Genomic DNA, 72,089 nt, shown 5'->3' on the forward strand with positions numbered 1-72,089 from the left:
ACATGAGAGAAACTATGCCACAGTGGAGAAGGAGGCGTTGGCCATAAAGTGGGCGTTAGAGGCTCTCAGGTACTACTTGGTCGGAAGAAAGTTCAAATTGATCACTGACCAAGCCCCTCTGAAGTGGATGTCTGAAAATAAGGACAGTAATGCGAGAATTACAAAATGGTTCTTGGCGTTACAAACTTTAAAATTTTCAATGGAACACAGGCCAGGATGCCAGCTGGCCAATGCTGACGCGTTGTCACGTGCTCATTGTTTGGGGGCTTCAGTTGTTCCGCCCCACAGGTCGAAACAAAGGGGGAGGATATGTGATAGGATCACTGGTTAAGTGGTCTGTGGCAGGTACATTTGTCCCAGATTCCTGTCTTTTGTGTTTTAAACCCCCAGGAGAAAGTCTGCAGTGTAGCAGGCTTGAGTTTTGGATTTTTGAAAAGCCGGTTTGGGACCTGGGGGTTGTGGGTGAGAGGAGAGGGAGGGCTCCACCCACGGCCACTCCAGGTTTTGGTTCTCACAGCCTGGTAACAGGCTTGATTGGGTTCCCACCTGAGAGTGGCCAATATAAGCCTATTGTGTTGAGGGCTGATTGTCTCACCTGGGAGAGCAGACAGGGAGTTTGCTCAGAGACACTTGAAAACCTAACTGTAAGTGTTGTGCTGTGCTTTTGTTGCTGGTGAGGGCATTAGGCCCTGCCAGGTTCTGGTAGTGAGAGAACTACCTGTGAAGTTAGTGCCCCAACAGGGCTAGGATTTACGTTTATGTTTTCTTTGTGTTATTTCTGACATTGCACAATAAAGACTGGCGCCGACCAGCTTGTACTTGCATCCAGTCTGGCGTACTGTTTCCCAGCTGCTGTGTGTGAAAGGAAGGAGTCCTCTACCCAGGAGAGGGACCCCCTAACCTAACTGTGTCACAATATATACATATATATATATATATATATATATATTTTTTTTTTTACAAATTTAAAAAAGTACATGTCTACCCAAACATTTATTCCTATCGTTCAACTTTATTAAGATCTGACTTTTTGCAAATTTATCCATTTAATAAAAACAACACACATTATTTTTTTTAATATTTTTTTTTATTTAAAACTTTTGAAGAACAAAATTATTACAGGGTATTCTGTATCCTCTTAATGGCCTCATAGTTTTGGAGGACACATTCCCCGATTATGCCCACCTCCCTCCTTAGTAGCTCCCGCAGTGGCTCCTCTTGTTCAACTGAAATGTAAAGGAATTTAAAAAGAATTAATAAGTATTTGTTATTAACGCCAAACAGTTTGTCCTAAAAACCACCCACCATAGCCCAGAATAATTGGTGTGTATCCCTTTGCCAGATAGTACTGCACATTGGCAACTGAGGTTAATGCTGCATACACATTGCATTCTTATCTGGTTCCCACATTACATATACATTGCATAATGACATCTGTAACATATGTACCTTCAGGTCCTTGGGCCAGCACTTCTTGGGCTGAAGCAGCCCAATTGCAACTTCCCACAGAGTGGGTGGGGGAGCCATCTTGTGGGGTGGGCGAATAAGAGTGGGTGGGGGAGCCATCTTCTGGGACGGTTGGGGAGGAGTGGGTGGGGGGTCATCTTCTGGGATGGGTGGGGAGGAGTAGGTTGGGGAGCCATTTTCTGGGGTTGGTGGGGAGGAGTGGGTGGGGGAGCCATCTTATGGGGTTGGTGGGGCTTCAGCTTGCCTCGTCCTTTCTCTTCTTTGATGTAATCCTATGAATTTAGAATTTTTTGTGAAAAAATGTCAATGTACAAAAAACATCATATCCAGATCTCCCTGGTTTAGTAGAGCAAAGGCATGAGCAAGTTTTTAAAAAAATAATAATAATAAAATATGGAATACATAAAGGCACCTATGTCACCCATGTGACAATAATCCAGAGGCACCGCATAAAATGTAGCCTGACACTCAAATTGTCAGCCATCTTCTGCATTTAAACACATATGTCAGAAACCATGTGGTTTTTCAATTAAGCACACTCACACACACACCTAATGACTATAACAGTTGTGCTTATTTTGAAACACAGTATTGAAATTATGGGTTACAACTTGTTGGCAGCCATTTTGTGTCTTAAAAAAAGTCTGCAGACCTTAAAATGAGGTAAACAAGCAGGCCTTCAAAAGCAGAAAATATAGCTTAAACACACACACACACAGACACACACACACAGAAAGGCATACACAACACATAGCATACACGACACAATGCATATACGCATTACTTACTTTGGTGGTTGCCCACATGCAGTTGCTCCAGGAGGACTGGTGTCTGCCTCCAGAGATCGGACCACCGCCGTTCTAATTGGACCACTCTCTGGCGGAATCCAAGGCGGCACAGCCTCCCTCGAACCATCTTGATGCGGTTTGGCTCATGCGGGCCTATGGGTCCCAGCCGTCAGTCCATGACGTCAGTCAGGATGTGGAGCTCCCACCTGCAAAAGCTGGAGGATCTCATGATGGCAATGACAAATATTATAGTGTGCAAACTTAATATATGCTATGGTTCAGTCTGATTGGTTGGACAAAAAATGGTGGATAAACACAAGACATTTGTTGATTTAATACATCTATAACAACACAACACCTATCAGACATCATTTGACTCACCTCATTCCACAGCTAGAATATGCCTGTGGGGCCATTAGGGCACTCCCAACACTAAGAATATGCCTGTGGGGCCATTAGGGCACTCCCAACACTATGCAGCTCCTTGTGAAAGTGTTTGGAATTGTGAGGGTGCTTTTAAAGGGTGTGTTAGTCACTTGTGCATTGTATAGTGCACTGCATGGGAGTGGTGCACAGTAGCAGACACGTACACAGATTGCTATAAATAGCAACGCCAGATTTTTTTAAATTTGCAGTCATTGATTCTGAGGAAGCCAATGAGGACTGCATTCATGATATACATGAATTTCTGGACGAATTTGGTTTTGGAGTTGCTTTAGAATTGCAGTAGTGGATATGCTTCCAGATGTGGCAGAGAAAAGTGTGCCTTATCCCACACCAGATGATCCACCCCCAGCACCTACAAACACATCACCACCAAATGTGGCTGGCCCATCACATGGAATGATACAAGGGCAAGTCAAACCTTGTCAGGTTTCAGATACACTAATCCAGTTGGCACTAACCAGATTCACTTTTGGACATAAGATTCCTTTGCATGATCGGAAAAAAATCTGGGTGAAATATACAAAGATCATCAATTGGAAGCACTCCACTCATTCTGAGACCTCTTTTCTTCCATATAAGTAAGTTTATTGCTGAAATTTTATATTTTGGGTTGCTGTACAAAATGTCATAAACTTTTCTCTAGTTAACCAAACAAATAAGTAGTAAAACTAAAAAAGTTTGTAAAATAGTCTCACTCCTACAAACATTTTTTTGCAGAAATATAATTGATGCACACATTTTCAAAAGGTGGAGTGACCTTTGCAGTCGACTCAAGACGAAGCTGAAATTGCGGATCCAACACTTTAATGGGCCAGGGGGTCCCCTCCCTGACATCTTGGCTTTGACAAAAAGGCAACATCGACTTTTGGGGGCCTTAGATAGGAGGATAGTGGTGGAGGCAAAAGTAAACCATCAGGAGCCTCCACAAGATGACCCACATGCTGAGTATGGTAATTATTTGCATACACCTGGCTCGGGATCTGTTTTTAAATAATTATTTTCTATTAATTGTTTTTTTATCACCCATTTTTTAGGAAGTAACATGGCTGAAATCCTTCAGATGGATGGGGTGATGGCACAACCTTCATCAATTGTGCCTCCCCCATTCTCTACTGCCACCCTTACCGAAGTCATGGATGGGCTTAGGGTGACAGTGTTAAGGCAAGCATCAGCCATGGAGGCTGTCCAGGCCAGCATGTTGGAGCAAACCTCCTATCTAAGGTCCATAAGCGAAGATGTCAGGGAGATTAAAGAACATCTGACTGGCCCAATAGAAGGTGGGGTGGACCAGTGACCTGCTGTGGCTGAACCAAGCACCCAGCAGGGTCCACAACAGTCCCCCTTTATCCGTAATTTCAGCTTACCGGAGTCGGCTGCAAAGATGAAAAAATCCGATTGATGATCTTTATTTTATTTCACCCAGAACTTTCCGAAATGATTTCCAAAAATGTAATCTGGTTAGTGCCCCTGTAAGACCCACAAGGACTATTTTGATTTTGTATTGTTCCATTAATTAATGGAAATGTAGTAAAATAAACCTTATGCATCTACAGGCATGTGTGCAAAGATGGAAGGGTGTCAGGTGCGATTCCTAAATTGGGATCCTGATTGTTTATGAGGGAGAGTGACTGCATGGAACAATAACTTTCCACTGATCTATGTGGACACAACCATTAGGAGGAACTAAATAACATAGAAACTGGGGCACATAAATGCTCTTAGTTGCTCTGTCCAATGATGAAATACTTTAGATTATGAAACATATTAACCACTTATCTGCCATGGTTGCATCATTTGTGACCATGCCAATGCTGTGCATTACCTGACATATACCCCTTTTACACCAGAGCAAAAACCCAGGTTTTTGCTGGGTCTACCTGGGTTGCATCTCAGTGTAAAAAGGTCCCTGAAAAATAACCCGAGTCAGGTGACCAGGTAATCCAAACCCAGGTAGCTACTAGGGTCAAACCCAGGATGTACCTGGATAATGGTGCAGTGTACACGGGACAACCCGGGTTATCCAACCTTGGTCATGCCTAAAATTAGCTGATTGGTGGTTGTGGAGCAGTCACCTCCCACTTTTTATAACCTCACAAGTTTAGCTGGTCCGACCCAGGTTCAGTGTGGATGGGGCTGACATGAAAATAACCTAGATCGATGGTGCTGTGTAAACGGTGTCTGACCTGGGTCTGACCTGGGTTGGAACCATGTCTCAAAACCCAGGTCGGACCCAGGTTTTTGGTGTTGGAGTTAATAGTCACAAGCAATGTGACCAGTCAGAAATGCACAGTTGGCGGCTGCTGGAAGATAATCTTCCAGCAGCTACCAAAGGGATTGGGACCTCCTGGATACTCTGCATCTCTGCACCCTCCCTCAGTGTCTGCCCTGCTCCTGGTTACTGCTGATCGGGCAGTACGGCAGGACCCACCACCCAGCGACTGCAGAGGGGAGCCGCCGGGGGAATGCAAAGAAACACCCCTCAGCCCCCCCAGTGAAATCCGGGTAGCTGCACAGTGGAGCAGCCACTGTGAAAATCAAAGTCACAATGATTGTCATGTTCCAATAATCAATAGTCCAATATAGTGATGATAAATATAATATAAATAGGTGTTAATGTTTTTTTTAAATAAAATGTGCTGGATATGTCTTATATAGTTGTTCTTGACCTAAATCAATCATTAAAATAAAACTACAATTTCTGATCTTTCTATGGAACAAAATAAGCTGTCATCTATCTCTCCCAATCTCTCTTTCCAATCTCTCTCTCCCAATCTCTCTCTCTCCCAGTCTCTCTCTCTCTCTCTCTCTCTTTGTAAACATAATATCTTCAATATTAGGAGACACCATTCTCACACCAGTGTTAGTACTGCTCAGTCTCCCAATAGTTCTTTACATTTTTAACAGTTCTCCTTTGCATCTAAAGTACATGATGCCATTATGGGGAGCTCTTTCAAGCAGTTTAAAGAGTGAACAAGTGGAGATGTTGAACCAATGAGGTTTAATGTAGTATTTATCAAGTACATTCTATAAAATAATAATCAGAAGTTTATTGGCTGTTATAGGCAACTATTACACCTGTCCACTTTTTACACTGCTTAATGCATCTCCCCTACAGTATATCTCAGTGTTAAGTTGATGTGGTCTATTCATCATACCTTAAAACTCTCAGGAGGCAATTAGATTTAGAACTGGTATGGAGTTCTACCTAATTACCAGAGGTATTCATCATTCCTTCTCCCATAACTATCTATTTCGAAAAGCTGTCATTTTTGCAATGACAGCTTTTCGGGAAATAGATAGTTATCTCTATCTACACTAACTTACCGCAGCTGTAATCCATGCTGCGCATGCGCTGATACTTTCATAAAGCCAGCGCATGCGCAGCACTGCCTACAGGGGCAGTAAGTTTGTGTGTCCCCCAACCCCCTCCCCCCTGCTCACCTTCTCCCCATCCCTGCACTTATCTGCCTGCTGCAGTGCCTCCAGCTCTGGTGGCTGTGCTGTCACGTGTTCTCCCAGCAGCGCACAGTACAGTTTAGGGAAAAAAAAACATTTTTTTTCATCTAAACTTTACATGTCAGCACAGCCCCAGGAGCCAGAGGATGGACCAGACTGCCAGAGGAAGACGCCGGGGGACCTCACCAGCTGGAAGCAGGTAAGTGTCACCTACTATTCACCACCTCACAGCGAATAGTAACTGCATCAAATTCCGAAAATACATAATTTTCGGAATTTGATGAATAACATAATTTCCATATCCCCATATTAATGTACTAATGTATGGGGAGTGAGGAAATGAACGCAGGGGAACTTAGCAAGGAGATATCAGTGATATATCCTGTGCTAAGTGTGTTCATGAATACTAAAATAATGTTAATTAAGGTAAATGACCTTAAAAATTTTATTTTAGTGTTGATGAATAGGCCCCTATGTGATGAAGTTATCCCCAGGAGCTACTTGAGATAATGTAGATTAGTATATTCTCATTCTGGGAATTTTATTTCCTTTCTCTCTCCCCATCTTTACCTTTAATTTAATTTCAGATTAGTTTAGTTATAATTTAGTGCTTTATAGGGCCTTTGAGTGTATTCTATGTCATATTCAGTTCATTTGAGCGCTTGTATTATATTTAGTAATGCTACAGTCACTTATCAATTAAATTAATTTATTGAATTGAGATTTAAAAGAAAAGCATTTTGTCTGTTTTTTATTGATTCCAAAATAATTGGCCTTATTCAGAGTCAGATGCATATGGACCAGGAATCAGCAGAAGAATTTGCATTACCTATAGATCGCATACATAAGTCTCAAGCTGTGGCTCCCTCTCCTTGGCTGTAGCTCCCTCTCTCTCCATGTTGTAATTATGTCTGATTCCAGCTGGATTCTGACTGGTTTCACTGTATCTTCTGACATGGCTATAAACTGCAGTACACAATGACCCACAGAGCAAATAAAATGTTCACAAGTGGATTGTAGCCTGTAAAATGCAGAGTATATAACATATATAACTGTATATGAAGCATTATGTATTTATTAAAAATGAATGTGCAGCATTGCAATGTAAAATCAATGTTAGCAACTAAAATGATGTGGTTGGATAGGATGCAACTACAGCCAGCTGGGCTTTTTTCTTCTGTCCTGCTCCATCCACCATTGTTTAACCACTTAACTGGCTATTTTTTTCTTTCAAGAAAATACTCAGAAATTGTTGGGTTATTAATAAATGAATTAGGATATGAACTATTTAAAACTTATTCAACACAATTGTATAAAACTAAATAAATAAACACAGCATTAACATTGATTTTTATAATATATTGGCCATCAATATATCGGATACTCGATGATTGGAACATGGCGACCACCACAACTTTGATTTCCCCCGTGGCTGCTCCACTGAGCTGTACAGTGGGGTGCTGAGGGGAGATCATTTATATTTCCACGAAGGCAGATACTGTCTGAAGCTGCCAGGTGGGGGAAATTGTGGTGCTGCCTGATCAGCAATGATCGGCAACAGGCATACACTGGGGGAGAGAGCAGGGATGAGGAGTAATTGGGAGGTCCCTCTGCCATTGGCAGATGCTGGAGAATTATCTTCCTGCAGCCACCCACTATGCATTTTTGACTGGTCACATTATTTGTGACCATGTCAAGTAACAGATAACCTGGCATGGTCGTAAACAATCCAACCATGCTAAGCAAGTGGTTACAGAGGTAGTATGTTCTGCACATGCCTAGAAGATATTTACTCATCTTGCTCCCCCAGTCCTCTAACAGTGATGTATCAGTCTTTGTCTGCCAAATTCTCTGCCAATATTATACCCCAGAATGCGTTGCAAACAGCATTCGGGAGACCAGGAAAATCTTCAAATAATCACAGAAGGGAACTCTAGTTCACAACAAACTAACAAAAAAACAACACACAACAAAATATCAATAACTCTTACATAAGTCTTGTTCACAATTTATATATTATTAATAACATATCCTGTAAATTACATAACATAATGGATCTTTTAATGTATTTTTCCAATTTAGTAAAATACTTACATTTTTAAAAGTAAATAGATGTTTTGAAAAGTAGTTAAAAGACTATCATACCAGCATTCACTTACACTGCCTATGTTCTATCAAATTAATAATTCTCATACTGTAGAATTTGACAATGTGTTTCAAACTAATGTATCTTTTTAATACATTAAGTTAATATTACTGGATTGATAAAATATATTTAGACGAACATTTGTAGACACTATTGGGCAATAAACAAACAGATTTTGCGCAATCCAGTTTCTTTTCATTTCCCATCCCTAAAGACTCATTTATTACAGTACAGCTCTTAGAAGGGCACAACAATTTATCATGGGATGTTTTTTTTCAGATATTTTTTATATTGTAAATGTATATATTGTATTACAAAGAAAGAGCCATAGGCACCCATTTTATGTAATGCAGAACCCATCTGTATAGAAAAAAAAACAACCAGGTTCGATTTACTGAAGAGTTTTGCTGTGTCACAAGTGCTTGCATTGCCTGTCGGGATCCATGTGTATTATTAATGGTGTTGGGAGGAGGTGGCATATATATTTATACTAGGGATGTGGAGAGACTCCTATATTTTGGGTTTGGTCCTAAATTATATTTGTGTTTATGGTTCTGATAAAACCAACCTCAAAAGTTTTTGTTTTGGATTTCTTTAAAAATTTATAAAAACAGCTAAAATCATTTTATTTGGACCTGTTTTTGTTCCTACAGAATTAATAACAACAATAACATTAATTTCCAGTCATATACTGTACAGTCAATTTTGACCATCTCACAGCTCACAATGATGTTTTGTCAAGTATTGGCCAAAGGCTTCAGCAAGTTGGCTGGCTAAACTAAGCAACAGAGCAGTGGCAGAACCAAATGGCAGTTTAAAAGAATATACTGTAGCACATCTATGAAACATAATGCAACTGCAGTGGCAGACAGGATGGCAGTTTAACTACAAAGTACAAACCTATAGAATATTTTGATTATTTAATAACTAATAGCCTAGAAGTAAGAGCCTAGTAGAAAATGTAATATATTATCCATCAAACGTCCAAACAGCAAATCACAGGCCTCAGGCCATTAGAATTGATTGTTATCAGAGTAAAGTCTAGTAGAAAACAAGATCAACATCAAACTCTTAATTTCAGAGGGACGGCCCTGATTCAGAGTGAGCGCTCTGTCAGGGCATCCGGCTCTGAATCAGGGCCACAGTGTGGTTCGGATACAGTGTGGTTCGGATACAGTTAGGGTTGGATACAGTGCAGGTCGCATACAGTGTAGATTCTGTGTGGGCAGGATACAGTGCAGGTCACATATAGCACAGGTCACATACAGTACTGGTTGCATACAGTGCAGGATACAGTGTGGGTTGGATACAGTGCAGGTCGCATACAGTCTTGGTCGCATACAGTGCTGGATAGAGTTAGGGTTGGGTACAGTGCAGGTCGCATACAGTGAAGGATTCTGTGTGGGCTGGATACAGTGTGGGTCACATATAGTGTGGGTTGGATAAAGTGCAGGTCAGATACATGAAAGGTCGAATACAGCGCAGGTTGGATACAGTGTGGGTCAGATACAGTGTGGGTCGGATACAGTGCAGGTTGCATACAGTGTGCGTTGTATACAGTGCAGGTCAAATACAGTGTGGGTTGGATACAATGCAGTTTGGACACACCAATGGTGCACTTACTGTGACAGAAGGTACTGGCATTGTCCTCAGTGCATGGGTGCCGGCTGTGGCAGCAGTGCGGGGGTGGCAGCAGTGTCCTTTTTGCGAGAGTGCTGGTGGTGTGGCAGTTTGTGGATGCTGACAGTGTTGGCAGTACTGGGGTGGTGGTGGTGTCCTCACTACGGTAGTGCTGGTGGTATTGGAAGTGCAGGTATACCAGTGCAGGAGTGCCAGAAGTGTTCTGAGTGTGAAAGTGTTGGCAGTGTCAACAGTACATGGGTGCCAGTGATTTTGGCAGCACAGGGGTGCCAGATCAGAGGCAAACAGCGAGATACGAGCTACGGCTGAGATCACCTCAGATCCCAAAAGTTGCTTTCCACATGGATATATGCTATAGTCATTGCCACCATCTCAGGATAATGATTACAGGGGCAATAGAAGAAAACATTCTTTATTTAATAACATTTTTAAAAATTACATTTACTTTAACATATTTTTTTTTAAGTTTCAATAATTTTTTTCTCTATTTTTTATAAGAATCTGCTCTGTAAGCTGAGATGTGATGTCCAGTACAGTGTACGTGTGCTACCCGGGTCATGAGCAGGAGGACAATGACTGGTCAGCAAACTATCAGGTCTGTGCTTACAATTTATGGGCAATTATGGCCAGGGATCTAAACAATGTCTGGTGATTTATATATTGTCTTGATAGAATAATTTCTAATATTGTGAAATGCGGCAATACAAAATCTTTTATTATTACCACTTTTTGTTAAATAGACCCCCCCTCATTTCAGCAATTTATTTTTTCAATCCAAAAACTCAAAATTGAAATATGGTTATGTACCAAAATAAAATATTTACATTTTGGGATATTCCAACATTTCAAAATATTTAGTACCTTATGTATTCTACTCTGCCACCCTCTCACTGTAGACAAAAGAAAAAAAAATCACAATTTTGATGTACTGTAGTGCAAAATTTGATAAACAAGAGCCACGGACATGGACTGTAATACTATATTTCTGATATATAGGCAAACATAACCAAATAACAGTGGGGAGAGATGGACTTTCTTTCTACTCCTCCAGATAAAACTGGCAGTATATCCCTTGCTCCATGGTGTATCTCACCTTGTTTGGGGTAGACTGGGCTTCAGAGTAAATCTACTTGTGTTCAAGTCCTCCTATCCCTCTATGCAGCCCGTTATTCATTAACAAGTCAAGGTGCATTGATCCTACAAGGCCCACCTTGGCTTTCTAAATTCAATTCCAATTCAATGAATGATGATATACATAGGCAGCCATTATACATTGAAAAATGAATACCTGGTTCCAATTTAACTTCCAGTGCAACCTTCTATTTGCCTGCTGCTTCCACACAATGGAGATACCCTACCCCACATAAACAATTATATGCAGCAAAAAAAGAAAACAGAGGAAGCGCTGTCAAACAGTAACATTTAATTTATTTTTCCTTTTAATATTAATTGATATATCAGTTCTAAAATATTAGCTGACAAAATACTCCAATATTTTTTAAAATTAAAATATACATACAGTATATAAAACAATGTTAGGATATGTGATAATTCATATAGAGCAGTACACTTAGGGGGTCATTCAGACCCGCTCGCGAGCTGCAGTACGCTCGCAAGCGGGTCGATGTTCCCCACTGCGCATGCGCACGATGGAGGGAGCTCCGTCGTGCGCATGCGCAAGACCCAGGGAGCGACGGGCTTTCCATCGCTCCGGGTCTCGCACCAAACAGCACGCCCCCTTTGATGGGCGTGCCGGGGGCATGGCGGCCAGACGGAGGCGTTCTCATGGGAACGCCTACCGTCTGAAGCCGGCCCCTCTGACATCACTAGTGATGTCAGTGGGAGTGATTTTGGCTCTGATAGAGCCAAAATCACTCCAGGGCTTGTGGCAGGGAGACCCTACCGCAGGGTCTCCGTCGCAAGTCCGATGGTCACGATGGTCAAGACCATCGCGACCATCTTTTTGGCCGCTCGCATATGCTGTGGGTGGTCACCCACAGCTATGCGAGCGGCCAGGAAACCGCTCCATTTTCATGGAGGAGGGCCCTGATTCAGAGCGAGCGCTCTGGTCAGAGCGTCCGGCTCTGAATCAGGCCCTTAGTACTCTTTCTAAGTAGAATTAATGTCCACCCAACTTAACCAAATGCACAAAAAAAGCTGTAACTTAAACCTTAAGGCTCTATGTGATTATCCAAATGTTTCCAAACAGGAATAAAACATTCATATGACACTTCTATATGCTTTTAAAAAAAATTTTTTGCATATATAATTTTCTAGATTTAGAACAATATTTATGAGCACAATTTTTCACCTTTTGTCATTCTGCTATTAAATATATGATGACTGTATTCCAGGTCTCCTCCCTTCATAGATTTTTAGATATGTACAGCAGAGACAATGATGTTAGCAGTGCAATAATTATTATCAGACATACATTATTAGCAGCAGTGATCTTGAACTGGTTTTGAGCCTCTTACTCCCGGTCACTAATGTGGGTATACACCCCGTGATTGGATACTGTGATCTATCTGACTGAATACTATATATGTATGCAAACATTTTAGTGGACAAAACACGCGATATCCATAAGGAAACTATAAATAGTGCTGTCTTAGACGCTCCTGGTAACTATGGTGAGAGACTGGAAGTGATGCTAGAATACTTGGACTTCACAGACACAGTCAGTGTTTGGATTTCCAGGGGGATGATCACCCAAGTGATAGACTAGATACATAACGCTATGCTAATTGTATTCAACAAGTATAGCTGACACCTCTATTACCAGATTGATAAGTGGAGGAGAGGAAACGTGTTTTAGTAGTTTGTTACAGTTGGCCTAGCACAGCAAAAGTTCATTAAACTTGTAGTTGATTGATGTATAGGGACCAGCTGTGCTAATGCTGTACCAATAGGTCCTCAGTACGTGGGGCAGTAGTGCGGGGGGGTGCTGGCAGTGTGTCCTCAGTGCTGGGTGCCGGTGGTGTCAGCAAATCAGGGGTGCCAGCAGTGTCCTCAGTGCATGTGTGCTGACAGTTTTGGCAGTGCAGGGGTGCTGGTGGTGTCATCAGTGTGGGAGTGACAGCAGTGTCTGCAGTGTGGGGTCGCTCATGGTGTCTTTAGTCTGTGAGGCAGCAGAGCAGGGGTACCAGCAGTGTCCTCAGTGCAGGATACCAGTGATGTCGGCAGAGTGGGGGTGCCAGTGGTGTCCTCAGCGTGGGGGTCCTGGTGGTATTGGCGGTGTATGGCTGTTAGTGGTGTCCTCCATTCAGGGTGCCAGCAGTGTTGGCAGTGTGGGATGCTGCCAGTGGGGGTCAGCAGCAGGGAATACCAGCTGTGTCGGCAGCAGGGGGTGCCGGCAGTGTCAGGCAGTGGGGGATGGGTGGGCAGCATCTTATTTTTCTTCCTGTGCCCATATTCAATGTGCTTAATGCTGATTGGCTGAGAACTGTGACAGACAGCTCTCTCAGAAAATCAGCATTAAGCCCACTCAATACAAAACCTCGCAATCTGACAGCGGGATCGCGAGGTTTTGCCTCAGGAGAGGGATCTGGGGGAGGCAGGGAGATCCGATCTTGCCTCGGGTCGCCCCGGATCCCCAAAACTTGGTTGGTTTCGGTTCTCTGAGAACCGAACCCACTCATCTCTAGTTGAAACACGTTGGCGATTTGGATGTAGGGCTGTATGTTGGGATCACTTACCATGGTGGATGGCCGGCTGCAGACCCTGGACTTATGCTGGTGAATGTAACCCATACATGCTTATAAAGAACTGATCATTGTTAGCTCTTTTGTTAGATCTGGTAATTGTTGCAATTTCAGCTACGTGGGGATTCCTATGTCAAGGAATAAATCTACTTGTTTGAATATGCATGTTTTATATATTAAAACTGTGTTACACTCTATATATACTGTATATTTCTTTATTTTTTATGGCTACATGATGGTATGCTATAAAGGAGAACTGACCCAGGAATTATTAGCACATCATTGGATGACTGCTGATCTACTCTAATTCATAACCAAGAACAAACAAATGTATCAAATTGTGGTTAGATATGTCTTTTTTTTGATTTATGTGGAAGCGCTGGTGAGCTGTGCTCATTGTGTTACTCATTGTTTCAGTGGAGGAAAGGAGAAACCTTTTGTGACACTTACTGTTCTAGCTGCTGCATTCACTTTTGCTCACCTTAGTCCTACACAATTGTGTTTATTAGGCATTCCATATTACATTCGTGTATGACTTTATTTGAAATAGGGCATTCAGGGTGAGAACTGGGTGGTGACAATGTGATCGCACGTAACTGCCTTGATTATTGGGAGGTTATTGTGTACGGAGTAAGTAAGCTTGCTCCTGATAGCTCTCTTGTACCTAGCACAGAGCTGATGTAATTGCAAATACTAATGATGATGATTGTGCCGGTTTGCGTAATTTCAATGAGCGACACAGGTTTCCGCTTGCAGACCCATGAACCCCTGCATTAGTACAATGGATTTTCACATTAGCATGAGGTAGTACAGTAAATCTGGGTTGGGTATGGGATCACGGCAGTAAGGATGCTGCCATTAAGAATACTGACAGCGTCATCCTGACAGTCAGAATCCTGAAACCATTAGGTAAGTACCCTAACACTAACCCCTAACCCTAACTCTCCCTTACTGGTGTCTGAATCTAACCCCCCTCTGTGCCTAAATCTAACCTTCCCCTCCCCGAACCCTAAACCTAACCCTCTACCTAACCCAGAGGCGGGCTGGGCCAGGGGCCAGGCTGCCATTTGCAACCCGGGCCGCAGTGCCATTTGGGCCATGGGCAGTCTATGTATCTGTGACACCGCTGCACCGCACGTGTAGCACTGACCGGACGGTGTTCGGTCAGTGCTACACAATAACTAACAAACACACAGCCTCCGGCGCTGGCAGCTGTGTGTTTGTCTTGTGAGTGGCAGTCAATGAGAGTCTGTCAGACTCTCACAGACTGCTGCTGCGCCCACTGCAGGACCCGCTCTATCTTCCGGGTCCTGCACTGGGTAATGGGAGAGACGTCATGATGTCTCTCCCATAATGCAGAGCGGGCCAGACTGGGAAGACAGATGGAGGGGCAGATGGAGGTGGCGGGAGCGGGATTCAGGTAAGTGTTTTTTTTTTTATTATTACATTTTTCTACTGGGGGCGTGCTACTGGGGGCACTACAAGGGGTGAGACCACTACTTTGGGCCCTACAAGGGGGAGATCACTACTGGGGGCACTGCAAGATGGGGGACTACTACTGGGGGCACTACAAGGGGGAGATCACTACTGGGGGCACCACTAGAGGGAGATCACTACTGGGGCACTACAAGGGGGGGCTAATACTGTGGGCACTGCAAGGGGGAGATCACTACTGGGGACACTACAAGGGGGAGATCACTACTGGGGGCACTACAAGGGGGGACTACTACTGGGGGCACTGCAAGGGGGGATCACTACTGGCTCACTGTAAGGGGGAGACCACTACTGGAGACTGCTACTGGGGGCACTTCAAGGGGGGGACTACAACTAGGGGGACTACTACTGGGGGCTCTACAAGGGGGGGACTACTAATACTAGGGGCACTACAAGGGGAGGGGACTACTACTAGGGGCACAACAAGGGGAGGGGACTACTACTAGGGGCACTACAAGATGAGGGGACTACTACTAGGGGCACTGCATAGGGGGGAGGGGACTACTACTGGGGGCACTGCATTGGGGGACCACTGCTGGGGGCTCTATATAAAGGTCAATACTGGGGGTACTGTATAGGGGGGAGACTACAACTGGGGCCACTATTTAAGGGGCACTGCATAAGGGTTACCACTATTGGGGGCACTGCATGGGGGGTGGACTGCTACTGGGGGCACTATATAAGGGGCTTACTACTGGGGGCACAAGGGGCACTGCACAGAGGGGACCACTACTGGGGTAACTGTATAGGGGCACTGTATAGGGGGATCACTACTGGGGGCACTACTGGAAGCCTGCATAAGGGGATCCTCTACTGGGGCACAGGGGGGCACTGCATATGGGCACCACTACAGGGGGCTGCCCCATATCTTTATTTTTACTTTACATTAATCCCATATGGACCTGTTTCCTCCCTGGAAGACTTGAGGGGATAGGGGGGCGCCGATGCACGCACATGCTCTGGGCACCCTGGCTACACGCTACTCCTCTGCCAGGACCACCTGCATGCATTTGCCCCCCAGGCTAAAAGTTGCCAACCAGTCCCTGCCCTAACCCCTGATACTTACATTCCGGTTGTCTGCGGTTGATACGTCTGCGGTTGAAGCTGTCAGGATTCCGACACCGGTATTTTGACCATCAACATTCCGCACACCAGGATGCTGACTACAGCCCAGTAAATCAGGCTTTCACGGCTGCCCGCACCTACAGACATTTTCCATGAGGCTCCAAATGAGCCCTAATACCTGCTGCATGAAAGCTATGCTGATCTGTGATATTTTCACTTGTTTATGAATTCCAACATTTTGCATATACAGTAGTGAATCAGAACGCAGGCATACCTAAAGGTGAAAACGGGCGTTTTAAAGGTGTGCATAATTAACAAAGCAGCGTCATCGACCACGTCAGTTGGGTGTCTTTAAACCAGAACTGCTCGCATGATTGCAGTAGGAAAAACCAACCACAAGAATAGCGAGCAGTTCATACGCCGTTCGATGTACACGATTAATCAAATAAATAGCGGACATGACGTATGATGCGAGCGGCCAGGGGGCGTTTTTTCAAAATTACGACCGCATGTTTTGTTCGCTCGTTCAGACATAGAGGCGTCAACAGACCGCAAAGAGTGAACGGTCAATTTAAATATCCAGCCCCTTTTTCTGAACGAGCGAGCGCAAATAGCGTCCGGCTCTGAATCAGACCCTCTGTCCCTGCAAGAGACTTTTAGTAAATCCCTGTGACATTGCCTGAATTCGCAATGCAGATTGTAGTAAATAGAGCCCAAAGAGAGAATAAAAATGAAAAGCTTCTGCCCTGGATATCTGAATCAAATAATTGTTATGATTCTCTGGTTTACAGGATTTAAGTTAGACTATATATAAGCTTATAACTGTTGCACTTCTCTTGTTAGCATGATTATAAATATTATGTTTCATTAATTAATATGATGTAATGTATACTATATATAAATGTATAATTATCAGACTTTACTTGTCAGCATGAATATAATTGTCAGGATTCATATAAAGTACAGCACACTGTATACAGACGTATAATTGTCATGTTTAATTTGTTAACATTCTGTACTTGAAAAGTTTATTAAAATATTTTAAATTACTATAACTTTGATGTAAACAAGTTTATGTAGCTCATATCAGAAACATAACTAGACATATTATCACCCAGGGCAATAGAGAACACAGACATCCCCTCCCACCACCACCTCTTGCCATCTTGTAGTCACCCCTAGTGGTGAGACATGTACTACCCGTTTTCCAGCACCTTCCCCTTTTACAACCCACAAACGCCTCATCCTGTCACTCAAATTAGCAGGCATTCGCTATTTTGCGAGCACACTATTTTCGGCCGCACTGACTGGTTCGCACATGCGTATTAAAATCCGTACGCATGCGCAGATGTGCAAATATCGCTCGGAACGAACGAGCAGCTGCTTACGAGCGGCTCTGAATGAAGCCCAGAGCTTGCGATAAAGCTCTGTCCCTGCGAATCCCCTCCGCAGCCTTATCACAGTATTTTCTCAAAAAATACCATGACAAGTGCCTGCGCATGCGCAGACCGGCCGCCACTGCTAACCCCTCGGCACTAAGCCCCGCTTCCCGTGATCACGACCCCCCCCTTCCTTAATTACACTTACCTGCATGATCCGGGCTCCAGTGATGTCCTCCATCACTCCGATCAGCTGACATCCCATACTGCACTGGGACCCGATCACCTGATGATCAGGCCGCAGTGCAGTATGTAAGACCAGCTGACCGGAGGGAGGACATCACCAGAGCCCCGAACTCCGGTCCCTGGACTCAGATAAGTTGTTTTTTTTTTACTATTTTTTTTTTTTTTTTAGCAGAGATCAGCGTGTTGTCTGTTTATACCACACAGCTGATCACTGGGGCCGGCTCCAGCCTCTGCTCTGCCTGTTAGAGCGGAGCAGGAGTCCGGAAACCGAGGGAAACCCTGGATAACGCCACCTCCAGGTGGCATTTTTATCACAGGGCCTCCCCAGGTATTTTTTTTCACAATTTATTTTTAGAAACTTTGGCCAGATCACATTTCCCATTACAATAATGGGAAATGCGATCTGATTACTAAAAATAAGTGATACTTAGGGGATGGAGTAGAATTTTATGAATTCTACTCCAATTGCCCTGTAGTAACTTTAGATAAAACTAAAATAATGTGAAAAGGTTGTGAAAACACCCTTTTTCACTTTATTTTAGTAAAAATAATGAAAAAATAAATAGAGCCCTTAATAGTTTAAAGAAGTTTCCACCTTCAGGTACTGTAACTACAGTTATACATTTCCACATGCATTATAGCCTAAATTATTTGCTTAGTTTCATAGTTTTCCTTTATACACCTACTATACAATATGACAGGATATCTTTGCGGATTTATTTCCACATTGATTTGTACCTGTGAATGTGGAATATAGAAGTGAGATCTATGTCTGTTAAACATTCCTATTAAATACAACTGCATTCAAATTATCTCTTTCTTTTGAAGACTGATTAGAAATCTCATTTAGAGCACGTTCCAGCCTGGATGGTAGGGAATGCATTAAACTCTCTTTAAAGTCTTGGCCAATGAAGACATAGAGGATGGGATTAATGCAACTGTTAAAGTAAGCCAGGCAGACACAAATTACATTTACTGTATTATCTATATAATATTATCTGTCAGACAGTGATATTAATGGCCAAGTGTAATACGGAAACCAGCAGATAAAGAAACACGTCACAACTGCAGTGATAATCCTGTACGGTCGCTGAGACATATTTGATCTTCTAACTTTTACAAGTTTAATAAATATTAGACAATAACACACTAGAATGATAGTGAAAGGGATCACAAACATAGTAACACACCTGGTGATTTGCAAATTCTTGATGTGAGAGGGATACTCATAAAATGTTTCTTTTAGCTGACACTCTGAAACATCCCAATCTATGCTGTTAGAAATCACATGAGGAACACTTAAGATCAGACTCAAACCCCAAATTATCACTGAAATGCTGTGGGCACATTTTGGGGTTCTATGAATCTTAGACCAAAATGGCCACATTATAGATATACAACGATCAATACTCATGGCGGCTAAACAATTGACACTAGCACACATGGTTATATACAGGATACCAGTACTGACTTGGCATAATTCATAGCTATAAGGTCCAAAATACATAGCCTTTTCTGCAATTTTCAAAGGGAGAATTACACAGCAGATGAAATCAGCTATGGCCAGATTGAGGAACCACACAGCACTGACTGTCTTCATCTTGAACCCAGCAATCCAGATAACTAAGCCGTTCCCTGGAATTCCCAAAATAAAAGTGATGCTGTAGAAAATGATTGACAGTATTTGTCTGATTGTGAGCAATTTTGTATAATCCAGCCAGTTACAGCATGTCCTATTGCCTGAGAGATTATAGTCCTCGGTGGATGTTATCCTGAAAGCAGATTGGGACAGATAGTGATATAATTAGTTAGTACATTCTCAGTTTAATTTAAAGTGAAAAAGTATCAGGTAAGAAAAATAATTCAGAAATCCCTAATTCCAATCAATTGCATGTTCCATATTATTTACCTAACACTTTACATATTAGTGCTCCCAAATTTTAACATTAACATTCTTCATATTACATGTTGCATAAATTTTTAAGTAATTTGCCATAGAAACAAGATTTTCTTTTAAATAGAAAAGGACGTTGTAGAATCATAATAAAGAGCAAATGAATCCCATAATGACTAATGATAGGATTGGTGACATTGAATCAACTGTTACTACAATGTAGATCTAACTGTGCTGCTGATAAATAGATGTTATATTCATGGCTGTAACTAGGAATGGGTGCCGCCGCTCAGTGTGCAGGGCTTTGTGGGTGGCACCATCGCTACCTCACGGCTTTTGCCTCTGGCTAGGAGGTTGTCTGACATGGCACAGTACAGTCATGGTCATTGATGCATTGCTGTCCACAGCTGCCCTTCTTTGGATGCTTCCAAACAGGCACCCTGCAAAATGTGCAGCCGCTCAGAGTATCATCAGGACTCTTAGGGCAGTGCTGCACTTTCTAGTGCTGGTGGCCCCGCCCCATCTGCATGATGTCATCACATTATTACAAGGCGGGCAGCAGAGGGTGCTCCGGGGCCCTGCTACATCACTGGTTATATTACTACCCAGTTGTCTTCTGCAAATCTGTTGGTATCTCCTAACATTAATTGAAAATCCAGAATGTTTAAAGGGAAACCAGTAATAGGGTCTGTATTTATAGTGTCAAGACTGTCCTTCTGGCACTTGTGTAAATGCTAGAATGGCCGATGGCCTGAGGGGCACATCCGGCCACCTGATGGCCTGGCCACAGCTTCACCTCCAGGTTCTCTGCTCAGCCAGCATACTAAGGCTGGTGGTGCCATTAGGCCATTCCCCCATTATTTGCAGCATTTCCCCATTATGTTTGGCCACTTCCTGTGATATTTGACCCTTTTCCATGTGTGCACAAAGAATGCTGGCACCAATTCTTGGCCCCACTCTGAGCCTGATTCAAAGTTGAACGCAAATGCAAATCGCACGTAGCTTAAGCAATTGTTTGCCATTGCACATGCATCGCAGTGCGTGTGCGTGAAGACAGCAGTGTGATCACCCTGCATTCACGCAGACCACGGAGACCCATTGCAGATTGATGGACAGGAAGTGACTGTTTGGGGGTGTTGACAAGGGTGAATAGCTTAACGCAGGCATGCCTGGCCATTTTAATGCCATTACGTGGGCATGCATATATTAGCCACTATAATTGCATAAGCAGCTCCCTGGCCTCCGGCAGGTCTGATCTTCCGCAAGGGTAAAATGACTACTGATGTACTTTGATGGTCCCGATGTTTGTGTAGGTATGTGTAGTCGCACGCAGGTGAGAAGGCAGCAGTGGGCGTCTTTATGCTCAGGTGATCTTTGCCAACATTTGCATATTTTTGCAACCGCATTGCATACGGAATTGCAGCTGCAATCACATTAGCATCCATCTTTGAATCAGGCACTCTGTCCCTGGGTGAAACATTCAATTTAATGATTATGCAGACAATTCTGAAGATAAAAAAAAAATATCAATGAAAAGTAAGAAAAACTTCTGGGTGCATCAGATATAGATGTATTTTTTTTAAAGAAATCTCCATTACTATACATCAGCACAACGTATGTATAAGATCTACATCAACACACAGCTATCATGCCACAATCTGCATCTTACCCTAACCACATAAAGTGTATATATTTTAGGGGTGAGCGGGTTTGGATTTCAGAAATCCGAGCCTCCCCGATCCGAGGCCAATCCGAGTCAGACTCGACTTTTCCCGCCTAACTCGGATCTGAAATCGAGGCAAAACATCATCATCCCGCCTTCCGGGTCTCGCGGGTTTTGGATTCTATATAAGGTACCCTCATCGGCGCCATTTTCTCACTCGGCTGTGGACAGTGAAGAGGGAGGGTGGGAGTTAGGGCAGGCTGGGCAGTGTAGTGTAGTGTAGTGTAGTGCAGTGTAGTGTTGTGCTGTGCTGCTGTTGTCCATAGGGGCTGTGTCCTCTCCTCCAAAGTCCATAGGGGCTGGCTGTGTTGTGCTGTGCTGCTGTTGTCCATAGGGGCTGTGTCCACTCCTCCAAAGTCCATAGTGGCTGGCTGTGTTGTGATGTGCTGCTGTTGTCCATAGGGGCTGTGCCCACTCCTCCAAAGTCCATAGGGGCTGGCTGGACTGTGTTGTGCAGTCAGTTGTCCATAGGGGCTGTGTCCACTCCAAAGTCCTGTGCAGTGTCCCAGTCCTAAAGGGGTGCTGTAGTGTTGTCCAGGGGGTGTTCTGTCCATCAGGGGTGCTCCCCCAAGTGCAAAAAATATAAATATTTTTTCTGTGTTTGTGAATTGTGAGCGCAGTAGCCGCACGTACATCAACAAAGTAGCTTCAAGCATGCGCCTGTGTCATAAGTAAAGGGCCGGCTGGCTTGACTGTTAAAGGGTAACCCCCAAAGTGCACTCCAAACAAAATAAAAATATATATTCTGTGTTTGTGAATTGTGTGCACTGTGGCAGCACGTGCATCAACAAAGGAGCAGCTCCAAGCGTGCGGCTGTGTCCCATAAGTAAAGGGATGGCTGGTTTGCCAATTAAAGGGTGCTGTAACCCCCAAAGGGCACTACAAACAAAATTTAAAAATATTTTCCGTGTTTGTGAATTGTGTGCACTGTGGCTGCACGTGCATCAACAGAGGAGCTGAGCCAAGCGTGCGCCTGTGTCCCATAAGTAAAAGGCTGGCTGGTTTGTCCGTTAAAGGGTGCTGTAACCCCCAAAATGCGCTCCACAAAAAATAAAAAATTCGCCTTTTTTTCTGTCTTTGTGAATTGTGTGGGCTGTAGCTGCACCTGCATCTTCAAAGCAGCAGCAACAAGCGTGTGTCTGTCTGTTAAAGGGTGGTGTAACCCCCAAAGTTCACTCCAACAAAAATAAAACATTTTCTTCTGTGTTTGTGTATTGACTACACTGTATGTGCATCCTCAAAGCAGCAGCACCAAGCGTGCGTCTGTCTGTTAAAGGGTGGTGTAACCCTCAAAGTGCGCTCCACAAAAAATAAAAAATTCTTCTTTTTTTTTCTGTCTTTGTGGTGCACTGTAGCTGCACGTGCATCAACAAAGGAGCAGCGCCAAGTGTGCGCCTGTGTCCCATAAGTAAAGAGCCGGCTGGCTCATTTCTTAAAGGGTGGTGTAACCCACAAAGTGCACTAGTCTCCAACAAAAAAAAAAAAAAATTTGTGTTTGTGTGCGCCTTAGCCGCACGTATATATCAATATAAAATAAAAGGAGGACCAAACTTTCTCCGATAAAAATAAAATATGGAAAGATGAAGAACCACTTCCTTCTACTGCTGAAGTTGCTGCCACTAGTCATGACATAGACGATAACATGCCATCAACATCGTCTGCCAAGGCCGTTGCCCAATGTCATAGTAGAGGGCACATACAATCCCAAATGACAAAGTTCAGGAAAATTACCTTAAAAAAACATTTAAATCATCTGAGGAGAAACGTAAACTTGCCAATATGCCATTTATGACACAGAGTGGCAAGGAACGGCTAAGGTCTTTCCCTATGTTCATGACTAGTGGTTCAGCTTCACATGATGATGGAAGCCCTCCTCCCGCTAAAAAAATGAAACGAGTTAAGCTGGCAAAAGCCCAGCGAAGAACTGTGCGTTCTAAGAAGATATCACAAATCCCCAAGGAGAGTCCAAGAATGCTGGCAGTTGCGATGCCTGACCTTTCCAGCACTGGATGGGAAGAGGTGGCTCTTTCCACCATTTGCACGCCCCCTGCAAGTGCTGAAAGGAGCACCCACAGTCCACTTGCTGATATGGAAATTGAGGATGTCATTGTTGAAGTACAACAGGATGAGGATACTGGTGTAGCTGGCACTGAGGAGGAAGTTGTCGAGAAGGATACTGATGGTGATGTGGTTTGTTTAAATCAGGGGAGACAGTTGTTGTCCATGGGATGAAAAAGCCCATCACGGTCATGCCTGGGCAGAAGACCAAGCACTCCACCTCTTTGGTCTAGCAATATTTCTATCCAAATCTGGACAACCACTGTCTTGCCATATGTACCATATGTAAAGGTGAAATAAGTATTGGTAGGGACGTTAATCACCTAGGAACATCCTTCCTTATACGGCACCTGCAGTGCGTTCATAAAAAGTTACTGTCAAGTTCAGAAACTTTGGCTAAGACCATAAGCATTCGAGGGACACCTAAATCCCATTGTCCTGTTGTATCCAAGTGCCTGAAAACCACACCGTCAACTCCCTCCTCATCAATTTCCTCCTTAGTCAGGATCGGAAGTAGTCCTGCAGGCCATGTCACTGGCATGACTGCCTCTCCTATCCGGGATTCATCCAGAGGATCCAGCATTGCTATGCCTACTGCTGCTGCTGTTGCTGCTGCTGGGAGTCATTCATCATCCCAGAGAGGAAGTAGGAACACTACTACTTTTACTAAACAATTGACCCTCCAACAGTCCATAGCGAGGAGGATGAAGTACGACAGCAGTCATCCTGAAGCAAAACTTATAACTGAGGCCTTGACTGATATGTTGGTTTTAGACGTGCATCCAGTATCCGCCATTAGTGCAGTGGGATTTAAACAATTGATGGAGGTAGAGTGTCCCCGGTTCCAAATCCGTCTAGATTCCACTTCACTAGGCAGGCGATACCGAGACTGTACAGAAACATCAGAAAAAGTGTCCTCAGTGTCCTGAAACATGCGGTTGTACCCAATGTCCACTTAACCACGGACATGTGGACAAGTGGAACAGAGCAGACTAAGGACTATATGACTGTGACAGCCCACTGGGTAGATGTATCACCTTATGCAGCAACAACAGCAGCATCACCAGTAGCAGCATCTCAGAAACACCAGCTCGTTCCAAGGCAGGCTACGCTGTGTATCACCGGTTTCAGTAAGAGGCACGCCACCAACAACCTCTTAGAGAAACAGAGGGAAATCATTGCCCAGTGGCTTACCCCACTTAGACTCTCCTGGGGATTTGTGATATCTGACAATGCCACCAATATTGTGCGGGGATTACATCTGGGCAAATTCCAGCACGTCCCATGTTTTGCTCACACAATAAATTTGGTGGTGCAGAATTTTCTGAAAAGTGACAGGGACGTGCAGGAGACGCTTTGGGTGGCCCAAAAAATTTCTGGCCACTTTCGCCATTCAGCGACTGCGTGCCGAAGACTGCAGCACCAGCAAACACTATTGAACCTGTCCCACCATCACCTGAAGCAAGAGGTTGTGACGCGTTGGAACTCAACCCTCTATATGCTTCAGAGGATGGAGGAGCAGCAAAAGGCCATTCAAGCCTATACATCCACCTATGACATAGGCAAAGGAGGGGGTATGCACCTGACTCAAGCGCAGTGGAGAATGATTTCCGTGTTGTGCAAGGTTCTCCAGCCCTTCGAACTTGCCACACGTGAACTCACTTCAGACACTGCCAGCTTGAGTCAGGTCATTCCCCTCATCAGGCTTTTGCAGAAGCAACTGGAGATGGTGAAGGAGGAGCTAAGATGGAGCGATTCCGCTCGGCATGTGGGACTTGTGGATGAAGCCCTTCATTTGCTTTGCCAGGATTCCAGGGTGGTCAATCTGTTGAAATCAGACCACTACATTATGGCCACCGTGCTCAATCCTAGGTTTAAAGCCTATGTGGTGTCTCTCTTTCTGGCTGACACAGGCCTGCAGATGTGCAAAGACCTGCTGGTGAACACACTGTCAGCTGAAGCGGAACGTGACATGTCAACAGCTCCTTCTTCATTTTCTCCTGCAACTGGTGCTGCCAGAAAAAAACTTAGGTATCCTAAGCAACCCGCTGGCGGTGATGCAGGGCAGGCAGGACCAAGTATGAACATCTGGTCCGGACTGAAGGACCTGGCAACAATTTCTGACATGTCTACTGTCACTGCATAGGATACTGTCACCATTGACAGAATGGTGGAGGATTACATCGGTGACAGCATCCAAGTAGGCATGTCAGACAGTCCGTACCTGTACTGGCAGGAAAAAGAGGTAATTTGGAGGCCCCTGTACAAACTGGCTCTATTTTACCTGAGTTGCCCCCCCTTCAGTGTGTACTCTGAAAGAGTGTTTAGTTCAGCCGGGAACCTTGTCAGCGAAATGTGTAGGAGGTTGCTTCCACAAAATGTGGAGAAGATGATGTTCATAAAAATGAATGATCAACTCTTCCAGGGAGATCAGCCTCCAGAACGTACAGAGGGCCTGTGGTGGTGGATTCCAGTGAGGATGAATTAATACTCTGTGAGGATGAGGATGTACACTGAAGAGGGTGAGGAATCAGTGGATGAAGAGGATGAGGACGACATCTTGCCTCCGTAGAGCCAGTTTGTGCAGGGACAGATTAATTGCCAGCTTGTTTTGTGGGGGCCCAAACTAACCAATCAGTTCAGCCACAGTCATGTGGCAGACCCTGGCGCTGAAATGATTGGTTTGCTAAAGTGCGCATGTCCTTTTTATACAACATAAGGGTGGGTGGGAGGGCCCAAGGACAATTCCATCTTTGGAAAAATGTTTTGTTCTTAGACTATTATTAACCTCAATAACATTATTTTCCAGTAATTTATAGTCAATTTAGATGACCTCACAGCTCACAATATTGTTTTCACAATTATTGGCCAAAGGCTGCAGTGAGCTGGCTTGTTACTAAACAGCAGAGCAACAGCACAGACACCACAGTTTAAATTGTGATTCAACCCCCAGTGGGCTGTCACAGTCATGTAATCTGATTATTGTAATAATGATTATTTTACAGTCAATTGTATTGTTAAACTACTACTAGTTGTCTTCTTGGTCCACTACTGGGATGAAGATACACCCTCAGCAGCAGCAGCAGACCTAGCATTCAAGGATACTTCTGAGGAGTCCCAGAAAGGGGTGATGTCACCTTCAGCAGGAATAACAAATTGTATGCCAGACTACCTCTGATCATTACTGAGGATATTGAGGATAAAGGTTTTGGCAGCAGAGATTACAAGTGCTAGGATCTAGTAGAGAGAAGGAAACTAGCAGATGCTGGACTGTTTGTTATTATTTTTTTAGCACCAGTTTCTCATGCTATCAAATACTTGTCATGAGCTCACTGCAGATGATGTAATAGCGTGGAGGTTCCTAGATGCTTAATGTCCCTACCTCTACTAACTGTGGTTCCACAAAGGCTATAGATGGTTTGACAAATGTTGTCAGGATTTGGGGGAAAAAAAATCACACATAAGAGGTGAATTTGGTGGTCTTATGCCCAGGCATGACAAAGACCTTCTTCTTATCATGGCCAAGAGCTGCTTCCACTGGTGCCAGAATTACACAAACAACATCCTCATCCTCAACATCCTTATTAGTGCCAGCATCAGCTACACAAATATCCCCCTTATTATCTTGCAATTCCACATTGGCATGTTCAATTTCTATGTCATCAGCAATTCTTATGCCCACAAATACAGAGGGAGCAGAAATTATGGAAGGCAGCCTCTCTGACAGGTGATGCACACATAACACTCATGGAGACACTTAGACTCTCCTCGGGGATTTGTGAGATTTGTGTTTCTGAACACACAGTTTGATCAACTGCCTTAGTGGTGTTCATTTATTTACACATCTTCTAAATTCAGAGTAAAAAGGTCTTTCATTGTCATGAGTGGCAGAAGATGCCTCACAGACAGTTGCAGAACCACGACTTAGAAATGAAGGCCAAGGCCTGACCCCTTTCTTGCCACTTTGTGTGGTGAATGGTATGTTGCCAATTTTTTGTTTCTCTGCACTAACCTCTAGAGCTGTTTTCACTTTTACCCCTGTAAAATCTAATTTTTTTTTAATTTCAGATACTCTGCTCTTGAGCATCAACTTTAAATGAGAGTGAAGAACTAGTATTGTCAGCATGACTGGTTGCAGCAGCTGCAGTGCTAGCATTTGCTTGCTGCTTCTGCTCTTCTCTCTGTTGGTTGTTGTGATAAATATTGATGAAAACACTCAAGATGTACAAAAACTGCATACTAGTATTATGTATTTACTAACCACCACTCACTGTGGAGTCACAGTACATGTGTTATGGACACACAGTGCAGTATGGCCAGCAGAGTCACAGTACTTGTACACAGTGGGATATGGCCCAAGGAGTCACAATGCTTGTCTAAATAGTGGAGTATGGCCCAAGGAGTCATGTTGCTTGTATATACAGTGGGCTATGACCCAAGGAGTCACAGTGCTTGTATACACAGTGTGGTACAGCCCAAGAGTCACAGTGCTTGCATACACATTGGGGTATGGCCAAAATTGTCACAGTGCTTATATACACAGTGGGGTACGGCCAACAGAGTCACAGTACTTGTATACACAGGAGGTATGACCAAATGAGTTACTGCATGTATACACTGTGGACTATGGCCCAAGGAGTCACAGTGCTTGTATGCACAGTGGGGTATGGCCCAAGTAGTCATAGTGCTTGTATATACAGTGGGGTACAGACAACAGAGTCACAGTGCTTGTATACACAGTGGGGTATGGTCTACAGAAATATAGTAATTCTATACACAGTAGGCTATGGCCAAAAGAGTCACAGTACTAGTATACACAGTGGAGTATGGCTCAAGATGACACAGTACTTGTATACACAGTGGCATATGGCCAACAGAGTCACAGTACTTGTATGCACAGTGGGGTATGACCAACAAAGCTATGATACTTGTATACACAGTGGGATATGGGCCAAAGAGTCACAGTACTTGTTTACAATAGTGGGGTATGGTCCAAGGAGTCACAATGATTGTATACACAGTGGGATATGGCCAACACAGTCACAGTGCTTGTATACACAGTGGGGTATGGCCAACAGAGTCACAGTACTTGTATACACAGTGGGGTACAGCCAAGAGAGTTACAGTACTTGTATACACAGTGGGCTATGGCTCAAGGAGACACAGTGCATGTATATACAGTGGGGTATGGCCAACAGAGTCACAGTATTTGCATACACAGAGGGCTACACACAGAGTGACAATACTTGCATACACATTGGGGTATGGCCCAAGGAGTCACAGTGCTTGTATACACAGTGGGGTTTGGCCAAGAGAGTCACAGTACTTGTATACAATGTAGGGTACATCCAACAAAGTGACAGTAATTGTACACACAGTGGGCTACAGCCAACAGAGTCACAGTACTTGTATACACAGTGGGGTATGGACAAAAGAGTCACTGTGCTTATATACACAGTGGAATATGGCCCACCGATTCACAGTGCTTGAATACACAGTGGTGAGTCACCTAAGGAGTCACAGTGCTTGTACACACAGTGGTGTATGGCCCAAGTAGTCACAGTAATTGTATACACAGTGGACATCTGCCAACAGAGTCACAGTAATTGTATGCTCACGTGGGTTATGGCCCAATGAGTCATGTTGCATATATACACAGTGGCATACAGCACCAAAAAACTTTTTTTTCTTGAAAGTTGTTTTACTTTTTTAAATTTTGTTTACTTTTTAAAACTTTTTCTAAAAATATTTTTTTTTTTTAGATTGGTGCAGATGGGCATGAGTACAGCACAGCATACATCAGCGTGCAGTTTGCCCCCTACATACAGACACTTTACCAGCACAGCCACTTGTAAGTCTGGACACAGGCACTTTAATAAGCAGAGTATAGTGCAGTATATATCAGTGTGCAGTGTGCCCCCTATATACAGTCACTTTAACAGCACAGCCACTTGTGAGTCTGGACACAGCACAACCAGCAAATACAGTAGAGTATAGTGCAGCATACAGCAGCGTGCCCCATACACAGTCACTTAACAGCACAGCCAGCCATCTGTTGAGAGTCTGGACACAGCAGCTGCACAATCAATACAGCAGAGCAGTGCGCAGCATTCAGCAGCGTGCAAGTGAAATGGCGCCAAGTCCTGGTCGCGGTACCTTATATAGAAACCAACTCTCATGAGAATCCGACGTCGGGAGGATGATGTTTGGCCTCAAAGTGGGATCCGAGTCAGGCAGGAACACCCGAACCACAGCTCTGGTGGACTCTGATCCTCGGAGTTCGGAGTGGTCGGAATTCCATAGATTGCGAACCGCTCATCTCTACTTTTTCCATCTATGTTTCTGTATGCTACTCCTGACTAAATAATTATATTACATATATATATATATGTAAATTGCTAATGTTAATGGATACTACTATTATCTATTTAAATCATTATAAAACAGTACTGTGAAAAACTCTTGATTTGCACTTTAATGCAGCTGCTGCACTTTCATGCTTCTAATCTCACTGCCCCCCTGTGTACAGTTGAGCCCCTTCAAACACTATTGTCTTGTCTATTAGATCCATATAGTGCGGAGGGGGCTATGAAGGTGCAGCTAATATGGAGTTGGGAGGGGATGGTGCTGAAAATGGAGTAATATACTTACTGATAGCCATAACCCTCTGTCACATTATATAAGGTGAGATTTGAATCACGAATCTTCATTTTGGCTTCACCCTACAAACATATAAATACATATATAGTAAGCGTTATGAAAGTTGTTAATATGCATCAAACATAAAAAAATCTATGTGACATGTATGATAAAAGGTCTATTTCCCATTAGAATATGCAATGTGAAATACACAACACTGACACCAAAGGTGATTACCTGATCAGTCTAAGTGAGCTGCCTCGACTCAGGTCTATTTCCAGATGTACTGTATTGTAAAGACCCCTATAAATCATTTTCTCTGTATAAGTCCCACTAATATACAAATCCTAAATCAGTGACTATTAAAGGCAATGTCTGTATATAGTATATACTATGTGAGATGGCAGATTTCACTCTGAATTTGAGCAGGTGAGTAATTATCACACTACATACTTATTGCATAATACATCAGATAGAACATCTGGTAAGCACACTGTAATTTTGTTTTCACTTAACATACATTGTATATATAGGCTGGAATTGGTACTATTATGAAGAGCAATAAAAATCAACACTGTAATGTACTTACTGTAGGATAAAAATGACATGGAAAGTTGAAGTGACACAAAACATAGGATCATGAATATAAGTACACATGAAAGTAATGTGGTAACACAAGAGATAATTGAAATGGTGTAATAAGACAGAGGAGATGAATAAGATTTTGCAAAACACAAGATAGAAAGACCATACATTTATTTATTTATTTATTAACAGTTTCTTATATAGCGCAGCATATTCCGTTGCGCTTTACAATTGGAAACATTGATAGAACAAAACAGGGTAATAACTGACAGACATAGAGGTAAGAGGTACATTTAATATATTTTATGTTATAAAACAGCATTTAAATGTAAAATTAATTTTACACTTACAAAATCTAGAGATGTCCCGGTTTTGGTTCCCAGAGAACCAACAACAATCGAATTTAGGAGTTCCGAGTCAAACAGAGTCCAAGTTTGGATCTTTCTGCAGTTTGGAACACAGATTTTAAAACAGAACTTGGGTATACATCATTCTAGCTGTTTTTTATTAAAATTAAAAAAGTATTCAGTTATGGGGTGACATAAAAACCCTTGGATGGCTACTTAGACCCTTAATGGCTCCGTTCTTAAGTTTTAAGACCTATAACCAAACTGTCCCATTTTGAACCATATTGCATATTATCTGCAAGTTCATGTTATAGTAAATTGCAAACTTCAAATACTACATATTTACCATATAATTCAAGAAACAACTGATACAGATATTACATATTCTTAGAATTATCTGTTTGCCAGTATTGCCTACTAGATATATCTGGGCATGTTGGCAACTGTGCCTAAAAATGTACAGTTCATTTACTTTCCAATTACAGACAAAGAAACAAGAGTTATCCAATAGTGAGGCACACGAAAACTACCAAAAATATATACAAATTCTAACATCTAGTTTATATACCTTAAATTTAGATGTATACTAGGATAAATATATGAAGTATGGAAGATGAATAAAAAAAAGGAAATCTCAGATGTTCAAAAGAGAAATGCAAGCAATAGCCCCCAACTTTATTAATTTTAAATGTATATATATTTTTTCAATCGTTGAACTATTTCTAAAATGTTAATAATTTCTTTTTTAAAACATGTACACATTATCCTCATTAATTAAATGCAATAAATAAAGATTATAATTGTTATTTTCATGTTAAAAGCAATTGGATAGTCAAAGTTTTTCTTTGTCTGCAGTTGAGAATGACAGTGTAGTTATCAGTGGTAGCACCCTATAGAATTAAGATCAATAATCAGTGGTATGAACTGTATATAATATAATATTTACACAAAATAAAAATCCATTATGTGAACATACAGAAATGTATAGATGTGGAAAGTGGATGTGTTAACACTTATTTTCCTTTAAGATTTGGCCAGTGATTGCAAAACATTCTATTTACACATATTTTTACAAAAAAATGTATTACATTTTTGTGATACTTATAGTTAAATAAGTATAATTTATTTAGTAGCCCAATACATTAAATTGAATTTAAAACTATTGTGTTTATAGTATTTGTCAAAAACTGATAAATATACTTTGTTGTCCAGTTTGAACCAGTTTTTTTTAGATAATGTAGATGGCTGTCATATAATACAGTATATTTATACAATTTTAAAGTACGTATAGTACATACTTACTATTCACTTTCGATAGTTTCCTGTTTGATCTTTCTTTATTGGCAATTGTACAACGTCTGTTCCAATTTGTTTGATTCTTTAATTATATGTAGTTTCTGTTTCAGTAAATATCAGCTGTTAGAGCCCTGCAAAAACTGAAGTTAAAAGAAAATAAATACAGAGAAATGTGTTTAATTACATTTAGGTAGACACGCTGAGTAATTGCTGGCTCATACATTTTCATAAATAATAATAATAATAATAATAATAATAATAATAATAATAATAATAATAATAATAATAATAATAATATACTAATTACAGACTAATAATAAGAAGAATAATAAGAATAAGAATAATAAGAAGAATTAAAAGAAAAGTTTGAATCAGATATTACCAGTAATATAAGGCTGTTGAAAGCATCTGTTCTCTTAGTAATTCCAGATTTATTGTGGCTTAAAGGTCATTATCTTGCTTTTTATCAGCATCCTCTCTATATATTATTGATGATAATGGCTAAGTTGGCCAAATAGGCCAGATAGTAGAAGAGAGAAAATGTTTAAATCACTTCAGTACTAATGTTTTTTTGTTTGTATCAAGCAATTAAAAGTGACTAAGATAATAAAGTTGGACCAAGTTGTCCAAATGTCAAGATGACAATTAAAATAAAATCTACTGCATAATTGCATAAAAATATAATTGTGATAAGTATACTACTAAAATAAGGTAAAGGTTTAGGTCATCTTTACTTGAACAGTAAATTACAAAACAGGTAAGTCATCTATTTAACATTAATTTATAAAAAATAGAATTACCTGTAGTTGATTAAGATATCTGAAACATTAAGTATTTGTCTTTACTACAAATATAGTATTGTCCATATGAAGCTTTCTATTCCATTATTTATTTAGTTCACCTAGAAATGAGCTTTTATGCCAACAGATGATAACTGATGAGTGCACAATCAGAGTTGGTGCAAAATAAGTCCCTTACAAAGTAAGCAGAGCCCTTAGATCTGCCACCTCTTTATCCCACTATCTATCTATCTATCTATCTATCTATCTATCTATCTATCTATCTATCTATCTATCTATCTATCTATCTATCTATCTATCTATCTATCTATCTATCTATCTATCGCAGAGTCCTCCCCTTAGCTTACAGGACACAATAATTCTATTCTTCACAAACATGTGCAGGTGTTTGAGCAGAAAAAAATTGGATTGGCATAAAGCTGAGTGCACTTGCATAAATCAAACTGTGCTTTAAGAACATAGGTGATTTTGTGCTGTGATTTGGCATTTTTGTAAATCACCCCAAGAGCTTCTGACAGCTTAGTTAGCAGACATGCTTTGCAGAAATAAAACATACATAGTAGTAACAGGAACAGTGATGTCACAGTAGTTTAAAATAAATGACTTTAGTTACAGCTTTTTGACCTGTATTAGATCCTGTTAGGACACTCTATTAAGGATATGAGGGGAGATTCCATGGTCAGTTTTGTAGTGTGGATCATTAACATTGAACAATGGGGCTAATTCAGAGATGTGAGATAACCTGATGGTTAGTGCATATCTCCGATTGTGCCTTCTCTGCACAGGCACATGACCTGTACTGCACATGTGCAGAATGGAGCTGTGATCCCACATACAGAGTGGCAGCAGATGATTGATAGTCTGCTGCTGTTTCTGTGCAGGGAGGGGGCAGTGACGGCCTCCATTTCCCAATTGGAGATGTGTTACTGCTGTAAAGAGGGGGAAGAGGCCAGGTTCTCTGTCAGCTCACAGAGATTACCTGGCCTCTTTTGTGCATCAGCGTTGGCTGGCTAGAGTGACCCTATGGTCACTTAGATGGCCGAGGATCACGCAGATGTTTCTATGCTGAGTCCATGGATACAGTTCGGATCAGTAATGCATGCAAAACGCATAATGCCTCCTGCTGCATTACAATAACAGAGCAATTGCAGCTGGTACCATGTTAGTAGGAGTGAAAGCATCTCCGACTGAGGCTGAATCACCTCCAAAGTTTTTTTATTTTCGTGAAAGCAAATAAAATTTTGTTAAAATTTGGTTTAACATAATTGTGATTTAACATAAGATTCCTAGTAATATGATAATGTTGAGCGAATCAGGTTGAAGCTCAAATTCATATGAATTCCAGAACTTAGACTAATCAGTAAGCACACAATATAGAGGACCTAAGCGCCTCAGATCCTAGAAACAACAAATGGGTATTTTTTTCCACTCCTCAAGTGGAGACCCCTTCAGTACTTATTATGTCTATATGAACTGTAATGGGTCTGTTCAGGAGGGGTCTGAGCCAATCAAAATAAGACTTACATATGCAACAATCCTCTATATGTGCATAAAGGTTTCTTTTATGTGGTACAAGTTGTCTGAAGTCTTCAACTTAGATTATACTTCTGTTATTGTCAATCACAAATAAAACAACTCACATTTATAAGTAGCCCTATGGGTACAAAAAGGTTTATTTTCTTCCTCCTCCACACATACTGTATCTTTTACTATGTGTCAGGAAAAATCACTTCTTTCACTTTTATCCCCAAATGAAAACACACTTACATTTATATTCTGGCAGCAATTCACATAAAGGTTTATTTTCAGGCAATCAATCTCCTATCAGAGGTCATGCTGTGTTCAAACCTTTTTTCTCTCACTCACACAATGCATCGGCACGTAAAAAAAATATAAAAAGGCTTCTAATCATGCAGCATTCATAAAAGATAGTTTTAATTGGCTCTAAACATGAGCCTAATATAAAATACATAAAAAAATAACAAGGCGTAAGCTTAAATCTAAAAAGAAAGCCTTGTACCCAGCAGGTGAGAGCAGGGAAGAAAACTCCAGGTGGCTCCATACAGAGGTCCTAATAAATAAGGCAGTTGTAATTCTCGTGGTTGCCCTGCACTCCTGCACTCCTTTTCAGCGGTCCTGCAGTCTTTCACTATAACATCCACGCTTATAGGAGATCTCTGTCTCCTTTGTCAAGACCTTGACAAATGAGATGATCTTGAAACTGGAGATGGAGATCTCCTATATGCGTGGATATTATAGTGAGAGACTGCCAGGCCGTTGAGAAGGAGTGCAGGAGTGCAGGGCAACCACGAGGATTACACCTGTCTAATGTATTAGGACCTCTGTGTGGAGCCACATGACACATAGTGAAATATTTGTGTGGAGGAGAAAGAAAAGTCACCTTTATGTACCCATAGGGTGACATATAAATGTGAGTCATTTTATTTGTGATTGACTAAGTATAATCTAAGTTGAAGACTTCAGACAACTTGTACCACATAAAAGAAACCTTTATGCACATATAGGGGATGGTTGCATATGTAAGTTTTATTTTGATTGCCCCAGACCCCTCCTGAACGGGACCAAATACAGTCCATACAGACATCATAAGTGCTGAGGAGTGGCAAGAAATACCCATTTGTTGTTTCTATGATCTGAGGTGCGTAGGTCCTCTGTATTGTGTTTTTATATGTTAAAAGGAAGTTGGTGTAGTCCTATAGAGCAACAAGCTGCCATATCAGATCAAACTGAGCGCAAGGATCAAATTCTATTTAGTTTTAATTAGACCAAACAGTGTTAAATAAAAGAGCCAATCACCATTAACAGTGACCACCACATGATTATTAGAGATTTACAAAGTTTAAGTGATTCTATACCCAGTTAATAAATGTAAAAATGTGTAATAAATTCCCAAACTTGATGGGTCTGATTCAGGTAGTATGGATCGCAATTGTGATAGCCGCTGCAAATTCACAATAAATGCAAATGCTAAACCATGCTAATGCTTACCATAGCTCAGCCGGCATAAAAACGCCCACTGCTGCCTTCTCACATCTGTCCAATGTCGCTCTTCTGCGTAAACATTGGTGTCATCAATGCACCTCGACCAATCACACAGCATTTACAGCAGGTCTGATGAGAAGCAGAGACTGCATGGCTCTTTGCATGCAGAGGGCTCTTGTGCTGCATATGCAATCGCAGTGGCTAATTTATGCACGCCTAAGAAATGACATTAAAATGAACAGGTGTGACAGCGTTCTTCCAACCACCCACCTTTCACCACCCTCAAATTCTGACAGTCTGTTACTCACTCTGTGATGGATAGCTCAGTGTATCCATAATCGCAGTGTAATCGCTGTGCACACATAGTGTGGCTTATAAGCATGCATGATAGCAAACAATCTCTCAATCTACATCTATAGTTGCTCTTGTGATCGGTACTGAATGCGGCCCAATATGTGATACGTTTTTTAAACCAAATTCAAGCAAGATTAAAGGGTTTTGACCATCTTATAGTTAGTTTAAATATGTTTGAGCTTTTGAACATGTTCATGTTGAATGACTAACCTGCATATGTGAAGCTTTGGGATTTTGCTTCTATGGGCAGGGCCAGTGCAAGGTTTCAGGGTGCCCTAGGCAAAGGTTCACAATGCCGCCCCTGTTTTCCCCCAAACCCTACATCCAGCTTACAGACACATACACAGTCCGCTAATAATATTCACATGACCCAAATTAAAGGGATGATTTCCCCTGCAGTTCCCAAAAGTAGCAATGATCTCGTAGTGCCCCCAATAGTAATGCTCCCTGCAGTGGCCCAGTACTGTAGAGCCCCCTGGATGTACTGCTTCCAAAAGTGCCCCCATATGATCCCCCTGTAGTGCCCCCTGTAGTAAGCACCCCCCCATGCACACACATACACACAGAAAAAATACTTACCTTAAACCCCGCTCCAGTGCCTGCTGCCATCCGTCCCCGGTGCCCGCTCCTCAGAACTATGGGAGTGACATCAAGAAGTCACTCCCATAATGCACTGTGGGACCCGGAAGCTGGAGCTCAGGAGTGAGCTCCATCCTCCGGCTACCACTGGCACTGGGGGTGGAGAGAAGGAGCCGGGGGCCCACTGGTAACACAATCTCAGTGGGCACCTGGCAAATGGAGGGTGCAGGGGCTACGATCGCTGGGCAGGCGGGCCCCATAGCAACTGCACCCCCTGCACCCTCCGTAAGCTTGCCTAGTGGTAGCGCCTGCCCTGTTTATGGGGAACACACTGAGAGGCATCACTGCAATACTCTCAGAGATGGTAACCACGGTATCCGCTGAGGTGTTCACCACATGCACAAATGCCAAAGGTACAGCTTAGTACACTAAGTGTGGGATTTCAGTAGTGTTCCACAAGGTACACACATGAGTTGGCACTATTTGTAAAGCGTAGAGCATGCACTAGGGTATAGAGAGGTGTTTCCCCTCTTGGACTGTGCTTAGTTTAATGAGATACTTGTACTGGCACTGTGTGTGGACAGCACATAGCATGCAATGATAGGCATGGATGTTTTAGCACTGTGGACAGCACATAGCATGTTTCAAAAGGGAATCGGTATGAAAAACCGTAAGTAATGAAGCCGACAATTTCGAGGCCGTCACCAATAACCCTACTTTATTGAAATACCGATATGTAGAAAGCTTAAGTGGACACAATCCCGTAATATACAATACCGAAATATAGTTTACCGACTGACTTGCATGACCGAAAGTATCTATATTTTAAAAATATAATACCGGTAGTATATTATGCCGACACCATTGTTATTCATATTCATCATAATGCCGTCAAGAATAAAATATCACAAATTTGTTATCCCGGCAATGCTAAAATTCCGAAAATAACGTAAAGCCTACAATGCAAATATCGACAATTTCAATACCTATAGGGACTGACTGTAGACAATAAAAATCCCGGACACTGAAAACACAGACCTCATAATACCAATTTATTTGAAATCCCGAGACATTTAATTGGCGACAATATTAATCTCGACAGCGCTAAAAGAGATACCGACATCAGTAATTCAGACCCATGAATATGCCGACAACAATTATACCGACAGCCCTCACAAAGATACCGACAATTGTAATATCGACAGCGCTACAAGAGATACCGACATCAGTAATTCAGACCCATGAATATGCCGACAACAATTATACCGACAGTCCTCACAAAGATACCGACTGTATTAAATCCGACAGTGCACACAAATATACCGATTTATGTAATCCCGAAACATTTAATTGCCGACAATTGTCATAACTTTGATACCTGTGATTCTTCCATCACTTAAAAATATATATATTTATATATCTAAAATATTTATTAATTTATTTTAAAAAGCCATCATTTAGCTTTTTTGTCACATCAATCAGCATTTTAGCATGTGTGTTTTTTTAAACCAATTTTTTTTTTAATTATTATTTTTATTATTATACTTACTTTTAAAGCCGTCCACTCTATTCTCAAATAGACGCCTTATGTCCTTGCTTGTTTCTAGACGTTCTAAATTTGACAACTACTCTTTAAGAAATAAAATTATTAAAATGTATACGTTATTCACATCGATAACCTTTCTTTACTTAAATATAATAAAATTAAACATTTACTGTATTGTAACTTTTCCATTTAAATAAACATTGTTTTCAGATCTTTCCTGTCTATCTAAATTCGTGTTATGTGCTATATTTTTTTAAAAATGAAAAAAAGGTAATGTTTCAATAAGTAAGGATATAAACTTTGCATTACATATAGTAAATTAATTGTATTAAATATTGTATTCAAAATATTGAAGTTATATATGTTATACTGAATCTTTTATACTTAGACAGACCTTGACATGTATTTTACTTAAATAGTTGTCTATAAACCTGTCTATAAATAGCAGTTAACTCAATATTTTTTTCTACGCTTTTTACATTTATTTTGGAAAGCGTGCCAAATATTGCTAATAGTTCGACGCCTTGTTTTGGAAACCTCCTAACTTCACCCCTTTCTCTTTACCACCCGCACCACCAAGAAATACAAAATCCAATTGCACCTCCATGCACACATACTATCCTCTGCTCAATCATCCTGTACTTGGTTTATACTGGAACCATTTTTTTTTTATTAATATAAATGCAAGGTCATCACATGTATATTGTGCTGGGCTACCCGACTGGCGTCTTATAGTCCACGACCACAAAGACGTCCTATTTTTTTAGCCGCATTAACACACTTATCAACCTGTGTGGCTATTTGGAAAGACATTCACATACTTTTCAATAGAATGTATGTTTTATGATATCAAATACCCACCTGTCTTTAATCAGAAATCACTCCCTGACTTATTTTACTATTCATTTTCGGCCCGAGACATCAATATGAACCTGACTATAGATAGATTTAATGACATTAGCAATCAATTTCAAGCAGCAACTGGATTACAGTGCTGTCTGTAACTTGAGATCAACCTGTTCTTCCAATCCTATTGGTCAGATTTTTGCTATAAAGATGAAATTCCACATCTTTCTGGATAATTTATCCATGAAAACTGGAGACTTTACACCTTCTTTGAAAATCTTATTGGAGAACACCGTCATAGTGCTAAATAGCCAACTTTTTTGTTTCATTTTTTGGAGCATTTTTTTGTTTATTTTTATTATTTGTTCAATATATATTTTCTAAAAGATTTTTTTTCTCGGATCATCTATTTTGGATTGAAAATGGCCCAACAACAAGATCAACTGCCAGCTTGCAAACTCGTGCCTTCACAGAAAGGAGGGAAGCTGTTGAACATACAATGATTTTTATTTGCAAAAAACAAACAGCGAGGAGATGTTTGTTACTGGAATTGTGTAGAAAAAAAAAGTGGATATTGTACCTCCTGCGCCAGCACGCTTGAATTTGATACACCTGTCTTGCGTTACCACGGAGAACATAGCCATCCTCCTCGTGCAGAGCTGACTGATATTGCTTTTGCCAGAGCAGCTATAAAAGAGCGGGCCAAACGGACAGCTGAACCACCTGTACAAATAATTCATTCAGTCACCTCGGAGATGCCAACAACAAGTGCGGCATCAATGCCAAATCGGAATGCACTCAGACAAGTTGTAAAGAGAGCTCGAAGAGCGGAGTTACCTGCAGAACCCAAGACATTTGCAGATTTAAACGTCCCTGAAAATTTAAGGGAAATTGACGGAGAGCTATTCCTTGTGAATGACAATTCTTTTGGAGCAAACCGTATTTTACTGTTTACGACACTGGAAAATATTCGCAAACTACAAGAAGCATCATACTGGATAATGGATGGTACATTTAAAACTTGTCCCACCCTGTTCTGTCAATTATATACCATACATGCTATGGTTGGGACTGATCCATCTACCCAGCAATTTCTACCCCTTGTTTTTGGACTATTATCCAGTAAAAGTCAGGAAATGTATCGTCAATTTTTTTTGGATCTAATTTTTTATGCAGATGAAAATGACATCCCACTAGCTCCTCAGTATATTTTGACAGATTTTGAGCTGGCGTCAATAAATGCATGCAAATCTGAATTTTCTAGCAGTGTTCATAAATGCTGCTTATTCCACTTGTCCCAAAACATATGGAAAAATATTCAGAGTGCCGGTCTATCTGAACAATATGGACTTGACCCGGATTTTGCAAAACAAATGAGACAATTACAAGCCCTTTCATTTTTACCCGAAACAGAGATACCTGACGCTTTCAATGTTGTAAAAACTAACATGCCTCCTAATGCTGGCCCAGTTCTTCAATATTTCGAGGAAAATTATGTTTTGGGTAAACTTCGCCCTGGTAGAAGAGGTGGTAGAATTCCCCCTCTGTTCCCTCCGTCAATTTGGTCAGTAGCTGAAAATAATGAAATGGGGATTCCAAGAACACAAAATAAGTTGGAGGCATGGCATCGAAGATGGAACACCATAATTGGCCAAAGAAAATTGGGAACATACCATTTAATAACACACATTATCACAGAGCAACGAAATAACAAAATCCAATTTGAAAAAGTGATTGCAAATATTGCCAGAACCCCGCCTAGACAATCAACAGAAAACAAAGAAAGGGCTTTGATGGCATGCATCCGCAATAGAGAGTCTGTGGACACTCACTTTTTTGCAAGGCATTGCTCATCATTTCAAATATTTTTTTTTCCCCTGACTTTTACAAAAAACAGAAAACAAACAATATACTTCTTCAATTGATACGTTTTAATTTTCTTGAACAATACCTTTGGAGTTTGTTAACCTCATTTTTGGTTCTGATTTTTTTCAATTATAATGTAAAAAAAAAAAAAAATTGACTACGTTCAAACCACAGTTTTTGAGTGGAGTTACATTTTTATTTAAATTGGAATGAAGGATCGTTCAAGGACGACTTTGCAAGTCAACAGAGGTAATTATGCAAAATCTGTTTTATTTTATGTTTTTTCTAAAACCATTTATTGAACGTAAAATATATATAATGTGTTAGATTATGATGTAATATTTTGATCGCTACAAATCCTATTCTCATCTGTTTGTATCTAGTCTACAGTACATAAATATAAGATTAACGTTATGTAAATACGAGATCAATGGACGTATGTCCGCAGTTCTTAATAATGACAGTTACATACCTCCAAGGGATATAACATAGGCGTCTAAATCCAGACGACTATGTTAATCATGACGCCAGGTCCCCGACAGGAATAAATGTAATGCTTATTTTGGTATATATAGATGTTAGGCTCCCAAGGTTGATTATATTTATTCGTTAAAAGTGTGTATTACAAATTCAATGTATGTCACTCCAAACTTTAATTAACTCGGTGTTTGAGCAATAATGTTTTCTCTAGTCTCTTCTTATTAGCGACTTTTCTAAGTATATATCCATAACACCCATTTAACCTCCAGTAAATTAAATTTCATGCTTATGTTGGTAGTCAAACAAGAATGTGCATTGTTTCACCTGAACTTCCAGCATATATATGTCCTGCAATTGAGGGTTGTGCCCCAGGACTGTTTAACCTGTGGCTCTGCTATTCCAGTGAAATTACAAGCACGAGCATGGTCTGTCAAAATTTAATAATAAGGTAAATAAATTATTAGATTAAATAGTTAATAACCGTGTTACAAAATTTTATATGACAAATGTTTAAATCTATTGAATTTCATAATAATTTTAATGGTAAACACACTACTGCTTTTAGAATCCTGAAAACGATGTTATCCACTTTTCAACCGTTAATGCAAATAACAGAGGATGATACAGAGGAGAGAGGACAACCTTACGAATCATCTTTTGACTAAACCAAATAGTGATATTATTCTTTTTCAGTATATTTCAAACTGTTGAGTTATATTTAAAAAAAAAAAAAATAATTTAAAATTTGAGAGGATAAAAACACACCGATGTATTTAAAACACAAAAATCTATATATTTCTTTAGTGGGCTTAGGGTATTTTACATTTAGAAATCCTTAAGTTAGCATACAATCAATTTGCATAATGTTACCACTTACATCACGATATAGGCAAGGATTTCTGCATCTGCATCTATTTGAAAACCATACTTTTATTTTAGAAATAATTTTAGTTTTCACAGGATAGAATTAAGATATTTAGGGCTTCTTTCAGAGGCGGCCATACGGTCTACAACCGCACGGCCGCCTCGATGTTTGTCCAGTGCGCATGCACACGAGGGAGCCGGCTCCTTCGTGCACATGCGTGAGAACCGCTATGACCGACAGCACCGGTCGTAGCGGGTCTCTTTCCAAAGGGGGCGATCTGTGGATGTTGATTGACAGCTTGCCGTTTGGAAGGCGGGCCTTGGAGGTGGCAGCCCAAACGGAGGCATTCCCATGGGAACGCCTGCCGTTTGGGGGAGGCCCCACTGAAATCACTAGTGATGTCAGTGGAGAGCTTCCGGCTCTGACAGAGCCAGAAGCTCTCCGAGGCTTACGACAACTGAGAGCCTACCCTACGGTCTCGTCTTAAGCCCCGATGGTCTTGACCATGGCGACCATAACCCTAATGACCGAAAAAGAGGCGGCCAGTCATGCATCCTCCGACCGCCTCTGAATGAGGGCCTTCGTCCCACACATGTTAATATGGTTAAGCACAACTCATTTATGTTTTGGTTTAGTTTAATGGTTTTCTAATTTTTACACACTGACGTAACTTATTTTTAATTTAAGTTCCCAAAGTGTTATATTTTTTTTTTATGGCTTCAATGTCCAAAAAAAATAATAAATAAAAAAAAAAAAATGGAATGTTTACTAATGTAGATTACATAATTGCTACCCTTTAGTGCAGAACCATAAGCCAAGTAAATATGTGCTAGTTTATGGTTAACAATCAATGAAGTAGGCTCAGCTTTAGCCTTGTTACACACTCACATGGGTCTTCAACCTTGGCTCTCCAGCAGTTGTGCAACTACAGATCCCAGGATGCCCTGCCACAGTTTTATCATGCTGTTGTAAGAAAACGGTGTCAGGGCATGCTTGGATGTTTAGTTCAACAGCAGCTGGAGAGCCAATGTTTGAAGACCCCTGCCCAAGGGGTATACTCAACCACAGTCACGATGTTTTTTCGATATTTTCTATATGTAGTAACAATATTTTTGATTATGTAAAATATGCCAACATTAACCAATTTTTCCTTTCAGAATTAAGCACATGTAGATTTCGATTTTACAAAGCATCATAAAAAATTATTAAGCTATCAAGATTTAATTGAAATGCTATCCTCCTTGTTTGCAGTTTGGATTCTTCGTTGGATTCGTTTATATGGTGATATTGTTCTTTTCTTTTTACTTTACTAATTAATGTTCATAAATTTAACATATGTATTTTTTTCCAAAAAAATAGGGGACAATAAAAGGGAGTGAGAGCATTCGCTAATACATGCAAATGTATGTATTAGAGTGGGTAAATGATGAGAGCTCCCTTTTTTTGGTTACATACAAACATGGGCCTTAAGAGAGCATTCTGAACCCACTTTTTTTTTTTTTATATTTTATTTTATTTCGATAAAAATTATTTGTAATAAATGTATTACAACTTTTTTTTTTATATTAATTTCAGTACGGTTAATTTTAAAGAATACATAATTAATAAACTATTGACAATTGAGGTGCTATCTTCTACATGGAAAACACTGGTGAGTATTTATAATTTTGTATAATTTGGTCTGTCCATGGAAAAACTAGGATGTGTGTCCAAAACTCAAACCTGTAATTTTATCTAACAGATTGAATTGCCAGATAGTATGATAAAATTAAATATGGGGTTAACACTATATTTAATATCAGCACCATACCCAAATTACCGTGGTGTAATGGCACTGCCCGATAACACAATCAACGGGGGTCCAGGTCCAAACCATTACCAAACCAACTCACTTAGCACAAGACTGAAATAGGTGGAGTTGTTGACACCCCCCAAAGAGTCCCCCCCCCTCCCAAGCATCCCTGGTTATCGGGCCTTGAAGTGGATGCAAGGAGACTATGTCATCTCCAAACACCACTGAAGCTGTACCAATCACCAAGCATGCAGTGCACTGTAGGTCATCTGGACCCGTACAGCACCGTTAACAGCACATGCTTTCAACAGTTACTCCCGTGTAAAAGCCTGCTAATTTCCTGTCTTGCAACTCTCTACCTTTGTGGACCTAGGAGTTTTCATGGTTAATCTTACTCATTGCTGACTTAAAAATACACTGATACAGACACACAGCTAGACACACACACACACGTGCAAGACATAAAATATATTTATGCATTGTGTGTAAGCAATGTAAATAATTTAAAATAATGTCAATAATTAACCAATAATAACAATTAAAATGTTTTATTTAAAGTAAACTTTTTTTTTTTTTATTAAATTCTTCGGCATGCAAGTGTGCCAATACTTTTACAATGTAACTTTTTTTTTAAACTGGGTTTATTCTTCTTTGAAAATTTCTTCACAATTTACTTCCTGTTTTCTTCAAAACTGTAACATTCAAAATCTGAAAAACAAAAAAAATTTGGATTAAAGAATGTCATTAAATCTAGTAAAGGAGGTAGAAAGTAAAAAATATTTCAAAATTGTTAAACATTTCTCAAAAATGTTTAATTTTATTACACTTTAATTTTTTAATTAAAATACTTTCCTATATCCTGTATGTGAAAATGTATTCGTTACATAAACGTAAATAATAATGTAACTATTTGCAGTATAGGCAAAATTAGGTTCCAATGGCTAAACCTAATTCCCAGCGATTCATTGCAAAAGTTTATACCTGTCGCCACCCCTAACCCTTAACCCTGTTTGTGAAACTAACCCTAAGGGCTCTATTTACTACAATCCGCATATTGAATACGGATTGTAGTGTCATATTACCGAGTGAATTCGTATTGCGAATTCATGCAATATCACAGGGTTTACTATAAATACTTTGCAGGGACAGAGCTTGCGATAAAGCTCTGTCCCTGCGGATCCCATCCGCACTGTAGTCGTGGTATTTTTGGAAAATATACCGCGACTAAGAGCCCACGCATGCGCCAACCCACCGTCGCTGCTGCCCCCCACCGACGATAAGCCCTGCCACCCACAATTGCGGACCCCCATGACCACCCCTCCCCCCTGTGACCCCCAACTAACTTCATTACACTTACCTGCATCCTCCTGGCCTCTGCTGATCTTCTCCGGGCTTCCCGATCAGGTGATCTCCCATACTGCACTGGGACATGATCACCTGATGACCGGGCCCCAGTGCACTGTGGGAGACCAGCTGACCAGAGAGGAGACATCACCGGAGGCCAGATCACCGGTCCCTGGATTCAGATAATTAAAAAAATATATTTTTTAAGAAATTTGTTTTAGTTTTTTTACAGCAATCAGCTTGCGGTCTGTTTAGACCACATAGCTGATTACTGGTACCGGCTCCAGCCTCTGCTCCCCCTGTTAGAGCAGAGTGGGAGCCCGTTAACTGGGGGAGAGCCTGGATAACGCGACCTCAAGGTGGCGTTATTATCACAGGGCTTCCCCCGGTATTTTTGGACAATTTATTTTTAGTAACTCTGGTCGGGTCACATTTCCCATTACAATTATGGGAAATGCGATCTGCTTTAATAAAAATAAGTGATACTAGGGGTTGGAGTAGAATTTTACTAATTCTACTCCAATTGCCCTGTAATAACTACAGGTCAAACTAAAATAATGTGAAAAAGGTATGAAAACACCCTTTTTTCACTTTATTTTATTAAATATAATGTTAATAAATACAGCCCTAAGTCCCCAAGTTGAACTCTCAAACTAACGATAGAGGGTTTTTGGTAATGCACCATAAGACCAATGCTAGACTATAGTATTTACAGACCTATTACTAATGCAAAATTTCTAGATGATATTGTTCTATTTGAATGTATATTAAGTAATGTCTCATTTATAATGTTAATATGATGTTTTATAGAATTATTCAAATATCTTTGAGGAAGTATCAGCTGGGCAATATACAGACATCTGAACACCAAACTGAGCTCATCCAGAGTGCACAGATATGTACACTAACCACCACCATTTACCAACCCTAAGCCTGCCTTAATCGCCCCTCACACAGAAATCCCATGTTTTGTGTATAACTGTAATTCAACCATCCCCCCTTCATGTGTCAAATCCTAACCCCCCTTCCTGCACGATAAACCAAACCCAACCAGATGCATGATAAAGTCTAACCTCCCACACCTGTGACTAACCCTCCCTTCCCCTATCCAAACCTCACGGCAGTGTGCATAACCATAAGTCCACCGCAGATGCTGTAAACCTATACCCCAATGCATCACTGTAAAATAATTATACTTTCCGGACACACAAATATGATTAATTGCCTGCTGTTTACAAAATTGGGATATCGACATGCATTTCTCTCTTTACGCCTGCCATACATCCCATAATATGTTTATTATTTAAAATGTATTAAAGTTAATTACTTCCAATTATCAAAAATTAAATACATTTTCTAAATAATATGATTTTAAAAAAAATTATTTTTAAAATTTTTATTAATAAAATCAAATTTAATTTAAATTTATACATTATATAAACATGTAAACAGTGTGATTAGCCCATGAAATCTAACTTTTTTATGATATATATATATATATATATATATATAGAAATCCAAAAGAAATTGGCACTCCATAATCCCACACTCCAGAATCCCAATCGCAAACATAGCAATACAAAGTGAAAATAAAAGATCACCATCACAATACCAAATCAGTCATATGAGGCTATTCCAATTAATTTTTTCATTTAAGCCATGTGGGGCAATGGTATTAAGTCTTAAAATCCACTTGGATTCCTTGATAAGTAACTGCTTAGCCCTATCACCCCGTCTCAGAGTGACGGGCACATGGTCAATCATAAAGTATCTAAGTGATGCCAGCGTGTGCCCGACCTCTTTGAAGTGTCGAGCAACTGGCTGATCAATAAGCCTCCCTTGTAATGACAGCCTAATAGCGGACCTATGCGCTGCCATACGCTCTGAGAATTTACGTGTAGTCTGCCCCACGTAATATAGCTTGCATGGACAGATAACAATGTATACAACATGATCAGTAGAACAAGTCAACACATATCTTATGTCAAAAATTTTGTTCGTATGTGGGTGTTTAAAAGATTGACATGTATGCAAAAAAGAACATGTTGTGCAATTACTGCACCTGTAACATCCTGGCTGTTTTCTGTTTTTGTTAAAACAGACATCACGGGTAAAGCTGTCCCTGTGACAGTGAATATATATATATTTAAAAAACATAAATATTTTCTAATAAAATGTAAAAAAAAATTTTTTTACCTGTTAATATTCAAACACATTTATTATGTTTGGTTCCGTTCATTGTCCTCTTGCTGGTTCCGTTCCTGGTCCTCTTGCTGCTTCCGTTCCTGGTCCTCTTGCTGCTTCCATTCCTGGTCACACATCCTCTCAAGTTCCATTCGTGCAGATTCACGCATCATCAGACGGTTCATATTTTCATCATAAGAAGTTGTATGGTAAGTTTTTTCAAGGGATTGTTTCCTAGGTATTTTCGGAATTCATCAGTCAAAATTAGAAGTTGGTTGGACATTAATCTGTGATTTGTGTTTCCTTCGTATTGCCATACTAGCATTTGCTCAAATCTTTTGTCAAGTACTTCAGTTTGTTTTTGAAAAATATTCATGTTGGCCGACATTTGATCAAAATATTGACCGACAGATATCAATGATTGTGAATGTTGATTCTGTTTTTCCATCACTTTTTCCAAATTCGAAGCAAGGCAGTGAAACATTTTATCCTCCCATTCTATATGTTGCATTCTATTTTGCTCCATACATTCTCTCTCTTCTCTTTGTCTTTGTCCCATTAATTCAAAATATTGTCTAAGCCGTTCTTCTATAAATTCTTTATCTTCTTTTCTACATTGATCTAAACGATCAAAGCATTCCGTTATCCCAATGACATGTGTTGAAGATGCTTCTGCAACAATTTCTTCTTCTGTACCCCCCCAAAAAAATTTGTTTTTAAATATATGCTTTCAAATTGGTGACCTTAAGCTTTTGTAGAACTACATATACCTGCATGCCCTGCCACAATTTTACCAAGCCCTATTAGCAAAACTCTAGCACTGCATGCTGGCATGTTCAGTTCCACTGCAGCTGGAGGGCATGAATTTTAAAAAAATTTTGGAAAATAAAAATTATAATTAAAATAAATAAATAAAAAATATATATACCTTCATGTATACAGTCGAGTTCATTCAAACCCATACATTGAGAAATTGCACTTTGTGTATCCATACTAAGCTGCAGATGGGTGTCTTTTTTTCCTAAGAATTAAAATATTTAAAACAATAAATCATTTTTAAAATAATTTACAATTTTATACTAGTTTAGCTTTTAAAACATATATATGTACTGGTAAACGTTTATGATACCAAGGGATGCTATAACTACAAATGAAATTACAACAATGATATCCCAATATGGAAATAATTACAGGGTTGAAATAACTACTGTCATTAGTGACAAACATGAATAATACATAAAAGTTAGATATGTTTAAGAATTTGGATCGAAAATAGATAAAAACTAATAGTTTTATATATTATGAAATCTTTTATTCTATTTTTCAACACTTAAAAAATAATAAACCAAACAATTTTACATCAACATAAACATTAAGTTTAAAACTAAAAATAATTGGCACTAAAGCACCTGTTGAACTCTAAATAACAGGATGCCTTTACAGATAAGGGCTCCGAAAATAAATATTTGATTGCAGGGCATGCCAAAATATGAATTTCTAAAACATATTTTCTTTGTATTCAGTATGTGAAAAGTGCAGCTGCAATTTCGCAAACTACAAATGACAGGAGCGGGTTCACAAAGAGTGATGAAATCCAGATCGGAACGCAAGTATTCATAACAAAACCCTCTCCCTACCCAAAACATAACCCTCCCTTCGTGGTGCTTAACTGTAAATTTTATTAAATATTTCACCGTTTCTCTTTTGGGACTTTCATAAATGGTTAACTGTGCACCACAACTAAAAATTAATTATTTTTCAGAGTCCAAAGTTTTTTGCCTTGTACATTGTATTTAATTTATCATTAGTTTTAAACTCTGATTCAATAATGACATTTGATCACATTACAAAATCACTTATTTCACAATAATTTTCTAGGTTTAATTTTTTTATTACATCATCTGATTAAAAAGTTCGTTATCACTCTCCATTTTTTAGATTTCTCAGTTCTGTACACCTGGCACCGAAACTAGACAACATTGACATGTTAAAAATCTTCGTTAACATTTAGAAATGCTTACTTGTGTCCTCCACTTGGTGACCTTGCTGTATTGTTGACTTTTGTTGTTCAATAACTTTTGTTGAGGATTCAACTTCTGTATGTTGTAAATCTAAAAAATATATAATTGACATTACCAAAAAATATTTATTATTTTATTTCAGTTCATTTATCAATTTTTAGACACTATTTGAACTACCATATATACTCGAGTATAAGCCGAGTTTTTCAGCACATTTTTTGTGCTGAAAAAGTACCCCCTCTGCTTATACTCAAGTGAAGTGTAGCACTGACCACATGGAGTTCGGTCAGCGCTACACTGCACAAACACACAGCCGCCGGAGATGGCAGCTGCATGTTTGCTGTAATCAGCAGCCGCTGAGAGTCTGTGAGACTCTCAGCGGCTGATGCTGCTCCCACTGCATGAGCCATCTTCCGGATCCTGCAGTGGGTGATGGGAGGGACGTCATGAGTAATGACGTCTCTCCCATGCAAAGCGGCCGGAGGAGCAGATCGCGTCGGGACCAGGAGCGGGAGTTTCAGAGAAGTGATTATTTTTTTTTAATTATCATTACGCTATCTCTACTGGGGGGGAATACTATAGGGGGCGATTACTACAGGGGGCACTAAAAGGGGGGAATTACCACTGGGGAAACTACCAGGGGGGGATTACTACAAGGGGCACTAAAAGGGGGGATTACCACTGGGGGAACTACCAGGGGGGGATTACCACTGGGGGCACAACCAGGGGGAATTACTACTGGGGGCACTACCAGGGGAAATTACTACTGGGGACACTACCAGCTGCTACATTTCCCACCCTAGGCTTATACTGGAGTCAATAAGTTTTCCCATTTTTTTGTGTTAAAAGTAGGTACCTCAGCTTATATTCAGGTCGACTTATACTCGAGTATATACGGTATATTCAATAATGAATAGAAAACTCAGTGTTGGATTTTTTTATACAAAACTGAGCTTTTCTGGTGATAAAGTATCGGGCGTGTATCATCTTTATTCACCTTATTCAATGTAACATGATCAAAAACGGGACCCTGCAAAATTGGATCAAATAAAATGAAATGGAAATTTAGGAAAATTACTACCTTTGTACAAACTCCGTTGGGACTCACAGTCTTCATGTTGTTGGTCAACCTTTTTTTTCTTGATTTTTTTCTAGATGTAAAGAAATTAGCTTTAATGTAAATTGAATTTAACAATTTTTTGGGTTTATCATATATTTACATATATTTAAAACTCTTAGATTTTATGAAAAAATCCTTTACTGTTCTGTGAATTCTTCATCTTTTTTTGCATCTTTTGTTCCTTAGGTTTTTTTTCTAAAAAAAATTAAAAAAATCAAAATTTGTTCTTTTAATATAGATAATCAAATAAATTAATCTCTCTAAAACTATATATACATGTCATATCTATATATATTTATAGAGATCATATGTATACATCTCAAATGGATATGTATATCGATTTATATATTTATATCTCTATATGTCTATCTCCAACTGTGTATGTATCTGAAACAATGTATAATTAGCACATGGCCACCATAATAGTGTCGCTTTACCAGATGGCGGTATATCTTTTTTTAAGTGGATACCTTTAATCGATCTATCTAGATAGAGATCGTAATAGAATATATCAATAAATCCAGATCTCTCTAGGTATCTATATTTTAAATAACTTAATAAACCATTTTATATGCAGAACATTTAAAAAAAAAAAAATTATTTACAATAAAAAAAAGGGTTACTATTTAATTTAAATAAATCAAAAATAAACATACCTTCTTCACTACTCATTTCACTATCTTCACGGACCATATTATAGTGTTCCTTGATTTTCTTCTCCCAATCTTCATAGAGTTCTATTCCATCCTGAATTTTATTATATGTGAGGCGCTTGCAGTCACAGAATTTTTTTTACAGGACTCCACTGTACGTGGGGTTGTGCCAGCAGAAGACACTTTTTCAGATATTTTATGCCAAATTAAATGTTTGAACTTTGGATGTTTGTTTCTTGCATTAGTACCAAATTTAATTGATGTGTATAGAAACACTTGATCTATTAGGGTCTCTGTTTCTTTTTTTTTAAATTTAGGAGCCCTTTGGCTTGAGACTTCGTCTTTTGAATCTTCTTCATTTGAGAAGCTTGCATTATGTGGCATTAAATTAGCTTTAGCTATCCTTAAAAAAAATAAAAAAATAAAAAATATTTTACAATATTTTGAAATTTACAGGTACACATTATGGACGAGTCACTTTAAATAACAAATAAATGGACACACACATTGGATTAGAATTAACAATGAGAAGCTAATTCAGTATTTCATTCTATCATCCATTTTTAGACTGGAACACTGAACAATAATGTTTTATTTGCTTGTAGCGGTAGTAGACCATCCAGTGAGTTTATTACTGTTTTTAAATTGTGATTGAATATAAACCAAGCAGAGAGCCAGCTGGCATCAAAGAACAATGACAGGAAAAAATTAAAAAAGGCAAATACATTGATGAGAAATTAAGCTATGCAAATGAAACAATATTTATAAAAAATTACAGAATTAAACATATATTGAAAACATCTGTACGATGTTTATGATGAAACATTACAAAATTCCCATCCCTAGCCGGATAGACTGAAGACTTAACTGAACAGGTTTTATGGGTAGTTAACGTGAAAACAAAGGACGCAGTGGCGTAACTTCATCCAAGGTGCCCGGAGGCAATATAAATGTTTGTGCCCAACAACCTAATTAAAATGTACCACCTATACAGCCAAAGCTGAGGACGCACAACCTATTAAGTTACTTTTCTTACAACAACCCCAGTAGTGGTCTACGTATGCAGTAACTCCAGTTGTTGGCACCCTATGAAGTTACCACAACAGTCAAGCCCCTGTAATGCCCCCAATAGTAGTGCTGCTGTAGTTCCCCCATATGATGAACCCAGTAATAAGGCCCCCATATGATGAACCCAGTAATAAGGCCCCCATATGATGCCACCTGTTGTAAGGCCCCCGGCACACAAACACAAACAGAACAAGAAAAAAAAGACCTTAATACACGCTCCGGTGGCTGGTGACATGCGTCACCGGCGACCGATCCTCGGCACTATGGAAGTGACGTCATGAAGTAATTCCCATTATGCACTGCGGGACACAGAAGCCGGAGTGAACTCCGTCCCCCGGCGGTTGATGCTATTTACTATGTGGCAAAAGGACCTCTGTGACGTATAAACTACGTGACCACTGCAGGAGGCTGGTCCACTCCTGCCTTACCATCTACTAGGACAGTGTTGGATAACCTTGACACTCCAGCTGTTGTGGAACTATATATCCCAGCATGCCCTGCCACAGTTTTAGCATGCCATAATAGCAAAACTGTAGCAGTGCATGCTGGGTTATGTAGTTCCATAACAGCTGGAGTGTCAAGGTTAGCCAACGCTGTACTAGGACGTAGAGGGGGAATAAATATTTGTGGACAGCGCATCGACACACCGTGCCCGAAGCGTGGTGAGCGGACACTTTTGCTCCAACATTTGCATCCCAGCCCCTCCCCCTTTTAGACCGGGTCACGTGAGTGTGAGGTCACTGGTCCATCAGCATGCTATGGTCTAGACCTAACTGTCTATTGGCTAGGGGGAGAATAAGAATAGTGCGACCGCTAGTAACACACTCAGCGGGCGCACGGAAAATGGAGGGTGCATGGGTGTCGCACCGCCTGAACCCTTCATAGTTAAAACAGTGGAGGTGGAGCGCAGATCAGCGGCGCTCCTCCATGCAGGTCGGGGGGACAATGGAGCAAGGTGCCCCCTTCAGGGCTGGCGCCAGGCGGAAACTTACTCCATTCTCTCCAGGAGGTCAGCTACTGGACGGACATCATTGCTTCATGACTATCAGATCTAGCCAGGGGTCTAATGACAGGCGTCGAAAGCCAGACGCCTCTCATTACACCTCCGCCGGGAGAACGACAACAGGTTTACCTATCAAATGTAAGCCGGATGATGACAGCCGCGCCCAGACAACATATTACACTGATTCAGGCTTTACATGTAGGAAAACACACGACATAGCAGAAAAGGGAAGGATAGCTTACAGTATTTAAAGAAAGAATAGAACATAGGAATAACATAGAATCAATAGCCTAAAATATCAGCACATAAGAAATATAAACAACGATGGTTTAAATAAATTTATCATCGATGTTCATACAGAGCAAAAACTATTTGGATAATATCTGGATATTGCATCAGTCACAATTCAAAAAACAAACATTGCACTGGCTCATTACATTAGCATACAAGGGAAATAACCGGGGCAGCGGCACATCCTGGTTGGAAGTTACAACTTACACTCCATATCCATATGCCGAGTAACTTTGAACTAACGCTTTAAGGGGGGTTGAAGATATAAAATGGAACGGGAAGAGAAATTGGGGCAGCGGGGAGACGATAGTCAGAACAGCAGGACGTGAGCATTCAATCGGCCACTGGGTCAGTTTTATAATAATAGCGGAGGGGGAGAGAGACTTGCAAAAGCATTGGCACTGGGCAGCCAGAAGAATGGAGGTTACATGTCATAATACGGGTGACTTTACTAATGTATAACCAGAATGGAAGTTTTGGGTGGCGGACGTTAAACCATAAGTGTATTCAGTGTCAGGTGACCAGGCATATGATGGGTAACATAATAATGATGGCGGGGCACACTGGGACAGCGGACATGCTCGAAGATTAACCGCCATATGCATGCATATCTTGTAACCCGTTAGCAGAGCAAGTGTGGGGTTAGGGGCACAATATAGGAAAATAGGCAGCAGCAGCAGGGAGGAAACACGGTATATACATATGCCCAGGTATTAGAAATGTTAACCCATTGTAAGAATAAGCACAAATAGTATAGAGACGTGTATTATAAAGCGTCTGTTATAAAGCGTCTGTTATATAGCGTCTGTTATATAGCGTCTGTTATAAAGCGTCTGTTATATAGCGTCTGTTATATAGCGTCTGTTATATAACGTCTGTTAGAAAGCGCCTGTGCGAAGGACTGTGATAGGGTTTTCAAAATGAAAAAAAAAAAATATATATAAACTTACACAATATGTCGGAATTCTTCGGTATAGGAATTTGTTTATTAGCGCATCGTTGACTCCAATCCAGTGTGTACTTCGAGCTATGTTAATTAAGACGCCAGCCCAAAACATCGAATTCTCTACAACTAAATATAAACAATGGCGTCTGGTCTAGGGCGTCTCCCTTGTTTTATAGTGTCAGATACTAACCCGCGAAAAGTTCCTCCACCCACATTACTTTTAGAAAATTTCATTGGTTGGCTTTGTGTCAACAGTAAATCAGACATTTTTAGGCATTTTACATTGCTTATTATTACAGACAGTATATGGGGTGCTTGTTTTTACGTGTGTGATGGATTAAATATTCAGTTAAATAATAAAATCTCTCTCTCTCTCTTTATTTATCTAAATATTCTTATTATTTAATATTTACATTAAATATATATGTATAAAGAAATTTCTTGCATTATCAAATTAAACTTTAAAAATCTAAAATATTTTTCATATATATAAGGTGAAAAGATAAACACCTTGCAGGAAGCGTTCAAATAACTACGCTTGCCATATTATACAATACTAGGTACGCTTGGCATATTCTAAAACATAGATTTATACATCTGAACCATTATGTTAATGGTTTTAATGCCTGCGATGTGTGTCTTGTCACAGAAATGGAACCTATTCAAGCTGGACTACTAAATTACAATTTGTATTGAACAACTCTCTATCCGAGCATACTTTAGTGTATTTAAATAATGAAAGCAATGTTCCTTGGGTAAAAATTTAGATTTTTAATATTTTCAAAAATAAGATTCATATATGTAAATAAAATATTCACTTACACATGCTGGGACTACAATTTATAACATTACGGGATTAAGGATGAAAGGGTAGATAACAAGCAAACGGGTTTGTGATGAGTTTGTATTTACATTGATTAGTGACCTGAAGGTTACAGTTAGGCAAAACGGTGGCTCAGAGGGGGAGAGGGTTAGGAATAAGAAAATTAGACAATTAATTATCATCTTTTCCATCATGCTAACGGCATGGAAAAATAATGAATTAACGTCTAGTCTTTAGGATTTGTACGCGCCTACTATAGACAGCTGTACACTATATACGGAATGGTTGGCAGGCGGCAAATATAAGCCGGAACTAGAACAGTATTATTTAGAAACGGATAGTATAAGGCGGTTGTACGCTGAATATTATTAGCAGTCGCCTTAAAAACGGCGGATGAAATCCATACTGTGGATGCATGGGAAGGCAGGATTACCATCTGCGGTATGCTAACTAAATCCCTTAAAGGTAGTGAATCACCATAACATAGACTGGGTTTAAACTAATTATAACACAACCAGGCCCTAAAGATAACCAAAGTTTGTGGTGCCTAATCGTAAGCCGTCCCTTACCATACCACTATAAAGGGGGGTGTATAACACTTAATACAACCGGGGGTCCCTAATTCTCCTTTACAGACAATATACGCGATGAGCAAAATTTATATTTATATTGATAATACATAATTTTATTTAGAGAGAGCGAGAGGAAAATAGATTTATTATTGTAATTTTCTGAATTATATAAATCGGTATATACATTATTCGGTATATGAGAAATAAGGTTTGCGTTTGTGATATGTCTTTATTTTAACTATCGGTATATATTATTTTTCGGGATTACATTAATCTCGGGTTTATAATTTTCGGGATTACATTATTCGGTGTCAGGGAATGATGGTTCGGGGTTGTGATATGTCTTTCTTTACTCTATCGGTATTTACATTTTCGGTAATACATAATTCGGTATATCCATAAATCGGTATTTGAAAAATAAGGTTCGGGATTGTAAACTGTCTTTATTGTAAAAATCGTTTTTTTCATTTTCGGTAAAAGATATTTCACGGGTTTATAATTTTCGGCATTACATTATTCGGTATCAGGGAATGATGGTTCGGGGTTGTGATATGTCTTTATATACATTTTCGGTATTTTCCTTTTCGGTAATTCATAATTTGTTATTTACATAAATCGGTATTTGATAATGATGGTTCGGGGTTGTGATATGTCTTTCTTTACTCTATCGGTATTTACATTTTCGGTAATACATAATTCGGTATATCCATAAATCGGTATTTGAAAAATAAGGTTCGGGATTGTAAACTGTCTTTATTGTAAAAATCGTTTTTTTCATTTTCGGTAAAAGATATTTCACGGGTTTATAATTTTCGGCATTACATTATTCGGTATCAGGGAATGATGGTTCGGGGTTGTGATATGTCTTTATATATATTTTCGCTATTTTCCTTTTCGGTAATTCATAATTTGTTATTTACATAAATCGGTATTTGATAAATAAGGTTCGGGATTGTAAAATGTCTTTATTTGAAAAATCGGTACTTTCATTTTCGGTTAAACATATTTCGGCATCTGGCAATTTTGGCTCGGGGTTATGATATGTCTTTATTAAAACTATCGGTATTTTCAAATTCGAGGTTGTATATATTTCGGTATTTTCAATGTAGGTATTTAATATTTCCATAATATGTATGAATCGAGTTTGTGAAATTCAGTATTATACTTTATTCTACCTTTTTAATCTTCGAGTAAACAGTACTGTCGGTTTAGAGTATCTTCGGTTAAATGGGGTCTATAAAATCAATGTCTGTGTAACGTAATTTTCGGTATATCAATTGTCGGTAAGTGAAAAGACATTCGGTGATGAGTTTTGTCAGTATTAGGTTATTGTCTACATTGTTAATGTCGGTATTCCTTTTATTTCGGGATGTTTGTGATTGGCATTTATGTTTCTACGGGATATTAGCTGTCTGTTTATCCATGTCGCTTTAGGATGTTTTGGTCACTGAACTGTTGGCATTATGTGTGTAAACCAACAAAAGACACGTATCTGCTGGCACTGTGGGAATAGCATGTAGTGTACATTGAGTGTTCGCACTGTAGTAACAAGTCATAGTGTTCAATGAGAGGAACAGATGTGTTAGCACTGTTGGAACAGAGCATAGTGTGCCGTGAGACACACAGAAAATATTGCAACAACCCTGGAGCTCAAAACAGACAGCATCTGTAACAGAGGGCCTGATGCACTACCGATCAAAACTGCAATTACACATTGAGTCAGCCGATTATTGTGATCTGCATGTGCGCATCTGTGAACTAGCCACTTTGTTCGCAGAGACTACGCAGACCCATCGCAAAGTGATTTACAGAAAGTACCATTTGGGGGTGCTGTTGGGAAATAGGTCAGCGAAACACAGGTGTGCCAGGGCGTTTGAACACTGTTGCAGGGGCATACATTAATTAGCAACTGCAATGCCCTATGCAGCTCGAGCTACAACAGCGTGCGATCAGCATAGCAATTTCGGAGTAAGGTCTGACCTTGTGCAAGTGTGTAGGAGGCTGTAATGTTACTCGATGTTTCCGATGCTTTTGCCGACTTGCAATGTTTTACTGATGTGAGTTAGAGAGAGTGGGCGCCCTTATGTTTTGCTAAGACTGCATTGCGATTGCAGATATAATCTTACCTTCACTGTGAGACTGCGAGCATAATCGCAGCCACGATCTCAGTTGCGATCAGTATTGAATCAGGCCCAGAATACACAAGCACAGCAGACAAAAGCAAACTAATGGAATTGGCACAACCAAATACCATGGTACTGAGTATAAGACCCCACCAGACTTCACCATGGCTCTTTAAAGCACCAGCAAAGAAACATCATTCCAATTTGGCACAAGCAGAAATTAGTAGGAATAAGGGCTTTATAAAGTCTATATACAGTACATGTGAGGTTTCTTACTCCCAATTGATTTAGGGGAAAATGTATCAAATCTTGGAGGGAGATAAAGTGGAGAAAGATAAAGTACCAGTCAATCAGCTTCTAAAGCTGGCCATACAGTAGACTAACTTTCATCCAACCATCCAACTAGTTGGCTGGTTGGAATGAAAATCTGGTAAGGTATGGGAGCAAATGATAATACATAATTTGCTCCCAAATGTGGGAAATCAGATGAAAATGGTCGTTCAGATAAACTGGTTGGTTTTCCAAAATGTCGTGACTGGTTTTATTTTGTTTTTTGGATTTTTTTCCAAAAAGTAACAAAAATAACTAAAATCACATTATTTTGGCCTTTTTGTATTCCTAGAGTATTATTAACCTCAATAACATTAATTTCTAGTCATTTCCACTCAATTTTGACCACCTCACAGCTCACAATATTGTTCACCAATATAGGCCAAAGGCTGGATGGCTAAACTAAGGAACAGAGCAGCGGCACAAATACACAGGGCAGTTATTTCAGTTTAACTTTTTTTTTGCAAAATCGTAATGGGATCAATCAGCCTTTTTGTTGATCAGTTCCCAAAATCTCCCCAACCATAAAAACAGCAGTCCATAACTGCTGGTTGGATACAGTGCAGGATACAGTGTGGGTCACATACAGTGGGGGATACAGTTTGGGTTGCATACAGTGCAGGATATAGTGTGGGCTGGTTACTGTATGGGTCGCATACAGTGCGGGTTGGATATAGTGTGGGTCGAATACTGTGTGGGACAGATACAGGGCAGGTGCAAATAGTGCAGTATACAGTGTGGGTTGGATAGAGTTCTGGTAGGCTACAGTGTGGGCTGAATACAGTGCAGGCAGGATACAGTATGGGTTACAGTGCGGGTCAAATACAGTGCGGGATGGATATAGTGCAGGTTGGATACACCAATGGTGCACTTACTGTAATAGAAGGTGTCAGCAGTGTGGGGGTGATGGCAATGTCCTTAGTGTGGGAGTGCTGGTGGTGTGGCAGTTCGGAGATGCTGACAGTGTTGGCATTACAGGGGTGTCCTCAGTGCGGTAGTGCTGGTGGTGTCACTGTGAAGGAGTGCCGGCACTGTTCTGAGTGCGGAAGTGTTGGCTGTGTCAGCAGTGCAGGGGTGCCAGTGGTGTTGGCAGTGCAGGGGTGCTGGATAAGAGGCAAACAGGTAGATCCGAGCAGCGGCTAGTATCGCCTTGGATCCTGAAAGTGCTTACTTGTTCTGATTTCAAAGAATCTGAACCACTCATCTCTAGCGATTTAATACCCCAATTATCTCCAAATAATTTTAAGTAATTAAGTAATTTTAAGTAATAATGAACAGACCCAATTTATTTTATTTATTTGATACAATACTGTTTCAATTATTTCATTATTTGAAAAAACTAAGATATTTGTCAATTATATTTTTTACCTTTCACTTGCTATTCACATGCATAATTTATATACTGTACGCTCTAGACACTGCCACCATCTGAGAATAGCAATTACAGGAAGCAATAAAAAAGGAGCGGGGAACCTTTTTCTGCCGAGGGCCATTTTGATATATATATATCATTATTTGCGGCCCCTTTGCAGGCCACGCCCACTCCTATTGATGTCACATAGGGCGGGGCCACAATCGCCGGCAATTGCAGCAATGCCTGGAGCATCCTGAGGATGCTCCGGGGAGCTGATGGGCAGCACTGTGACCAACTGAAGCATCCTAAGGATGCTCCAGGTGGCACTGTTGCATAGATTCTGGCTGCATGGTGCCATTCTCGGCACCCTGCTAGCCATATGAGGCTAGCAAAAAAAAGCTTAGCGAGCCAGACCACATGGTTCCGAGGGCCTCATACAGACCCCGAGCAGAAGGTTCCCCATCCTTGCAATAAAAGAAAACATGCTTTATTTAATTAAATATTTTTCTTTATTTACTATTTTTTAAGAATCTGCACTGTAAGCTGAGATCAGACTTCCAGTACAGTGTACGTGTGCCACCCTGGTCATGTATGTGCAGCAAAGTATCAGGTCTGTGCCCACCATTTCTGGGCAATTATGGCCAGGGATCTAAACAATCTTTAGCTGTCTCATGAATTATAAATGGTCTTGATTGAATCATTTTCTAATGTTGTGAAATGCTGCAATAGAAATCTTCTTTATCACCACTTTTTATTAAATATACCCCTTATTTTGAGCAATTACATTATTTTTAACTTACCAATACCTAAAAATGTAAATATGGTTATGTCCCTCTATTAAATATAAACATGCTGGGATATTCCAACATTCCAATATATTTATTACCATATGTCTTCTACTCTGCCACCCTCTCACTGTAAACAAATGTAATAAAAACAATTAAAATTATGATATAGTGCAAAAATTGATAAACAAGTGCCTCCGTCAAGGACTGTGAAACTAAATTTCCTATATTTCAGCAAACATAACCAAATAACTGTGGGGGAAGATGGACTTTCTTTCTCCACCTCCAGATAAAACTGGCAGTACATCCCTTGCTCCATGGTGTTTCTCATCTTGTTTGGTGTTGACTGGGCTCCAGAGGAAATCTACTTAGAGTGTTGTGTTCAAGTCCTCCTATCCCTTTATGCAGCCCGTTATTCATTAACAAGCATTGATCCTACAGAGCCCACCTCGGCTTTATGGGTCAATTCCAATTCAATGAATGATGCTACACATAGGCAGCCACTATACATTATAGGCACGTGACCACATCATGCACTACCAGCCTGGGGGGAAAACATGCCCATTGATGAAAACCTAAACTATATATTCAAAAACATAAATACTGAATGCTTTGAATTTTCTGTTTGTAACTAAAACTTCTTACAGCTGATTCCCTAAATCATATATATTTTACACTTGTATCAATTATGTATAGTATACATGGTCATATAATGGGCCTGATTCTAAGTTAGATGGATCTCTGTTCAAATGGCAAAATTTTGCATACAGAGGTGAAATTACAATTGTGTATGTCTGTCCAATTCTGTATTGCACAGAATATGGTCGGATCTGTCTTTATTTGAAATAGGGCATTTCACGGAGGGAACTGGGTGGTGATAATGTGATCCCATGTAACTGCCTTTTTTAGATGGAGTGTCTCGGGTACAGAGAATGGAAGTTTGCTCCTGATGGATCTCTTGCTCCTAGCATGGGGCTGGTGCAATTGCAAATACCAATGATGATGGTTGCACCAGTTTACATAATTTCAATGAGCAACACAGGTTTCTGTTTGCAAATATATGAACCCCTGCATTAGTCCAATGGATTTTTCCATTAGCATAAGGTAGTACAGTATATCTGGGTTGGGTATGGGGTTAAGGCAGTTGAGATGCCTCCATTCAGAATACTGACAGTGTCATCCTAACAGTCAGAATCCTAACATCATTAGGTAAGTACCCTCATACTAACCCATACTTATAACCCTAACTGTCCCTCCCAGGTGCCTGAACCAATCCTTCCCCCTAGTGCCTAAATCTAACTCCCCCTTTCCCCTGATATTTTCCTTTGAGATGTTGATGGTCGGGATCCTGAAGCTGTCAGGATACCGGCACCGTTATTTTGACCGTCAGCGTCCTGCACGCCAGGATGCTGACTACATACCAGTTAATCCGGCTTTTACAGCTGCCCACACATACATAAACTTTCCACGAGACTCCGAATTAGGCCATATACCTGCTTCATGAAAAACATGCTGCACTGTGATATTTATAGTGGCGTCCCTCCCCATGGTGTCACCTGGTGTGGGGAGGGATGTTGTGCACGTGGTGCAGCCTCGAACCATCAGAAAGGGGGCATGGCCAAGTGGGTAGGGGGTGTGGCCACGTGAGGAGGGGCATGGCATCGTGGCTTGAACAACCATGCCTATAACTTGGGGAGGAAGGGGGGGTGCAGGAGGTCCCTTGTGTGGAGTGCTGGCAGCTCCCTCAGTGCCAGCACTTAATGCAGCACATGGCTCCTGTCAGTGAGGGGGAGTATGCACCTTAAAAAAAATTAGCGTTTACCTTTACTAAGAACAGCCCATACTCTACTATATAAACTATGCAGGATTAATTGGAATACACAGGCAGACTTAAAAATGTTTATTTTTTTAAATACATATTTCAAAACTTTTTCAAATTTTTATAAACTGTACATAAAATAAAAAATAATCGTGCGTCTTTTTAAAACTTTGCACCCATGGCCAATGTTTGAGGTGTTCCTATACCCCAGGCTGTGAGTGACCCAATAAGTAAGGGAGCAGCAGCTAAGGCAGATGTTGAGGGCTCTGCTAATGGGGCTCAGGCTCGTTGCGATTGCAGATATAATCTTACCTTCGCTGTGAGACTGCGAGCATAATCGCATCCACAATCTCAGTTGCGATCAGTATTGAATCAGGCCCAGAATACACAAGCACAGCAGACAAAAGCAAACTAATGGAATTGGCACAACCAAATACCATGGCACTGAGTATAAGACCCCACCTGACTTCACCATGGCTCTTTAAAGCACCAGCAAAGAAACATCATTCCAATTTGGCACAAGCAGAAATTAGTAGGAATAAGGGCTTTATAAAGTCTATATACAGTACATGTGAGGTTTCTTACTCCCAATTGACTTAGGGGAAAATGTATCAAATCTTGGAGGGAGATAAAGTGGAGAAAGATAAAGTACCAGTCAATCAGCTTCTAAAGCTGGCCATACAGTAGACTAACTTTCATCCAACCATCCAACTAGTTGGCTGGTTGGAATGAAAATCTGGTAAGGTATGGGAGCAAATGATAATCCGCAATTTGCTCCCAAATGTGGGAAATCAGATGAAAATGGTCGTTCAGATAAACTGGTTGGTTTTCCAAAATGTCGTGACTGGTTTTATTTTGTTTTTTGGATTTTTTTCAAAAAAGTAACAAAAATAACTAAAATCACATTATTTTGGCCTTTTTGTATTCCTAGAGTATTATTAACCTCAATATCATTAATTTCCTGTCATTTCCACTCAATTTTGACCACCTCACAGCTCACAATATTGTTCACCAATATAGGCCAAAGGCTGGATGGCTAAACTAAGGAACAGAGCAGCGGCACAAATACACAGGGCAGTTATTTCAGTTTAACTTTTTTTTTGCAAATTCGTAATGGGATCAATCAGCCTTTTTGTTGATCAGTTCCCAAAATTTCCCCAACCATAAAAACAGCAGTCCATAACTGCTGGTTGGATACAGTGCAGGATACAGTGTGGGTCACATACAGTGGGGGATACAGTTTGGGTTGCATACAGTGCAGGATATAGTGTGGGCTGGTTACTGTATGGGTCGCATACAGTGCGGGTTGGATATAGTGTGGGTCGAATACTGTGTGGGACAGATACAGGGCAGGTGCAAATAGTGCAGTATACAGTGTGGGTTGGACAGAGTTCTGGTAGGCTACAGTGTGGGTCGGATACAGTGTGGGCCAAATACAGTGCAGGCAGGATACAGTATGGGTTACAGTGCGGGTTAAATACAGTGCGGGATGGATATAGTGCAGGTTGGATACACCAATGGTGCACTTACTGTAATAGAAGGTGTCAGCAGTGTGGGCGTGATGGCAATGTCCTTAGTGTGGGAGTGCTGGTGGTGTGGCAGTTCGGAGATGCTGACAGTGTTGGCATTACAGGGGTGTCCTCAGTGCGGTAGTGCTGGTGGTGTCACAGTGCAGGAGTGCCGGCACTGTTCTGAGTGCGGAAGTGTTGGCTGTGTCAGCAGTGCAGGGGTGCCAGTGGTGTTGGCAGTGCAGGGGTGCTGGATAAGAGGCAAACAGGTAGATCCGAGCTGCGGCTAGGATCGCCATGGATCCAGAAAGTTCGGACTTGTTCTGATTTCAAAGAATCTGAACCACTCATCTCTAGCGATTTAATACCACTATTATCTCCAAATAATTTTAAGTAATAATGTACAGACCCAAATTATTTTATTTATTTGATACAATACTGTTTCAATTATTTCATTATTTGAAAAACTAAGATATTTGTCAATTATATTTTTTACCTTTCACTTGCTATTCACATGCATAATTTATATATGCTCTAGTCACTGCCACCATCTGAGAATAGCGATTACAGGAAGCAATAAAACAGGAGCGGGGAACCTTTTTCTACCATTTTGATATATATATATATATCATTATTTGCGGCCCCTTGCAGGCCACGCCTACTCCTATTGATGTCACATAGGGCGGGGCCACAATCACCGGCAATTACAGCAATGCCTGGAGCATCCAGAGGATGCTCCGGGGTGCTGTTGGGCAGCACTGTGACCATCTGAAGCATCCTAAGGATGCTCCAGGTGGCACTGTTGCATAGATTCTGGCTGCATGGTGCCATTCTAGGCACCCTGCTAGCCAGATGAGGCTAGCAAAAAAAAGCTTAGAGAGCCAGACCACATGGTTCCGAGGGCCTCATACGGCCCCCGAGCAGAAGGTTCACCATTCTTGCAATAAAAAAAAACATGCTTTATTTAATTAAATATTTTTTTTTATTTACTATTTTTTAAGAATCTGCACTGTAAGCTGAGATCAGACTTCCAGTACAGTGTACGTGTGCCATCCTGGTCATGTATGTGCAGCAAAGTATCAGGTCTGTGCTCACCATTTCTGGGCAATTATGGCCAGGGATCTAAACAATCTTTAGCTGTCTCATGAATTATAAATGGTCTTGATTGAATCATTTTCTAATGTTGTGAAATGCTGCAATAGAAATCTTCTTTATCACCACTTTTTATTAAATATACCCCTTATTTTGAGCAATTACATTATTTTTAACTTACCAATACCTCAAAATGTAAATATGGTTATGTCCCTCTATTAAATATATACATGTTGGGATATTCCAACATTCCAATATATTTATTACCATATGTCTTCTACTCTGCCACCCTCTCACTGTAAACAAATGTAATAAAAACTATTAAAATTATGATATAGTGCAAAAATTGATAAACAAGTGCCTCCGTCAAGGACTGTGAAACTAAATTTCCGATATTTCAGCAAACATAACCAAATAACTGTGGGGGAAGATGGACTTTCTTTCTCCACCTCCAGATAAAACTGGCAGTACATCCCTTGCTCCATGGTGTTTCTCATCTTGTTTGGTGTTGACTGGGCTCCAGAGGAAATCTACTTAGAGTGTTGTGTTCAAGTCCTCCTATCCCTTTATGCAGCCCGTTATTCATTAACAAGCATTGATCCTACAGAGCCCACCTCGGCTTTATGGGTCAATTCCAATTCAATGAATGATGCTACACATAGGCAGCCGCTATACATTATAGGCACATGACCACATCATGCACTACCAGCCTGGGGGGAAAACATGCCCATGGATGAAAACCTAAACTACATATTCAAAAACATAAATACTGAATGTTTTGAATTTTCTATTTGTAACTAAAACTTCTTACAGCTGATTCCCTAAATCATATATATTTTAAACTTGTATCAATTATGTATAGTATACATGGTCATATAATGGGCCTGATTCTAAGTTAGATGGATCTCTGTTCAAATGGCAAAATTCTGTATTGCACAGAAATTGGTCGGATCTATCTTTATTTAAAATAGGGCATTTCAGAGAGGGAACTTGGTGGTGATAATGTGATCCCACGTAGCTGCCTTGATTAGATGGAGTGTCTCGGGTACAGAGAAGGAAAGCTTGATCTTGCTCCTAGCATGGGGCTGGTGCAATTGCAAGTACAAATGATGATGGTTGCACCAGTTTACATCATTTCAATGAGCAACACAGGTATCTGTTTGCAAATATATGAACCCCTGCATTAGTCTAATGGATTTTTGCATTAGCATAAGGTAGTACAGTATATCTGGGTTGGGTATGGGATCAAGACAGTTGGGATGCCTCCATTCAGAATACTGACAGTGTCATCCTAACAGTCAGAATCCTGACATCATTAGGTAAGTACCCTCATGCTAACCCATACTTATAACCCTAACTGTCCCTCCCAGGTGCCTGAACCAATCCTCCCCCCTAGTGCCTAAATCTAACTTCCCCTGACTCTAAACCTAAACCTCCCCCTTACCCCTGATATTTTCCTTTGAGGTGCTGTTGGTCGGGATTCTGGAGCCGGGATCCTGAAGCTGTCAGGATACCGGCACCGTTATTTTGACCGTCAGCATCCTGCATGCCAGGATGCTGACTACATGCCTGTTAATCCGGCTTTTACAGCTGCCCACACATAGATAAACTTTCCATGAGACTCCGAATTAGGCCCAATACCTGCTTCATGAAAAATATGCTGCACTGTGATATTTATAGTGGCGTCCCTCCCCATGGTGTCACCTGGTGTGGGGAGGGACGTTGTGCATGTGGTGCAGCCTCGAGCCATCGGAAAAGGGGCATGGCCAAGTGGGTAAGGGGTGTGGCCACATGAGGAGGGGCTTGGCATCGTGGCTTGAACAACCATGCCTATAACTTGGGGAGGAAGGGGGGGTGCAGGAAGTCCCTGTGTGGAGTGCTGGCCAGCTACCTCAGTGCCAGTTCCCTCAGTGCCAGCACTTAATGCAGCACATGGCTCCTGTCAGTGAGGGGGAGTGTGCACCTTAAAAAAATGTAGTGTTTGCCTCTACTAAGAACAGCCCATACTCTACTATATAAAATATGCAGGAGTAATTGGAATACACAGGCAGACTTAAAAATGTTTATTTTTTTTAAATACATATTTCAAAACTTTTACAAATTTTTTGTAAACTGTACATAAAATAAAAAATTATCATGAGTCTTTTTAAAACTTTGCACCAATGGCCAATGTTTGAGGTGTTCCTCTACCCCAGGCTGTGAGTGACCCAAGTAGTAGGGGAGCAGCAGCTAAGGCAGATGTTGAGGGCTCTGCTAATGGGGCTCAGGCTCAGAGAGGGGTTTTCTAATTTCCACAAAACATAAGTTAACATTTGGTTAAGTAATAAAATGAAACAAAATACTAAATCAACTACTTTTTACTCTGGCAGAGCATCCAAGCAAACAGGAGGGAGCCCAGGAGGTCGCACTGCTATCGCGCACACATATAGAAAGCCATTGAGAGTGAGTGACAGGATGTCAGTGTTTGGATATGAGGATGAGAGAGTGGTCGGAGAAACACAGGCGTGCCTGTCCATTTGAACGTCATTGCATGGGTATGCATAAATTAGCCACTGGGACGGCAAACACAGCTTATGAACTCCCTGCATCAACGTGCTTTCTCAATTTTTGAGACAGGTCAGGGCTGCTGAAATTCTGCCGGATTGGCCAATGTTACTCGATTACTGATGTATACCCAGGTCTGCGAGGTCTTATGGATGTGAGATAGTGGTAGTGGGTGTACCTTTACTGTCTTTGTAATTGCAATCATTAGAATAGGAGAGTCACAGTAATTGTATAAACAGTGGGGTATGGCCCAAGAAGTCACAGTGCTTGCATACACAGTGGGGTACAGCCAACAGATTAACAGTACTTGTATATAAAGTAGGGTATATGCCAACATAGTTACAGTACTTGTATACACAGTGGGCTATGATACAAGGAGCTAAATTACTTGTATACACAGTGGGCTATGGCCCAAGGAGCCACAGTGCTTGGTAACACAGTGGGGTATGGCCCAAGGTGTAACAGTACTTGTATACAAAGTGGGGTATGGCCACCAGAGTCACAGTGCTTGTATACACAGTGGGGCATGGTCAACAAAGTCACAGTACTTGTATACACAGTGGGGTACAGCCAACAGAGTCACAGTACTTGCGTACATAGTAAGGTATGGTCCACAGAGTAACAGTAATTGTATACACAGTGGGGTACAGACCAATAGATCACAGTGCTTTTATACACAGTGGGGTATGGCCAACAAGGTCACAGTAATTTTATACACAGTGGGCTATAGCCAACAGAGTCAAAGCACTTGTATACACAGTGGGGTAAGTCCAAAGGAGTCACAACAGAGTTACAGTACTAGTATACACAGTCCCATACAAGTCAATGAGTCAAAGTGCTTGTATAAACAGTGCAGAACAGCCAAAGGAGTCACAATGCTTGTATACTCTATGGGGTATGGCCAAAAGAGACACAGTAATTGTATACACAGTGGGCTGTGCCCAACAAAGTCATAGTACTTGTATACACAGTGGGGTACAGCCAAAGGAGTCACAATGATTGTTTACATAGTGGGGTATGGCCAACAGAGTCACAGTGCTTGTACACACAGTGGCGTATGGCCAACAGAGTCACAGTAATTGTATACACAGTGGACTATGCCCAACAGAGTCACAGTACTTGTATACCCAGTGGGGTAAAGCCCAATGAGTCACAGTACTTGTATACCCAGTGGGGTACAGCCCAATGAGTCACAGTGCTTGTATACATAGTGGTGTATAGCCAGTAAAGTCACAGTAATTGCATATACAGTGAGGTATGGCCCAAGTAGTCACAGTGCTTGTATACACAGTGGGGTACAGCCAAAAGAGTCACAGTACTTGTATACACAGTGGGGTATGGCCAACAGAGTCACAGTACTTGTATACACAGTAGGGTATGGCCAAGAGAGGGCCTGATTCAGAGCCGGACGCTCTTTAAGAGCGCTCGCTCTGAATCAGGCTTGGTTTTTTTTTGTTGTGGCCTCCTGGCCACTCGCTAAGCTGTGGGTGACCACCCACAGCTTTTGTGGGCGGCCAGGTGATGGCTGCGACCATCGCAACCATTGGGGCTTGCGATGAAACCCTTTTGGTAGGGTCTCGTCTGTCGCAAGCCCCAGAGAGCTTCCTGCTCTAACAGAGTAGGAAGCTCTACACTGACATCACTGGTGATGTCAGTGGTGCCTCCTACAAATGGCAGGCGTTCCTTCGGGAACGCCTCCATTTGTGTAGCCACCCCCCATGCCCCGCCTACAAAACGGGGTGAGCTGTTGATCAACATCGACAGCTGCCCCTTTTGTAGTGAGTCCCGGAGCGAGAGAATTACTCTCTCGCTCCGGGGCTTGCACATGCGCATTACCCCACCATCAACCCGCTTGCGAGCGCTATGCGCTCACAAGTGGGTCTGAATCAGGCCCAGAGTTAGAGGTAAATTTACTAAATTGAGAGTTTTTAGAATTGATATTTAAAAGTGATGATGCCCATAACAACCAATCAGATTCTACTTAACATTTAACTAGCACCTTCTAGAAGATAATAGCTAGAATCTGATTGGTTGCTATGGGCAACATCACTTTTAAAAATCACTTCTAAAAACTCTCACTTTAGTACATTTACCCCTTATAGTACTTGTATACACAGTGGACTATGGACCTGATTCAGAGGCGCTCGCTCTGAATCAGGGCGGATTTTTTTTAAAAAAATCTGCCTCCAGGCCACTCGCATAGCTGTGGGTGACCACCCACAGCTTTTGCGAGCAGCCTGGCGATGGTCGCGATTATCACGACCATCGGGCTTGCGACAAGACCCTTGTGGTAGGGTCTCGGTTCCCGCAAGCCCGAGTGAACTTCCTGCTCTAATAGAGCAGGAAGTTCACTACTGACATCAAGAATGATGTCAGTAGGGCTGCCCACAAACAGAAGGTGTTCATTCGGGAACACCTCCATTTGTCCAGCCACCCCCCCTCACTGCCTACAAAATGGGGAGAGTTGTCAGTCAACATCGACAGCCACCCCATTTTGTAGCAAGCTCTGGATCAAGTTAAGTTGTCACTCGGTCCGTGGCTCGCACATGTGCTTTGCGCACACCGTGCGTGTGCACTGTCCGACCATCGACCCACTTGCGAGCTATATGCGCTCGCGAGCGGGTCTGAATCAGACCCTATGGCCCTCGGAGCTACAGTACTTGTATGCACAGTGAGATATGGCCCAAAGAGTCAAAGTGCTTGTATAAACAGTGGGCTACAGCCCAAGGAGTCACAGTGTTTATATACACAGTGGGGTATGGCCCAAGGAGTCACAATGCTAGTATACACAGTGGGTTATGCCCAACAGTGTCACAGTGCTTGTATATACAGTGGGGTATGGCCAACAAGGTCACAGTAATTGTATACAGTGGTGTCACAGGTGTGGTGCGGGAGGTACAGCCCGCACCTGGGTTTCACCCGATGAGGGGTGTCACCCAATGAGGGGTGACACCAAGGTGCAGACTCCCCTTCAGTGACAGGAACCAAATGCTGCACTGTAACATTAAGGGCAGCACTCGGCTCCTGATATTGTAAGGGAGCCGGCACTGCAACAAGGCACCTCCTGCACACCCCCTCCAATAACCAGAACGGGACCACCGGGGTTTGGCCCCATGAGGCCATGCCCCCGTCCCATGAGGCCATGCCCCTTTTCAGCTGCACGCGGCTCCGCTGCACACACAGCAACCCTGCCTGCACCAGGTGACACCGCAGTGAGGGATACCACTGATTGTATACACAGTGGGCTATGGCCAACAGAGTCACAGTATTTGCATACACAGTGGGGTATGACCCAAGAAGTTACAGTAATTGTATACACAGTGGGCTACGGCTCAAGGAGTCCTGGTGCTTGTATACACAGTGGGGTACAGCACAAAAATTTTATTTTTTTTACTTTTTACACTTTCAACTTTCTTGAAAGTTTTTTTTACTTTTGTTTACTTTTTATTTTTAAACATTTTTAAAAAAAATATTATTTTACTTTTTTTTACACTTGTGCAGATGTGCAGGGCAGCATACATCAGCATGCCTTGTAAACACATACACTAGTGAGTCTGGACAAAGCAACTTTAATCAGCAGTCTACAGCGTGCCCATATACACAGTCACATTAACAGCACAGCTACTTGTGAGAGTGGACACATGGCCTAATTCAGACCCGCTCGCGAGCGCTGAGCGCTCGCAAGCGGGTCGATGTTAGCCCAGTGTGCATGCGCATGATGGAGGCGGCTCCGTCGTGCACATGCGCGAGACCCGGATAGCGACGGGCAAGCCGTCACTATGGGTCTCACTACAAAGGGGGCGTGCTGTCGATGGTGAGTGGGAATGCCTACCATCTGGGGCCAGCCCCATTGACATCACAAGTGATGTCAGTGGGAGTGCTTTTGGCTCTGATAGAGCCAAAAGCACTCCAGGGCTTGCGGCAACGAGACCCTACCACAAGGGTCTCATCACAAGCCCAATGGTCGCTATGGTCTTGACCATCGCGACCATCTTCCTGGCCG

General features: G+C 40.9%; 1 pseudogene; it reads right to left on the reverse strand.

The window, feature by feature from the left end:
- Positions 1-18,608: 18,608 nt before the first annotated feature.
- Positions 18,609-47,955, reverse strand: LOC148525455 (formyl peptide receptor-related sequence 1-like; annotated as a pseudogene).
- Between the last annotated feature and the right edge of the window lie 24,134 nt (positions 47,956-72,089).

Source organism: Taudactylus pleione, unplaced genomic scaffold (assembly GCF_031769625.1).
Source record: "Taudactylus pleione unplaced genomic scaffold, aTauple2 ptg000108l, whole genome shotgun sequence".
Classification (NCBI taxonomy): Eukaryota; Metazoa; Chordata; class Amphibia; order Anura; family Myobatrachidae; genus Taudactylus; species Taudactylus pleione.